Source organism: Berghia stephanieae, chromosome 11 (assembly GCF_034508935.2).
Source record: "Berghia stephanieae isolate SIO BIC M18660-M18661 chromosome 11, UCSD_Bste_1.3, whole genome shotgun sequence".
NCBI classification, from domain to species: domain Eukaryota; kingdom Metazoa; phylum Mollusca; class Gastropoda; order Nudibranchia; family Aeolidiidae; genus Berghia; species Berghia stephanieae.
The window spans coordinates 4,124,544-4,196,632 of NC_088370.1; the positions used below are offsets into that span (position 1 = coordinate 4,124,544).

The window sequence follows — 72,089 nt, forward strand, 5'->3', positions numbered from 1 at the left end:
TTTGTACATCCTCGGTGTCTCCAATTAGTGAGCCGACTTTCTTTGTTCTTTTCCATTCCTCTTTGTTCCTCGATATTGTTGTAAATTCGGTTTTATTGGCATTGACTTGGAGGTTATATTTCATGAGGGTATTTTGTATGATGTCTATATTTGCTGGTGTTGATATTAACAGACATAGGAGACAAAGACGAGCTTCGAATAATCCGATTTCTCCTCAGCAACACAAAGATACAACCAAGGATATACGGGGCCACAAAACAGACGCAGTTCGAAAGTAACATCGGGACCCCCCAAGGAGATAGTCTGAGCCCGATTCTGTTCACAATATACTTAGAACACGCTCTGAAAGAAGTTCGAAAAGTCATTCCAAAACCAACGACTCATATTGAGAATGCAATCCCTAGAGAAATCGCCTATGCAGATGATGTAGATTTTATTGGATCAACACCAGCAAATATAGACATCATACAAAATACCCTCATGAAATATAACCTCCAAGTTGCATTGAAGGTAAAATAATGTTTTAGAAAGACCTTATTAAATGTGATGAACAGTCAGCTCCTTAGCGCAGTGGACAAGCTGTCAGACTCCAACCTTGAAAGTACCGGGTTCGATTCCCATTGTTGACTTTTTTTTTTTTTGGATTTATTTTGTTTTTGTTTGCTTTTTTTTCTTTCTTTTTTTTTTTTTCAAAAACTTTTTATCATGTTTTTAAAAAACTTCGATTTTAATTTTTTTAAATTTATTTATTTGAGATCAGTATTTGTGTGCCATGTTTCTTTTTACTTTTGATTTTTTAAATCGTTATTATTCTTTAATTTATTATCATTGTACATCGGTAATCACTAAGCAGCGTGCTAAACTACAATCTAAAACTATTTAAACCTCATGGACGTATGCAGCAACAACTTTACCATCACTGCCAACGGAGGTGCATAAAAACGGTGCGTTTTTGTACACCTCCAATGGAGGTGTATAAAAACGCCACCTTAATTTAAATATGAAAACAGGACTTATACCAAACGATAGAGCGTTCAATGCCCTTGATTTTGTTAATTTACCAAATTCTGTAAATAAACACCAGTACCAGAGTTAGAGATACCTCAAATTAACCAAGCCACATTTTTAGCCGACAGCTCACAAACTTCTAGACGGTCACGTATGTGAATGAGAGAACTGTGACACAGATTTAGCCCATCATTACGGCGTACATAGGTGAGAATAGTCAAAAGCCGTCCATTGGGTTATTCTCATCCCGGGTGAGAAAGCGGGAGGCCTTCCGAAAGCTCCTCGTGCTAAGGGAAACAACTCAAATAATATATTGATAGCATTTGTTGGGCATTGGTATTTATTCCGAATTATTCTCTATTCTATTGCCTTCTGTCACTTTAATACTCACTTTATTTCTTGTTATTATCGCTTGTAGTTAGCTTATTTACTTTGTCCAATGCTCAAGTGTTAGTACAGCAAACCACAAATCATAATGAAATACAGGCAGTGTGAAACTTTTTATCAAGGAACTGTGTTTTCAGGGTTCAGCAGGGTTGCCAGATTAATTTCACGCATTCTGCCAACTGGATTTTAAAAATCTGCCAAATACCACAAAAACCTGCCAAACCGTACTATTTATAGTACCCCCAATTGAAAACTCATCAGTTTTGTTAAACAAAAAATTCTCAAGGCCGATGTCATAAATTTTTTTTCATTTCCCAAGTTTAAAAAAAAATCACTAATACATAAAAATTGCCATAGAAAACGTGGAGTAAACCTATACATTCATCCCTAGGCCTCGGAAAATATAATCTGCCAAATAGCATCTAGTCGAACGGTGTGTTGTGACGATGCTACCCGGCGGGTTTGCGACGGTGCACGAATGCGGACCGGACTTTGCTGATTGGGTCGATCGTCATAACATAGTAGTGTGAGAACCACAAGAGGCTGCTGTCAAATATCTGCCAAACTGCCAAACCGATTTTTCTCTGCCAGACGACTTCAAATTCTGCCCCAAAAAAAGGACATTTGGCAGAAAATCTGCCAAATTGGCAACCCTGGTTTTCAGTCCCAATGATTTATAAGCGGCATCAAACCTTTAGGCTCCTTCCGCACTAGGACAAAACTGTCCCAGGACGAATTTGTCCTGTCCCACTGGAGAAAACTTCTATTCAAAAGGAGTACCGTACTAGGACAGGACTGTCCTGGGACACAGCTTGCGATAGGTTGCGCAAATGCATTATCAGTATGGATGAAATAGAGGTTGCATGTGTATAATGTGCTTCCTTTAATGCCAAAAGATTGCTCAAGGGTCAATTCCATAGACTCTATGGTGATCTCCGATCTTATCCTAAAATGTTTTTCTTGGAATCACCTCACTTTATCCAGGTGCAAATGAGTACCCGTTCGCTGATGAAAGTAATCTTTGACGGACTAGCGTCCATTCAAGAGGATAATAGAAAGTCAGCATGGCTCGGTGGTACGGTCTTTGCTTCGTGCCCGAAAGGTACCAGGTTCGATCTCCCGCTGCTGCGCTGTGTTGCATTGAGCAAGTGACCTCGCTCTAGCTCAATTTGCGGCGCTGCACTCCGGCTGACGCCTGGGTTATTCCAGTCTTCCCTTGGAATAGACCCTCGAGAAAAATTTCCCCTATGGGATGAATAAAGGGAATTTTTTTTTTTTTAATTTTTAAACTGTTATCTGTCTGCTCAACGCTACAGAAACATGGATAAGTTCCGGATTTATAAGCTTAGGAGGCAAGATGGCCGAACGGTTAGCGCGTTGTACTCTGGACTCAGAGGTTCTGTGTTCGATTCCGACCGAAGCCAATTTGTACTTTCCTAGAGCAAGAAAATTTACTCCAATCACTCACTCCATTCAGGTGTAAAAGGGTACCTGTCAAGCTGGGATAGTAATCTGCGATAGACTAGCGTCCTGTTCAAAGGTTTTCAAATACGTTAATTGTCCGCTTCAGGCTATTGAAACCGGGATAACTCCTGCACCATTGGCTACAAGGCTCTAAAGGACTTAATTTGTCTTACAATGACCCCAAGTGGCTCAGAAGGACTTACTTTTAAAATATTTTCATTGAGAATTCACGAAATAAATAACGATAAAGATAATTGATCCCACAAGCTACCGAATAGATGTGCGACCGGTTTTAGACACGTTACTGCTGTGTCACAAAGTGTGACACTTCTTAAATTATATTTATAAACATACGTTTTTAAATTGCTGAAAATGTTTATTTTGCTATGCATTCTGTACGTGGTTTCATCCCATAGAATTATTTTTTGAATTGTTCTTGCTTTTTTATATTCAGAATTGAAATAAATAAATAAATAAATAAATTATAACTGTGAAATTGAATGTAAGCTTCAGTTTATTATACGAAAGCAGATAAAATAGACGTTTCGGGTTTCCCCTTCATCAACAAATCAGGATGAATGAAACACTACAGACGAATGAGATAATGTGGTAGTGGCGTTGTAAAGATGCATAAACAAAAACATTGATAGACAAGAAATTGTATGCTACTTTGTGAGGAAGCACGAATTAAAATAGAGCAATAGAAATTTATAAAAGGTGTGTAATTAATTAAGTCAAAAGAGCGGAGGCGGGGGGGGGGGGGGGGGGGGGGGGGGGGGGGGGGGCTGTGTAATGCAGTATAGAAAGTGAAATAAAATAAAGTGTGGACTATTTTGGAAAATAAATACAATGGAATTGGAAATAAATAGAAAATATAAGGGATGTAGGGATGAATATATTCGTGGCATTAGTAGTAGTAGTAGTAGTAGTAGTAGTAGTAGTAGTAGTAGTAGTAGTAGTAGTAGTAGTAGTAGTAGTAGTAGTAGTAGTAGTAGTAGTAGGAGGAGGAGGAGGAGGAGGAGGAGTAGGGATGCAGAAAATAAAGACAGGCATTGCAACTTTGACACGGCGCCGCCAAGTCTGGGACTTTTTTGTCCTAGTGCGGAAGGCTGCTATATTCGTCCTTCAGGTCGTTTTCTTAAAAAGTGTCTAGCCGACCTTCAATGCTTATGTAAATGAGGTAGGGGTGAAATACGCACAAGGCAATTGACGGAAAGGTCGTTGTTTATATTTGTGACCCATCGTCTCAAAACGGTATTATGTCGGAACGAACCACATGCTTAAAAGCCGAATTTGATGTTAAACTGGTCAAAAATATAAATTGTTGGCATTCGCACCATAAAATATGGTCGCCATTCTCCTCAATAAATCATATAAACTCAAAATAAGTCTAATATTTCTGACTATAACTTAAATTTTCAACATCTTAACACACCCGACTTAATACCGTTTTGAGGCGAATGGTCACATTTGTCACCGTATTTTTAGATGTATTAAATTCAAGGTTATTGCACTCCCATAAATCCCATTGTTATTACAGTGACCTATATATGTCACTGCTTCCGTGGCTTTTTGTGTGCGCCCATGTTATCTATGTAATTAACCGGAATTACAAAATCGGAGTGTTCAGTCCTTCACGTCTTCACTTTTTTTTAACGACTGTTGAAACATAAGCATCGTTATGAGTATGAGTTTTTAAAAAAAGCATATTAATATTACTCTCTCTCTCTCCTCTCTCTCCTCCTCTCCTCTCTCCTCTCTCTCTCTCTCTCTCTCATATTTTCCCCCTTTTATCTCTAATTTAATTTCTTCTCTCCCTCCATCTGTCTCTTCCTTTGTATTTTCCTCTCTTTATCTCGCATTTCTCCTCCCTTTCTCTCACTCTCTCTCTCTCTCTCTCTCTCTTCTCTCTCTCTCTCCTCTCTCTCTCTCTCTCCTCCTCCTCTGTCTCTTTCTTCCCTCTGTATTTCTCTTTCTCTCCCACTTCTCTTCTCTCTCCCTCTCTCTCTCTCTCTCTCTCTCTCTCCCTCTCTCCTGTGTTGTGTGCTTTCTCCTCTCTCTCTCTCTCTCCCCTCTCTCTCTCTCTCTCTCTCTCTCTCTCTCTCTCTCGCTGTCTGTCTTTCTTTCCCTCTGTATTTCTCTTTCTCTCACATACTCTCCTCTCTCTCTCTCTCTCTCTCTCTCTCCCTCCTCTCTCCTCTGTCTGTCTTTCTTTCCCTCTGTATTTCTTTCTCTCACACACTCTCTTCTCCTCTCTCTCTCTCTCTCTCTCTCTCTCTCTCTCCTCTCTCTCCTGTCTGTCTTCTTTCCCTCTGTATTTCTCTTTCTCTCCATACTCTCTTCTCTCTCCTCTCTCTCTCCTCTCTCTCCTCTCTCTCTCTCGTCAGATTTTCCCCCTTTTATCTCTAATTTATCTTCTCTCCCTCCCTCCGATTTCCTTCTTACCCCTCTCCCTTATCCTTCTCCTCTCCTCTTCTCTCTCTCTCCTCTCTCTCTCTCTCTCTCTCTCTCTCTCTCTCGCCTGTCTGTCTTTCTTTCCCTCTGTATTTCTCTTTCTCTCACACACTCTCTTCTCTCTCTCTCTCTCTCTCTCTCTCTCTCTCTCTCTCTCTCTCCTCTCTCTACTCTCATCTCTCTCTCTCTCTCTCCTCTCCTCTGTTTGTCTTTCTTTTCCTCTGTATTTCTCTTTCTCTCACATACTCTCTCTCTCTCTCTCTCTCTCTCTCTCTCTCTCTCTCTCTCTCTCTTATATATAATATATATAAAATATATATATATATATATATATATATAATTTCTTTTCTTCTCTCTTTTGTTTTCTTAAAACTTTCTCTCTCTCTCTTTATCTATCTCTCAATTTTTCCCCCCCCCCCCCTCCCTCTTTCTTTCTTCTTGACTTCTGTCACATTTCTTTTCTCCTTGTCTCTCATTCTTCTTCCCCTCTCTTTCTTTCTCTATCATATTTTCCCCCATAAATCTCTAATGTTCCCTATGTCGGGTTGTCTCTCGCTCCTTTTATGTCTATTCCTCTATTTCGCCTTCGTCTTCTCTCTCTCTCTCTCTCTCTCTCTCTCTCTCTCTCTCTCTATGTTAAAACAAATTGAGCTTTTATATAGCGCAAGAGCCACTAAATGTGCTCAAAGCGCTTTACAGGGGGTCCCTAAACCAACAGCAACATCATGTGTAGAACGAAACATGACGCCTGTTAGGCGATATTAATTTTTTTTCTGACAACTTCTCTCTCTCTCTCTCTCTCTCTCTCTCTCTCTCTCCTCTCTCTCTCTTCTCCATCGTTTCTCCTTCGCCTACCCCCTCTCTCTCTATCTTTTCTCTTCTTTATTTTTCTTTAAGGCTTTCTCTCTCTCTCTCTCTCTCTCTCTCTCTCTCTCTCTCTCCCTCTCTCTCTCTCTCTCTTCATCATTCCTCCTTCGCCTATCCCCCCACTCGATCTCTCTTTTCTGTATTTTTCTTCACGCTCTCTCTCTCCTCCTCCTCCCCTTCTTCCTCTCCTTCCCCTCTCTCTTCCTCTCTCCTCCTCTCCTTTCTCCTCTCTCTCTCCTCCCCTCTCTCCTCCTCCTCTCTCTCTCCTGTCGTTTCCCTTTTTCCTAATATTCTTCTTCTCTCCTCTCCCCTTCTCTCTCGCTCTGTCTGTCTTTCTTTCCTTATTTCTTCTCCAACACTCTCTTCTCTCCTCTCTTCTCTCTCTCTTCTCTTCTCTTCTTCTCTCTCTTTCCTCTTTTTCTTCCTCATTCCTCTCTCCTATCTCTCTCCTCCCCTCTCATCTTCTCTCTCTCTCTCTCCTTTCTCTCTCTCTCCCTCTCTCTCTCCTTTTCTCTTTCTCTTCCCCTCTCTCTCTCTCTCTCCTGTTGTCTTTTCCTCTTATTCTCTTTCTCTCACACACTCTCTCTCTTCTCTCCCTCTCTCTCTCCTTCTCTCTCTTTCTCTCTTCTCTCTCTCTCTCTCTCTTCTCTCTCTCCTCGTTTGTTCTTTTCTTTTCTCTTTCTTCACATACTCTTCTCTCTCTCTTCTCTTCTTTTTCTCTCTCTCTCTCTTTATATAATAATTTTTTTATTTTTATTTTCTCTCTCTTTTCCCATATCTCTTTTCCCTGATTGTCACTTTTTTCTCCTTGTCTCTCATCTTTTCCCTCTTTCTTCTATCATATTTTCCCCTAAATCTTAATTCCCTATGTCGGGTGTCTCTCGCTCTTTATTCATCTCTATTCGCCTCTCTCTCTCTCTCTCTCTCTCTCTCTCCCCTCTCTCTCTCTCTCTCTATGTTAAAACAAATTGAGCTTTTATATAGCGCAAGAGCCACTAAATGTGCTCAAAGCGCTTTACAGGGGGTCCCTAACCAACAGCAACATCATGTGTAGAACGAAACATGACGCCTGTTAGGCGATATTAATTTTTTTCTGACAACGTTCTCTCTCTCTCTCTCTCTCTCTCTCTCTCTCTCTCTCTCTCTCCATCGTTTCTCCTTCGCCTACCCCCCTCTCTCTCTATCTTTTCTCTTCTTTATTTTTCTTTAAGGCTTTCTCTCTCTCTCTCTCTCTCTCTCTCTCTCTCTCTCTCTCTCTCTCTCTCTCTCTCTCTCTTCATCATTCCTCCTTCGCCTATCCCCCCACTCGATCTCTCTTTTCTGTATTTTTCTTCACGCTCTCTCTCTCTCTCTCTCTCTCTCTCTCTCTCTCTTTTTCTCTCTCTCTCTTTTCTTTTCCTTCTTCCCCCCTCCCCCTTTGTTCTCCAATTTCTCGTCTCACCCCTGATTTTTCCTTCTCTTTATCTCGCTATCCTCCTCTTTTAGTCTGGCACACACACACACTCTCTCTCTCTCTCTCTCTCTCTCTCTCTCTCTCTCTCTCTCTATCTATCTATCTATCTATCTATCTATCTATCTATCTATCTACTTATCTATCTGTCTATCTTACTCTATGTCTGAGTGGTCTCAAACGCGTTTCATCTGGGATATGGTGTAAAATACTCCTCTCCTTTCACCTTCTCTGACCCATTATTGTTTTTAAAAAAGAAAAAGAAAAGAAAAAATAACAAAAAGGGACAACGACACAGAAACACCGCACCCCGCGACTGCAATATCATAAATTATAAACAATCCCTCTCACTCCACCACAACCCCCTTAAAAAAACACACACTTCCTGGCCGCCTGTACATCTTAGAGTTGCCAACCACCGAAGAATTAAAATACATTCGGAAGACCTAAAAAGTTTTCGTCGTGAGCTTGCTATGTTAATGATTAGAGATCTTGAGGCGGTGGTGTTGGTGGGAAATCATGGAGAGAGAGAGAGAGAGAGAGAGAGAGAGAGAGAGAGAGAGAGAGAGAGAGAGAGAGAGAGAGGGAGAGAAAAAAAAAAAAAAAAAAAAAAAAGAAGAGAAGAAGAAGAAGAAGAAGAAGAAGAAGAAGAAGAAGAAGAAGAAGAAGAAGAAGAAGAAGAAGATTACGAAAGAGAGGAATAGACAGAGAAGGAGCAGTGACAACCCGGCATAGGAAACAAAGAAAAGTGTGAAATAAAGAAGGAGAATGTGCCAGTATGTGGTCTTGTGGTGGTATGACACTCGCTTTCGGATCGGATTGGAAAATCCTGGGTTCGAGCCTCACTCGGCGCATAGTTGAGTCCACTCTTACCGTACTCAGGTTTAAAATAAGTACTAGGCCGTTAACTGCGTTGTTCTGTCTGAAAAAATGTAATATCGCCTAACAGACATCATGTAGGATGTTAAGTGTTGCTGTTGGCCTGTGACGCACTGTATAGCGCTTTGAGACTTCGAGTGGAGATTGCGCTATATAAAAACTTTCGTTATTATTTGTGACAATGATAGCAGTGATGTTGTTCTTGTTCCGACGATGATGAAATAATGGTAGTTTTGGTGTCACTGATCAAGAAGCTAGAGTGATAAGTTGATGGCAATGGTGACGCTATAGTGTGCGCATATGGGTATTGGTATTTAAAATGATTGTTTTCTAGAGTGGTGGTGGCTGAGATGATAGTTATGATTTTGATAGTGATGGCAATAATTGATATGACCATGGTAATGGTAGGTATAATGCTATTGTAGTGATATTGATTGTGGTGCTGATACTTATGATATTGTGCAAATGATGGTGGTAGCGATTCTGATGGTAATGATTATGTTGTAAAAGTGCTTGTGGTAATGATGATGATGGTTTTAAAATTGACGTGGTTCGACGTGCACTTATTTTCAGGTCTGATAACCATTTCCTTATGGGCTTATTGTTGTAATGGAAATCTCAAAAAAATGACGCAAAATATTGTCCATTATACAACAATGTTAAACTAGGCCCATAAGTGGGTTCGGATGTCAAACCTGGGTGTTTGTGGATGCTTTGTTAACCTACAGTGCAGCACAAATCCCTTTCGAAATGGTATTCTTTTTCCCACTATAACACAATAAGTCGAATGCTTGGCATGTCTGTATCACTGCGTACATAGACACACTTTAATTGTACTAATATCTATTGAAATACCACCTTGAGTGGTGATAAGCCAAATTACACATCTGGAAAACAACAATTTCATACAAAGTTGTTTGAGTACAGAATTGTTGAAAAAAACGTGGATTTAGTTTTCTTGTAACCATTGTTTAAAATATCAAGTTTTTTATGTAAATATTTCCGTGTTTTTATTTTTTAATTTTAAACTAAAGTTATGAATTTGTTTTTGGCCAGTAATCGTAACTTTATCAGACTTATTAGACCCCTACCCAGATAAAAACAACAACCCCAACACCCCTGACAACATTACCCCTTGTTCTGAGTTTAAGAACATAGGAAAGTTATTGTTCTTAGGCTGAACTGAGCTTTTATGTTCTGTATCATTCTATTTCACCCAATTTCAACCCGTAGACATTTTAAATCACAGCCCGTTGACATTCTAACTTCTCGTCAGGGCAAAAGTGGATACCAAATACTAAATCGTATTAGCTAACGAACGAAGTACTGAAAATATTGAGGACTTGGTATTAGTGTCCTTTATTAGTCTTTAATATGTTGACATCGTCTAGGGAGATAAGTTTAAATGCAAAGTTGTGCTTTCGGCTTTGGAATTAATGTACGTGTTGTAAAGCCGTCAAATTCCATCCCGTCTATACAATTATTTCGTTTACTGCCAATTTGATAACGCATTGAATTCTCCATAAATTAAATCTATCATTATGTTATACAGCTAGTCTAGTCAAGGCAGTACAACTTATAACAAAATTTTCTGAAGTTAAAGGACATGTATCGACATCGTTCAAAGATTTTGGCAAAATTCAAGTCATTATTGATGGCACTCACTGAATTATCAAGATTATAACATATTTTATAAAATGCTTCTTAAGAGATACAGAACTTTGATGTTTGTTGCGCTGCTTATACCATTATGACTAATATAATATTTTTGACAAATTTAATACTAGTCATTTAAAACAAATAGTTACTGAGTGCTTACCCACTATTATAGATTGAAAAAAAAATGAAAAAAAAGGCAAAACACACATAGACACACACACACACACACACACACACACACGCAAATCAAACAAATAAACACACAAAAACAGGAAAAATACCCCAACCCCCCTCCCCCCTCCCAAAAAAAAACAACAAAAAAACAAAACAAAAACAAAAAAAACATGATGAATCTTAATCTTACTCTGTGCCCAGCCAACCCAAACTCTCGAGCAGGTATTTGAATGGGATACTTGCCAATAGAACACGAAAATAGTTCCTTATAAGAAATCAATCACCATTCTGGAATAAAAATCATATCCCAGAAGAAGAAAAAAACAAAACAAAACAAAAACCCCACGAAATTAACACATACACAAACACACACACACAAACACACACACACACACACACACCTCAAGCACACATACACACTCAACTGATTATTTGACTCACAAACAGAGGAGGTGGGGTTTGTCAAACATTTAAGACGATACGGATATATCATGTAATTACGTGGATTCGAATCCAGATCAGTAAAAACAAAAAGGCATTGCTCAGCTTTAGTGTGAAGGACGAACAGTGCAAGCAACACTATTTGTCCTTACGTACGGCTACGTCGGTTGATGATATTCGACCTTAAGGGGCGGTTTGGGTCTTTTCTAAAAACAATTTAATTACCTATATTGGGCGGTTTTAATCATTCTGTATCGTCATTATAGGTTAAAAAACAACAGTTATGGTGAAAAATTTTAATTATCTGTGTTGATACCCATTTTGCGACCTAATTTGGGGGTCTGACATCAAAAAATATAACAATCTTGTGGCAAACGTTCCACAAAAACTAATGAAGGAATGACCTCCGTATTCTTCCCTCTTGTCAACATTGTACCATAGTGTGTCACCATAGAGAGATTTTACGGCTTTAGCTTATGGAATTTTTATTAGATCATTACAAAATTGAGAATCAAAATATTATGACAAAATTGATGTAAAAAATTCAGATTTAGGATTATAATTTAAAATTCACAAATCTTATCAAAAAAATCTCTCTATGGTGACACAATACATTATCTGTGTGATGACTGTGGAAATTTTCAGACAATTTCATTGAATAGATTCTGAGAAACGTTTGACACAGTTTCCCATACCGTTAGAAAAATGACATATTGAGAAAATAGCAAAATGGCTTCCCGTTTTTCACACATTTCTTACTACCTGTACCATTTTCGACTGTGTTTTTCGTGTCTTTATAGTCTACTTTAAGAATTTGGACTTCAATTATATTATTTCTAAGATAATAAAATATCATTTATCACCAAAATCTCAAAATCAAATTTTTGAAGGATTTTCCTAAAAATTAGACCCAAACCGCCCCTTAAGGACGAATAGGGCTAACCTTTTTCTACTATCACAAACGATACGAACACGGGACTGGGACAGTCGATTGATTTTGTAGCATTTCAAAACAGGAAAGTCCTTAAAAGAATGTAAATCCCATCATCTTCCTTGCGGCTCACACCGATGTTGCCTAAACCAAAAGTGTTCCAAACCTTTTTTTTTTTAAATAAAAAATTGAGCTTTATATAGCGCAATATCCACTAAATGTGCTCAAAGCGCTTTACAAGGGGTCATTGGTCAACAGCAACATCTAACATGTAGGAAGGAACATAACATATAAATAAGGTTAGGAGCAAAAAAAAAAAATTGCGCGAGTACAACTAGCTACAAAGCAGTCCTTAACGTCTCCCTCTCTCTCTCTCTCTCTCTCTCTCTCTCTCTCTCTCTCTCTCTCTCTCTCTCTCTCTCTCTCTCTCTCTGACGCTCCCTTAGACATATTCAAGACCCTATAACTTTAAAGTTGTTCTCTTTTCTTTATTTTTGTTTGTTTGTTTGTTTGTTGTGTTCGTTTTTGTTTCGTTTAACTCCAGACTCATATTGTTATGTACAACGAATGCACGAGGCAATACATTTTGACGTCCTAAATTAAAATAATAAACTTAAAATGAGTAAAAGTAAATAAATAATAAATAATGTTAAAAGTCGATCAAACTTCTCGAGTCGCCAGGAATGGTGTCAACGTGTTGAAGTTGAAAATTAAGAAAAATTTTACCAAGGGAATACACAAAAAATACATAGACGGTCTAAAAGAAAATTATATTATGCCCAGAAATGAGTTCGAATCCCTAACTCACCCCACCCCGGTTACAGTTACGTTGTGCTAAAACAGCGGGCCACCTCGCCTTCTCGCGCTCGGTCAAACGTTTACCCTCTTCCATTGGACTGATTACACATCTGCTGTGTATTCAGTCCACTGATGGGCGGAAAACACAGTTCAATTGTTAAAAAAAACAAAACAGTAAGGGCTGCCTGAAGCCGGTGATTGTAAAATACTAACGAAAGAGTGAAAATGGAAAGGCTTCGTCTGGGAACAAAACAGACCATGGACGTTTCGGGTACAAACCCTTCGTCAGCACAATAATAAACAAATAAACGTTGAAAACAAATAAAATATAATGAAAAATAACTTGCATCGTCTGTACTCAATGGTGGTTTCAGTATGAATGAAATGTTAGCGTGGCGGGGTAGAGGATAGGGTGCCCCAGGGGGGGGGGGGTGATCCAATTGATAAGAAAAGGTCAGCGTCAGGGAACAGAACCTTCCAGAAAATAATGGATGATAAAAGACATATTGGTGGTGGTGGTAGTAGTAGTAGTAGTAGTAGTAGTAGTAGTAGTAGTAGTAGTAGTAGTAGTAGTAGTAGTAGTAGTAGTAGTAGTAGTAGTAGTAGTTGTAGTTGTAGTAGTAGTAGTAGTAGTAGTAGTAGTAGTAGTAGTAGTAGTAGTAGTAGTAGTAGTAGTAGTCTCCTCTTACTGGTATCAAAGCCTGGCAACTTCTCACCAAGCTTAGAGGAGTAGACGTCCCCGCCCCCACGAGGGATTGAATTCGCCCAAACCGACTTCCATCTCGTATACCTTTGCATCCCTGTCCGTTGTCAGGAAAGCTGCGTGCAAGGGTTGCAGGACTTATTTCGGCTCGAAACGGGGGCGCCGTCCATAATGCGTTTCAGAGGGGTATCCTCATTCCCTCTCTCTTTGATCTTATTTAGCCAGTTTTCCATAATCGTCTCCCTCCGGACATCGGGGGGCTGAATTGCTGCCATTATCGGGCCCCATTCTCTAGGCGTTGTTGCCAGCGTTCCTGACACTATGTGCATTGACTTGCAAAGTTTTACATCAACCTTCTCAACGTTTCTGCTTCTACCCCACACTGGAGCGCAATACTCCGCGGTGGCATAGCATAGTGCCAGGGCGGAGGTTCGAAGTAGAAGTGGTAATGATATGTGGTGGTGGTGGTTGTATTGGTAGTGGTAGTAATGATGATGATGTGGAGGTTGTGGTGGTGGTTGTAGTAGTGGTGGTAGTGATGATGTGGTGGTTGTAGTAGTAGTGGTGACCATGATGTGGTTCTGGTGTTGGTGGTTGTAGTAGTAGTGATGATTATGTAGTGGTGGTGGTTGTAGTAGTATTAGTAGTAGTTGTAGTGATGATGATATGGTGGTGGTGGTGTAGTTGTTGTAGTGATAATGATGTGGTGCTGGTGGTTGTAGTAGTAGTGGTAGTGATGAAGATGTGATGGTGGTGGTTATAGTAGTAGTGGGAACGATGATGATGTGGTGGTGGTGGTTGTAGTAGTAGTGGTCGTGATGATGGTGTGGTGCTGGTTGTAGTAGCAGTGGTAGTAATGATGATGTGGTGGTTGTAGTAGTGGTGGTGTTGATGATGTGGTGGTTGTAGTAGTAGTGGTCGTGATAATGATGTAGCGGTTGTGGTTACAGTAGTAGTGGTAACGATGATGATGCGATGGTGGTGGTTGTAGTAGTAGTGGTCGTGATGATGGTGTGGTGGTGGTTGTAGTGGCAGTGAGTGATGATGATGTGGTGGTGGTGGTGTTTGTAGTAGTAGTAGTAGTAGTAGTAGTAGTAGTAGTAGTAGTAGTAGTAGTAGTAGTAGTAGTAGTAGTAGTAGTAGTAGTAGTAGTAGTAGTGATGATGTTTGTAGTAGTACTGGTGGTAGTGAGGATGATATGGTGTTGGTGGTTGTAGTAGTAGTAGTGGTAGTGATGGTGATAGTAGTTGTAGTGATGATGATGTGGTGGTGGTTGTAGTAGTAGTAGTGGTAGTGATGGTGATAGTAGTTGTAGTGATGATGATGTGGTGGTGGTTGTAGTAGTAGTGGTAGTGATGATGATGTAGTGGCGGTGTTTGTAGAAGTTGTGATGATGATAATGTGGCGGTGGTGGTTGTAGTAGCAGTGGTAGTGATGATGATGTGGTGGTGATGGGTAGTAATAGTGGTAGTGATGCTTGCTGACGACCGCAGTGGCTGAAGATATACGATGAGGGAGGGAGTGAAGAGAGATGAGGAGAGGAGAAAAAAAGAAGTTTGAGGAGAGGAGAGCACGGAGGAAAGAGAAGCAGCAAAACCAAACACCAAACACACAAACTACGTGTGCGGCGACTGCGGTAGAGACTGGCATGCAAGGATCGGGCTGCTGAGTCACACCCGTCATTGCTCCCAACAAGACTGATGAGACCAAAGGCTTACAGGGCGCAAACAATCGTTTCTACTACTACTACTACTACTACTACTACTACTACTACTACTACTACTACTACTACTACTACTACTACTACTACTAGACTACTACTCTATCAATCTATCTATCCATTTTCTACATATCTATCTATCTATCCCTCTAACTAATGCTTATCTACTTATTCTTAATTCAGAAAAGTGAGTGGAGCAGGCACTTATGTTGGTAACAACAAGATATGAAGTGAGTAGAAAAGTGCCAGAAGACAATAGAGAATAAAAATTTTTTTTTTTTTTTTTCGCGGCGGTGGTGGGGTTTGAACCTGCGACTTTATTGGTACGACAACTCCGCCTGGCAGGTGAGAGCGTGGCTCTACCGTGTGAGCTATCCACGAACACAAAAATATTCGTTTCAAACCCAAAGTCATTTCTAGATCCCTCTCTCACCCACTTCTTGAGATCGCCGATTCGTTCGCCACCATCGCGAAGTAATTTTGACCAGCAGTTAAGCTTAATAGCCAATATTCTCATCACAAACATATAACATAGAAACGATTGAGACATTGAGTATGCTCCGGTGTATGGGGTGAATTTTTAATTCAGAAAAGTGAGTGGAGCAGGCACTTATGTTGGTAACAACAAGATATGAAGTGAGTAGAAAAGTGCCAGAAGACAATAGAGAATAAAAATTTTTTTTTTTTTTTTTTTTTTTCGCGGCGGTGGTGGGGTTTGAACCTGCGACTTTATTGGTACGACAACTCCGCCTGGCAGGTGAGAGCGTGGCTCTACCGTGTGAGCTATCCACGAACACAAAAATATTCGTTTCAAACCCAAAGTCATTTCTAGATCCCTCTCTCACCCACTTCTTGAGATCGCCGATTCGTTCGCCACCATCGCGAAGTAATTTTGACCAGCAGTTAAGCTTAATAGCCAATATTCTCATCACAAACATATAACATAGAAACGATTGAGACATTGAGTATGCTCCGGTGTATGGGGTGAATTTTTAATTCAGAAAAGTGAGTGGAGCAGGCACTTATGTTGGTAACAACAAGATATGAAGTGAGTAGAAAAGTGCCAGAAGACAATAGACCCCATACACCGGAGCATACTCAATGTCTCAATCGTTTCTATGTTATATGTTTGTGATGAGAATATTGGCTATTAAGCTTAACTGCTGGTCAAAATTACTTCGCGATGGTGGCGAACGAATCGGCGATCTCAAGAAGTGGGTGAGAGAGGGATCTAGAAATGACTTTGGGTTTGAAACGAATATTTTTGTGTTCGTCGATAGCTCACACGGTAGAGCCACGCTCTCACCTGCCAGGCGGAGTTGTCGTACCAATAAAGTCGCAGGTTCAAACCCCACCACCGCCGCGAAAAAATTTTTTATTCTCTATTGTCTTCTGGCACTTTTCTACTCACTTCATATCTTGTTCTACTTATTCTTATATCTTTCTAACTATCTATCGTTTTCACCATTAAAAAAATCGGGGTTGGGAGGGGAGGGTTGGTATAAATTCCTAAGTTAAATGCAATTCAAATAATTGAGATTGTTGGGGATGCAAGACATCATTAGCTTATAGGCGTTTGACTTTTATTTTTCAGACCAAATTTGGTCCTTTATATTTGTTTTATCTGGCAACCCTGCTTGAAATTGAAAGTAGAGAAATTTGAAAAAAAAAAAATCCACGCTAACTACAAACAGACGAAAGTGTTGTGTTTGTGTTTGTTTTGGTTTTATTTCTCAATCTACACCCCAGACTGATTAATGGGTGGGTAAAATTTGATTATTTTGTAAAATAAGATTCATCCATGAATGAACCTGTTACTGTTAGAAAACGCTAAGACAAGAAAAAGAAGAAAAAAACCCAACTCCAACTCCAACCCAACGAACTCGAACAGAGTGAACATAGACTCTAGATCTATTTATTTGATCGATCAATGATTTTGATTCGGGAATCTGATGTCTGAACGGAGAAAAAATTAAAGTATAAAAAAATTGGACTCTTTATGAATGATAATGCATTGTGCATGGATGTTCCAGAAACAAATTTTGAGGCCTTCCGAATTCCGGAAAGCTCCTCGGTCTAGCTTTCATTATCCCCAGACGCATATTTGAAACTCCGCTCTTTTAAACAATTATCCAAATTCCAGAATATGGAATGTTTCCAAATGCACATAGAAATAAGGAAAGTTAATAAAATATCTATAAAAACATAAAATTAACCAACATTAAAATCAGTTGTTACTACGTATAGTATACACTACAATATACGTCGACTTCGAAGTGGGTGTCATGGCCGAATAGTTTAGTCGTCTGCCCTGGAAGTTTGACCAGAATCGACATTGTGGGTTCGAATCCTGGTAACGTCACTTTTTTTTTTTAAATTCCGTCTTCTTTTTACAGAACGTTGAAAGGAATAAATGTCCCATCCATCCTCCCCACACCTCTTTTTTTTAAATATTAAACTCTCTCTCTCTCTCTCTCTCTCTCTCTCTCTCTCTCTCTCTCTCTCTCTCTCTCTCTCTCTCTCTCTCTCTCTCTCTCTCTCTCTCTCTCTCTCTCTTGGTTTTTTTTTCTAGTTTCTAGCAAATATATCTGGGTGGGGATCCTGACCTCCCATAGCGGGCAGGGAGGTACATACTGTGTCTTCTATCCCCTTATATTTATATCTGTTTTCAAACATGCTTTCTGTCTTTGTCTCGGAATGAGATTACTTGGTTTTGTCCTGGCACTGGCCGGAATCTAGCTGGGAGGGAAACAGTCAAATGCATAGTTATTGTTTTGGGAGATGATATTTTTTTCCTTGTAAATCATCTCTCTGTTATGTATTATTATATTTGTTATTTTGAATTTATAATGTAGCATTTGAGTGTATTCCTCTTTGTTGGATTTTGTGCTTGTGTCTGGATGAGACTTATAGGTGATCTCAAACTAAGTACATTGGTGATATGCTCTTGGAATCTACATCTGATCCCTATTCGTTCCCAGTTCCCCTTTGTCTTACTTTCTCTTGGGTGCTTTAATTGTAATTCTAGAACTTTTTACTATCCCATTTTCTTCCTTTTTACTGGCGCTGATATAACCTAAATGTGTTGCAAGCGCCGTAAAACCCTTAAAAACAAAAACAATAGCAAATATATTCGTCCCCACTCCGATCTCAAATAGTGTCTAAAAAGAATAAATAATTAAAAAGCAAACAAACAAATATTCAGAGAGCGACCAAATGGTCAGATAGAGGATAGATATAATAATAATAATAATAATAATAATAATAATAATAATAATAATAATAATAATAATAATAATAATAATAATAACAATTATAATAATAATAATAATAATAATAATAATAATAATAATAATAGTAATAGTATGATAATAAGAGTATTAATAATAAAAATAATATTATTATTGATAATAATATAATAATGATTATGATGGTAATAGTAATAATAATAACAATTATTACAATAAATATTATTATTATTATTATTATTATTATTATTATTATTATTATTATTATTTGACCAAAACAAAAAAAAAACAATAATAGATCTAGACCAAATTAAATAATGAAATAATATTATCGGAGAAATAAAAAATTCAACTGATTAAAAAAACTCTTGCTCGGAACTCGGAACAAAAGTGAAAACAATGAACATCAATTGGGAAGAAAGAAAGAAAAGGTAAAAAAAAAAAAAAGTGTGCGAGGGGGGGGGGGGGGGGGGGGGTGTCGCGACTGGTTCGAATCTGTGCAGCTAAAAGGAGTAAAATGAAAGGTGGCCTAACCCACTGAGCTGTCTATCCACACCGCTATCGGAATATCTTAAATTCATATATGAGCTAAACATATTTCCACCATTTTTGCTTCCTTTTTTTGGTAGTTATTTTCATCTCTGATTCGAATAAAAATATGTTGTTGGATCTAGTTTTGTGGACGTGTGATACTAAATTATATTGTCTTGTGCGAAGAAGACAGGAAAATAACAGCAGGTGTCAGTTTTGGGTTTTGGGCTTTGGGGTGAACAACACCATGGCTTAGGAATTCGTCCGCGAAATAAAAAATAATTCCCGGTCATCCCCAAAATTGTGGCCAGAATGAGAAAATTATAGAAACAAGAGAATATCAATAAAGTTAACAGGTAGGTAGGTAGTGAAAAGTTAAATGGTTGGTGGACTATGAACAGATTTGATGATTAACAACTTTCTTCCTGGTTGAAAATAAAAAGTCGAATTGCCAGTTTGACGTTTTCAGATCAAAGTAACAAAAGAAATTTCATTGATCCATTTGCTTTAAAATAATTTTTTAAAAAGAGCTGGATTTGACATTTGATCACTATTTACTTTCATCTTATGTTAAATATCACTTGATATATTAACTGTTTTGGGACACAACCACTAGTATTTTTTCCAGAATATTTGGTATTTTTCACGTCTAGTTTGGCATTTTGCATAAAATCTTTCTGCCCACTTGCCACATGCGTCTGGTGATAACAAATTTTCATTATCCCCAGACAGGCGTCTGGGAATAATGACAGCCTTTCATCAATGCAATTTGTATTTTCATTCACTGTGGATCTTTAGTCAGGTGTTTATTTATTCAAATTGTCAATAAATAGATATATAGTGTAGCATTTTAAAAACTCGAGCACATTCATATACCTTGTAATAGATTAGTGAAAGTTTAAAATTTCCTAATTCTAAATATCGGAATACTTATCTGTTGCTGTTAGTCTCTATTCTAGTCATAGTCTAGTCTGATTCTGATTCCAGCCTGTAGACAGGTGCAGTGCCAATTAGGTTAAAATTTGAATAACACGATTTCACATGATCACTGTTGCATTATTTTTCACAGTATCTAAACGGTTCTGGTATCATTTTAAAGAGCAGAGATCAAGCTTTATTTTAATTTTAAGACCGGTTCTAGTTCTCCGAATGTTCAGGAAAATAAACTTGAACTCTATTTCTCCGAATCGTCAGCTAGCCTCCAGTAGCCGATGGGTTACGGATACGATGTCGATGCAAAAGTAAATTCTCAGAGTGGACAGTGAATTCTCATGATTCATCAAGCTAGCGTTTTTTAGGCACATTGTTGACAAAAACAGATTTTATCAAAATGTTGTGCTATCGCGAATACTCCATGGCGCGGTCACTTCTGCACTATCAAAAGAGAACAGAAGTAAACCTAAATATCAGCAAGTAGGCCTAACCAAATAAATCTTGAGAATGGAAACCATTCAGAGAAATAGAGATCAAGTTTATTTTCCCGAGCATTCAGAGAAATAGTCACTTTTTTTATTTTAATGTGATAGAAATCAATGTTGGTACATTATGTCAAAAATTATAATTTTATAAAAATTACGTCAATTTAAAACTTGTAATTATTTTCAAAATTGAGATAGCAAAAAAAAAAAAGAAAAGAAAATGCATCTAGATAATTCATTTATCCATGTTTATGTCAAATTTCATCAAGAATGAAGGCAGCGCAGGTTGTTTAATTTTGGCCACAAGTGACCAACCCTCTTTTCTCTATGCTAAAGTCCCGTTTCAATCAGTGGTCACCTTAACGAGAGGCTGTCCATCGGGGGCTCAGTCACAGATTTTGAGCTTTTTGCAATAGTAAATTTTGAGTAGTAAAATCATCATAACTTTGGAACCCTTTATCCTAGATCTAAAAGTAAGGTATCATATTAAATTTTTTTTTAAAGGCCTATATGTCTATGTAAAAAATGATTATTAATTTTTATTTTTGAAAAAATTATCAAACTATCTAATAATAGAGGCCTTCCTACTAACACTGCTACGAAAAATTCGTAGTCGTAGTCGTAGAGTTACGAATTTTTGACTCCAGCTAGAGAACTGCATAGAAGTTTTTGATTCAGGCAATCTTGTTGAAAAGGAGAGACTGGTTGCTTAGAAACTGTATTTAGGACTTTGGAGCAAATTTTCATATTTTGATTATGCTGAGGATTTATAATGCTGTTTATTGTGTGGGCTGTAGTTATTGCCAGACATGTCTGCCAATAAAGAAAAACCTGGACTTTTGATTATTGTTATTCACCTGTCTGACAGAAAGATTTTATTCAAAATGCCAAACTAAGTGTGAAATATACCAAATAATCTGAAAAAGTGCTAGTTGTTATTTGTGTCCCGAATCAGTTAATATCAAGTGATATTTAACACAATATGAAAATAAATGGTGCTCAAATGCAAATCCAGCTTTTTTATTGAAGTGGCAATTCGAACTCGTCTGAATAGTATCCAATGTGCAATAAGTAGCCTATCTTGAACTTGAATGTACATGCGCAAACACAGAAGGGAGACAGTACAGGCAGTAGGCGAAGGGTGGAACTTTGGAACTGAAAGAAAGCAGAAGAGTTCAGAAGAAATTCTGTTTTACCCGTATCAGACTGACACAGCTGATACCATTACTTCGTACTGTCCAATGATTGTTGCTTGTCTAACACTATCAGAATATTATTATTATAAAGGTCATATACTTATCCAATTTGTCGGCTACAGCCGAAAATGCCTGACAAAATAGACTCTGCAAGGACATTTTACTTGACTGTGTCATGTCATCAGGAAAGTATCGAGATGCATCTGTTAAACTGATTCCACAGCTCCCAAACATGTTACGAGATTTGGAGAAAAATAGCCTTTTTTTTTAGTGGGTTTTCCACAAAAGTTGCACCAATGTTGCAAAAAAGTATCAAAGTTGCACTACAGTTACAAAAAGTGGCAAAAGTTGCAAAAAACGCGAATTCGCGTCAAAGTTGTAATCGCGAATTTCTGACAGGACAGATAAAAGATCCTGTCATCACAAATTACCATCATTACTGCAATGGCTTCCCTAAAGCGCAGGGATCTCACTCTTCAACAGACGCTTCAATTAATTGCGATGCAGAATCAATTCCAAAGCAAACGCAAGGCATGCTAGCTATGAAGTACGGTGTATCAAAAGCCAGAGTCTCTCGTTTGCTAAAAAATACCAAGGATACCGTTGCAATCAAAGCGAGTAACAAATCAAATCTGGGACGTAAACAACAGAGAGATTGAAAGCAAGTTATCGTTGAAAATCATCTGGATTGGTGATAATTTAAACCAAGGCGCTCTACTGCCAGGAGACCTAATCAAGCCAAAGGCAACTGAACTGGCATCAACACAAGGCGTGTCTTTCTCCCCATCAGAAGGCTGGCTCACTAGATGGAAAGGTCGACACAACGTCTTGTTTAAAAAAGAACATGGCAAAAAACAGGATGCTGATGCTTCATGACTACTCTTTTTCAAAAACAATAATGTCACATTTTGTTGTCGACAAAGTGTGAAAAAGAAACAAAATTAAACATCCAGCTCCCCCTTCCAATGAAGTTATATCTTGAACATGACGGTCCCAAGCCCGGCCTGCAAAAACCTCAGAGGGGTGGGGGTTACTCATTGCAATTTTGTGGACAACGATGCCAAACATTTCTCTGCCGTCTATCTAAAGTGATGTGTTATTCAACACCCGGAACTAGGGGGTATCTTGTCACCAGATTATTTGACACCTGAGTCGTGCATGCGCCGCGTGTTGAGAATTAACAATTACCCACTCTCTATCTTCCGTTTAAGTGAATTCTATCAGTTATCAGTTTGGTGGTAGTGGAATGGTAATAAATCGTTTTGGCTCTTATTATTAGGTCACTTAAGTTAATAGGCTGAAGAAGGATTTTGGGCCGGAACTTTTTTTCATTTTTTTAAAGTTGTCATATTCATTTTGTTCTCTACTTTATACAGTCCAAAGCTTCTAGCAGCTTTGTATCACTTTATTGGCAGGAAGAGAGCTTTGCGGGACATATTTAAACGGAATTGATTTTTTTTTTTGTTATCATTGTCATAATATATTTTTGCAGATGGAAACAGAGAAACGATTAGTGGCTGGTCTGTCACCTCCCTGACTGACTTGCTAAACCAAGTCATGGTTCAGACTGGGTCCAGCAAAAAATACAGGACAGGTGTTACTCAGGTCATCAATTGGGGTGAGATTAAAATCCTGGGAAAGACTGCCTCGGAATGCTGTGATGCAGTCCAGCACATGACCAGCTTTGTAAGCATTCATTGGTTCTTTTTAAAGATTTTAACCTTTTAGAATTGCGGCCATGTTTTTCTCGAATCATAATATTTTTATGTCTCACATTATATGTTTGTAGCTACAGATTAATAAATAGAAATGAAGTCGAGTAGGAAAGTGTCAGAAGACGATAGAGAATAAAAACTTTGCGGAGATGAGGATTCGAACCGATGACCCGACTGTTGTGGCACCACTGAATGGCCATGAGATGGACGCTCAACAATTGCCATCATCCACTACTCGGTTGTTGATGGTGTTTCTCGTGGTCAGGTCAGGCAGTGGTGCTGTAAACTGTCAGGTCATGGATTCGAATCCTCATCATTGCTTAGATTTTATTCTCTATTGTTCTCTGGCATTTTTCTACTCACTTCATTTTTTGTTATTGATTTGTAGCTACAAACATCGAGTAGTGGATGATGTCGATTGTAGAGCATCCTCTCATGGCCAGGCAGTCGTGCCGTCACAATCAGGTCATGGGTTCGAATCCTCATTGCAGCAAAGTTTTTATTCTCTACCATAGTGGGCAGGGTGGCCCTTACTTCTTTCGCCTTATATCTGTTTTCCAATTTGCTTTCTGTCTTTGTCTTGGAATGAGATTACTTGTATTTGTTATTTTGAATGTCTAACGTAAGCATTTAAGTGTATTCCTATTAGTGAGATCTTGCACTTGTGTCTGGATGAGACATTTAGGTGATCTCAAAATATGTACACTGATAGTGTGCTCTTGGAATCCACATATGTTCCCGATTTGAACCTGTGGCGGGTTGTGTGTTATTTTTGTGGGATCGAGTCCAACCGATAGCTCAATGGTCTGGATTCGAACTAGTATGCACGCTATGGCTCTCGTTACCAGCTGCACCACTCAACCTATACCACAAACGGCTCAGGTTTAATCTAGGGGAGATCAAATATTGCCTTAGGGTCCCTTATAACTTAATTGTATTAATAACAAGTGAGTCAAGACAATAGTAACGCCCAATGCAATAATAACAATTCTATACATAAAGTTTAATTAGATTGTTACAGGAAAAGATAGAAGGAATAAGTATTTATTTGATATCAGGAAGAATAGCTCTATTTGAGTGGATCTAATTTATTATTTATTTAACTATTTATTTTGATATAATCATTTGTGTCTGTGGAAAATACATTTGAAAATGGTATAAGCTCGTTTGGCTTATCTTTATCCCGCCGGCTTGCTTGACTGAGGCAAATGTATCTGTTAGTTCCAGGGTTAGCGCCTGCTTGCAGAGTTTTCTGGACTTCACAACAGTGTGTTGTATTTAGAGGCTGACATCAGGGGTTTACCACTGTTCAAGGACTGGGATGCAGGGATTCGGCACGACTGGGTGCTACAAGGAAAAGGACCAGGACCTCCAGCCGAGATGACAAACTTTTACAAGTTTGAAATTGGAGAGATAGCTCTTCTTTCTTGGGATTCTTAGCGTGTGTGTGTGATTAAATTCAGAGATGAATTTGATTTTGTGGAATGAAAGAGCGCGTCTGAATTATGGGAATAGCCAATCAGAAGAATGTTCCTGTTTTAGATAGCCAATGATATCCAGATGCTTTGGTAAGAAAGAATAACGGATAATTACCGGAGAGCTAGACCTTAATTGTAATTTTAGCTACTCTTGAACGAGACAAGACCTCAGGGCCTATGCACGTTGGAGTCTTGTTTGGAAAAGGTAATTAGCAGCAGGCATGGATACAATGGGCAGACAATTTGAACAGGTAAATAAGCCTTAAGCTGAAAGTGAGTGTTCCGTTATACAATGGAAAGGTTTACCACCTAACAACCAAAATTTCCGTTAGAAAGATTTTAGAGCTTTATTGGAGAAAGACTGTCCATGTTTGAGTATTTTAAATGGAGGTGTTAATCAAATATATGTCTCGTCCACTAGGTTTGAAGTGGTTTTTAAAGGGACACTGACGAATGATAAAGAAACACGCAGTGAAAGAAAATCGTTCGTCACAGAGCCATTCCCCTGTCTTACTTTTTCCTCAAGTCCTTTTAATTGTAAATCTATAAAATCTTTTCACTCTCCAATTTTCTTCCTTTTTACTGGCGCTGATATGACCTAAATGTGTTGCAAGCGCTGTAAAACCCTTAAAAACATAAAAACAAACATTTATTCTCTAGTCTTCTGGCACTTTTCTACTTACTTCACTTCTTGTGCCCTCTCATTTTTCTGAATTATCTCCAGATTCAACCTTTTAAATTTTATTCATCCTCATCACTAGGTAGATTGTTAGGAATATATGTTTTTCTCTCCCTTGGAGTGTATATTGGTGTAGGTGTGCAAGCCCCTAATTTTATGTCAATTGTCTTTGTATTCATACTGTGTTTATTCATTTCAAAATTTTGCTTTAGCTTCTTGCATTTATGTATTTGTCAACTGTTTGATAACACATTTTTCCATGTTATAATTACAAATGTGAATTAATTTTCCTCTCAATCAAAAGTACCAGTCATCCATATATTTCAAGATTTGACATTTGACCAAGGACAGAGGAATACTACTACTACTACTACTACTACTACTACTACTACTACTACTGCTACTGCTACTACTACTACTACTACTACTACTACTACTACTACTACTACTACTACTACTCCTACTACTGCTACTCCTCCTACTACTGCTACTACTACTACTACTATACTACTACATTGTTATTATTATTATTATTATTATTATTATTATTATTATTATTATTATTATTATTATTATTATTATTATTATTATTATTATTATTATTACTATTAGTAATTGTAGAAGTGTGATATTATTATTTTATCTTGAGTAACAAATCAGAATCAGAGACACATAACAGTGCAAACATGGTTCAGTTGAAGTGTGAGACATTTTGTGTTAATGTATATAAACTGAATTTATAGAATTCAAGAGTATGTCATAGACATTGAGATGCTTGTTTGTGAATTAAAGTTAGAATCTCTGTTCTGTTGTATAAGAGAAATGGATGTGCGCTCTCAGCATAATATTAGAGGGATACTTTTGTGCGGCTATGTGGTCTTGTGGTATGAAACTCGCCTCTGGATCGGAAGGTCCTGGGTTCGAGCCTCTCTCGACACATAGTTGAGTCCTTGGAAAAGGCTCTTTTCTCATATTCTCTCACCGGACTTGGGTGTAAAATGAGTACCTGGTCGTTAACAGCATTATCTCTGTCCGAAAAAAATTGTAATGACGTCTAACGGGCGTCATGTGCCGTCCTACATGTTAAGTATTGCTGTTGGCCAGGGACCCCTTGTAAAGTGCTCTGAGCACATTTAGTGGATATTGCACTTTATAAAAGCTCAAATTTTTTTTTTTGATATTGAAAGAAATCCTGTTACACAAGGTTTTTCCAATTACTTAACTTTGCAAAGTGTGTTTTTATACAAGTCTTGTGAATTGCAAGGATAGATATTAGTATTAGCTTGAGTCAATCTTTATGGAGGGAGGTTTTAGATTGATCAAATGTTTCCTCCTCAGGTTCACAGATCACTCACTTACAAAGATGTATGTGCAGTTTTAGATTGATCAAATGTTTCCTCCTCAGGTTCACAGATCACTCACTTACAAAGATGTATGTGCAGTTTAGATTGATCAAATGTTTCCTCCTCAGGTTTACAGATCACTCACTTACAAAGATGTATGTGCAATGGCCTCGGAGAGACTGCATGGAGACAATGTCCCATTGGAAATGGTATGTATTTATTTAATAACTCAATTTAAGACAACGTGGTAAAATGCCCAGCTCACGAAACAATTCACTTACATCTGTTATCCCGATCCGCTTACATCTGTTATCTCGATTTTCACAATATTATTCGTATTAGCAGACGTGCCTACCATTCTGAAAAATCGCAATCCTATCCTGTTCCGAAATTTCATTGATCTAAAAAAAACCAAAAAACTAATAAACAAAAAAAGGTAGATAAAAGACGATTGCCATTTTTTGACACCTGTGCTCAGTTGCATGAATTTTGGTGATGCTCCTGTTTTTATGAAGTCTGTCAAGACTGGCTCTGTCTAGATAGACAGGCTCCAAATTTATAAAGTGACACACCGGTGGTGGTCCTGGATGAGTTAATGTGAAAGTGAACGGGATAGGGGGAAAGAAAGGGTGAGGGGAGGGCTCTAGATTTTTTTATTTTTTTTGTCTAAGTAGCTGTAGCATGATAGTACATTTGGTGGGCTTATAAGTTATATGGGCGTTTTTAAACATTACAACTTCTTTCTAGAGTCACTCTTCCTCTTACTATCTCCCTAAGGCTTATGACGGATGTCAACACAAAATATGCTCTCCTACACTGAAAATAAAACAAATGTTGCAAAATAATGATGTCATTGGTACTAGATGAAGTTCACTAGAGACCAGTTTGCCAGCTTGTACAATCTAAAAGTTTCTTATTTTGAATTGACATCCATTTCTCTCTGCCATGTGTTTACCCCATACCAACCCATCGAAGAAATTCTGGCCCAAACCGGCCTGTCAGTATTGTATTTCTGACCCCCTCTTTTGAGTTCCTGGTAATAAACGTTTGTGGTACTACCGACCGGTCGAAGTACTTGTATCTTATGCCAACATCCTTTCAACTAAATTTATCGACCTTCCTGACCATAACTTTTGGCACCTGTTTTTAAAAATGAAATTGATGGAAGAATTGAAAGCAAGATATTACATACTTGTGATTAGAGTGTGAACAAAAGTAAAAACAACTGAAGTGTGGAATGCTAACAAAAGGCAGGGTTCAACATTGATTAAAAGTGTATTCTAAAAATAAGTTTATAATTCATTTTGGCATAGAACTAACGTCATGGACAAACTGAAACTCACCCACCTCCTCCTCACTCCTTCTGTTCACCCGAACACTCCTTGTGAAGCCGTCTTGCACACAAGGCATATCCGATCCATCCATGCCGACGATCTTTGTCATACCTACACAGTAAAACATACACTTCCATCCGCTCCCACATCCATCCATCCATTCATCCCCCCAAACTGAATTGTTTCAGAATCTTCTGCTCGTCGAGTACCATGGTCTTCCTCTCACTTATTGTAAGGAAGCCACGATTGAGGAAGCCACGGTACGAAGTTAGCCCTGGCTTGTCTTCTGGAAAGGGGTTGGGTCTCCCTTCACACTTTAGGATTCTTTGGATGGTAAGACACAGATCTTCCTTGGTCTTGTCACAACCCCTCTTAGAAGTGATGCACCAACTTCTCTTCATACTCAGCAGTCAAGACAGTTATTGCTTGAGGGGACCGTTGTGTACCGTCCACATAATTGATCTACCAGGGTAATTTTAGGGACCCTGTTGTACGCTGCAGCCTGCCCTTTAGACATTTGGTCTGTCCTGACTGCTTTGACAGCAGCATCCATGGCCTGAGTGTTTTGCTTTCTTGGTATTTTTTTGGGGTGTTTTTCTCATTTTGCTGGAAAGCATGGATGCCAGTCTTCCGGCATATGCCGAAATTCCGGTTTCACAGCTCCCAAAATGGGAAGAAAAGAAAAATTTCCCGTAAATATAAGAGATAAACTTTTTGTCTACTCTTCAAGTGTGTGGAGTCATTTGACAGTCATTCAACAGGTACACGAAACTGGAAATTAATTTAATTATTATTATTAATATTATTACCATTAAAAAATAATTTTTTAAAATTAATATTTTTTTTGATGCCACAAATGAGATCTGATGCTCCTAAATTCTTTTTGTAACAGGTACCAGGCGCACCAAAAAAGCCATTTTCGGCCTACAATCTGTTTACTGATAAACAGATGAAAAAGTTGAAGAAGAAAAACCCTGAGCAGAAAATAGGTGATTTAAGTAGAATCATAGCCAAGAAGTGGAAAACGCTTGATCCATCAAAGAAGGTAAGTCATGATCCTACGAATAAATACCCAAGGAGGATGCCTTTTTCCGAGGAAAATTTCCGGCTATATTTTATTGTTCTGTTTTTTATATTTAAAATTTTTTTTTTTTTTTAAAGATGAAAATATAAGTTGTTTAAAGGCTACAGAAACCATATCAATATTTATGATAACATTTTTCAGGTCTATTTGTTTTGTTAACATCCTTGAATACCATAATCTAAATATGTGGTCCTCTATGTCAATCTGGTGTCATGCTATGGTGGGCCTATACCAGGAACATAAAGTTGAATTTAAATTTTAAGTAATCACAATTATGATATCTTTATCATTATTTTTATTGGCAAATTTTTTGTGGGGTTCCCAAAAAAATAAATTTCAATCTGCTTAGTAAGGGAATATCAATTTAATAATCATACCACCACTACTACTGCCACTACCACCACACCATCATCCCTACCACCACCACTACTACTACAACCACCACCACACCATCCATACGACCACCACTACTAACCACATCATCCCTACCACCACTATTACTACAACCACCACCACATCATCATCCCTACTACAACCACCAAATATAATTACACTTTCAACTTTTGAAATTCCACCGAGTCGTGTCAGAAATTGCTGCGAGACAAATTTTGGATCGCATCTCAGTAAATTTTAGTGACATTCAAATTTATAGGTTATGGTTGCATGGATGGGTCGTGATCTTCACTATGAAAAATTTCCTCCTTTATTGTGACCAGTCATTCTCACCCCTGCAAAGTGTCCCTCCTTTTTCACTATTTGTCACCATCAGCACAGATAAATAGCATCTATTAACAATCTGTCCCTCCAGGAAAATGCCATTTCCCCCCCCCCCCCCCAAATTATGACACAAAAATGCCCCCTTCCCCCCCCCCCCCCCCCCCAAAAAAAAAAGTGAAATTATGCGACAAATTATGCATTCAAAAAATACAAAGATTTGTTGCGATGCTGATGCCATTTATACCTAATTTATTCAAATAAGTCTTGAATGTTAGAGAAATAATAGATTATTACAATTACAATAAATAAGCAAACAACATACATACAGTTATAAAAGCAAGAAGAAAAGAAGTAAAAAAAAAGACTACAACAAAGATCTCAAGCCAAAACATTGAAAGCCGCTAAAAGTTGTCGCAATCGACGCCTGAATATCATAAAAAGGAAGAAAATAATACATATGAAGTTATGCAACAATTATTATTTTAAGCATTAATAATAACTATTGTTAGGCTCTATTTCTAGAATTTAAGAATAATAAAAATGACTGGAATGTCCTGCCACTGGGCATAACTGACGTTGAATGCTTGGAAACTTTCCAAACAGTTTTGAATACACTAGCTCGTCAAAGTTATTTTTTGTTTTGACTCGCAAACTAAAACTAGGAACAGGAAAAGACCTAAATCTAGGTTATGTTATATAACAGTCCAAACATTAGTTGTTTTGGGTCGGCTTTATTGCATACCTGCCGAATTTTTCATGATTTTACGAATTTTAGTCAAATTTCACGGCCAATTACGAAAATACGAAATTGTATAGAAAATTATGAATTTTAAATTCTCAGTAATACTTAAATAGTGATGATAATAATGAGAATTTTATTAATAATAATAATATATAATAATAACTACAATGATATTAATAATAGTAATGATAATGATAAAGCATTTCTACAGCAGATAAGCATGACGATGTAATGTTGAAGTGATCATCAAGTTCAAATTGTGGTTGTTCTTACACGATTTTAGAAATTACTAATTTCCTTGTCAAATTACTAAAATTTGACATATAAATTTACTAAATTTGACATTTTCAATTTGGCAGGTCTGTTATTGCGCATTAGTCCTTCCTGTTTTAGCTCTTTGAAAAGTTGGCTGCTATGACTATGACGTAGCTTTAAGACTTATTATGGAATTAATCTTTCGGTTTTTACTTGTGAGGAATTCAGTCTGATATTATTTATTATTCATTTATTTTTCCCTTTTTCTTACATGCTTACCCTCTGGAATGTCAATTCAAGAGCAGCATTCAGAATTTTTCGACAATGACAATGATTTTCCCTTCCTTTCTTTCAATATTTTCAGGATAAATATGTACAGCAGTATAAAGACAGACAGACTGTGTATGAGTGAGTATCATCTGAGTTTTGAGTCTCATTTTGCCAATATTAATTATTCCACAAAAATGAAACATTCCATCGTCACTATCACAGTCTTAAACTTAAATGGCAATATGTGGCAAAGTTCGGTAATGACCTCAATTCTGACCTTCCAGTCAATGTGTTGTTGTGGAACTTGTGTTATTATATAGTTGACATTTTGGTCTCTTTGTCTTTGTCTTTTTAAAAATTAATTAATGGACTGGGCTTTTTTATACTGAATTACGTTTGATAGTGGAGGTTGGTCTTCTTTATGTTCTTTATTTGAACAAATTCTCTTTGTTTTTCTTTTTCTTGAGCGCTTTTTAGCCAAATCTAAAATATTTTGACCTTATCTTCCTTTTTACGGGCGTTAAAATAAGTAAAAGGTCTTGCAAGCCTTGTAAAACCCTTGAAAACAAGAAACAATTAATGCAGGTACATTTATTTTACAAAACTCATATTTTAATGTGAATGATTAATTGATTTCAATTGCCATTTATATTACGCTCATTTGTGGATTGACCATACCGCATACAATTTTGAACCAAATTTTCATTCCAAGTGGTCCATGTCTCACGTTAAACACCCTTTTTTTTTTTTTTACTCCATTCTTAGTGATCTACTTTTCTGAGCCATTACCCAAACCAAATTTTGACAAGATGATCAAAAAAATTATTTTCATTCACTTTTCAATATTTTTTTCTAATCCTTTGATACAGTACTGCTTCACGTAAGCTGGAGGTGAAACAAATCAAAGACAAATTAACACCATATGACGTTTTCTCTTGGTCAGATGGGGTATGTATACACAAAATTTTAAAAATGAATGAATATTAAGTCTTGTCAAGGAGGTCACTGTTGCCATGTCTTCTATCCCCCTATAATACTTTCTACAGTTTGCCTTCCGTCTTTGTTTTGAAGTGACATTATTTGGTTTTGTCCGGACCCTGGCCAGAGTCCTTAGCTTGGGAGAAGCAGTCAATTGTTTTAAATAAAAAAGAAGTTTTGGGCAATAATGTTGGGTTTTTTTTTCCCTTGTAAACCTTCTCTCTGTTGTGTACTGTCATAGTTTTTGTTTTGAATATATTTTGTAAACATTTGAGTGTACTCTTCTTGGTGGGATCCTGTGCTGATGTCTGGATGAGACTTTTAAGGGATCACAAAGTACATTGTTGGTCTGCTTTTGGAATCTACTTCTGTGCCTGATTTTACCCAGTTGCCTTTATGATTTTTTAAATATCTTCCTTTTCACTGTTGCTGATATGACCTAAATGTGTCATAGGCGGCGGTGTAAAACCACGAAAAGCAAAAACAAAACTAGACAATATTTCGTTCAAGCATGTCCATGAAAGTCGGAAATTTCTTAATTGGAGATAATGAGATGGAGAGTGAAATTTCCTTTAAAATGAGAAAAATTAGGATCGGTAAAAATTCGAAAACGTGATTCAGCCACCTTTTCCGTGTATGGAGGTGTGTCATTGTGTCAATATGTTTGCTGTGTAATCATTTAACAATGGTATAAAAACGGTGATGAAATAAGAGTAAAGTAAATTACTTAAAACATAATAGTAAAAAATTGACAAAGGACAACGACTGTGAACAAAGTAATTATTCTTTTATTGGCTGTAATTGTTTCACTATTTATAAGATAGACCTGTAAATTTTCCGACTATTGTCGGATTTACGATAGTACGATTTTGCTCTATAAGTGCTAATATTTATTTTTAAAAAAATTAATAGTAAAAATAAAATTCGTAACGTCAAAGAACAGAACCAATAAGAAAGAAAATAAAAGAGTTTTATTTCATTCCTCGAAAAAATCAGATTTTATTCCGTTTCAAATGCCGACTTAAAAAAAAAAATGACAAAACTTTTTATTTGTCGCATCAAAGACAAAACAAAACTAGGCCATCTATCAGTTAGTTATATTATCATGCCACCTACACGCTCTGCTAGACGTGGCTGTATTCACTGCCTGGCTACTGTGCCACATCAGCGAGAGAGGGTCGCGAAGTTCGTGCGAGTCGTCGAACACACACCTAGTCAGTAAATAACTATTCATTGGTTCCGTGTAGATGTGAGCGGGAAAAAAAAATGCGAAATAATTATTTTTCTTCAAAATAAATATTCTTCTTCGAAAGCTCTCACACGACCGCACCACCTCTTCTTCTTCTTTTTCTTCTTCTTCTTCTTCTTCTTCTTCTTCTTCTTCTTCTTCTTCTTCTTCTTCTTCTTCTTCTTCTTCTTCTTCTTCTTCTTCTTCTTCTTCTTTTATAAGAATTAATCCAAATAAACGAAAGAATCAGCGTAAAAATTTAACACAAACAAACAGGACCGAAGATACGCAGCTTCCTGTGTCAAGCACAAGATACACATTGTATTGAATGAATAGGGAAAATATCATGGGTGCCAGTTTTCTGGTTCATGCCGGAATTCCGGTTTCGCGATATCTCGAAGTTTAATACCTCTGCTTTCAGTGTTTTGAGTAAAATAACCTAATAGTAATAGCATCGGTAAAAATTCGAAAACGTGATTCAGCCACCTTTTTAGTGTATGGAGGTGTGTCATTGTGTCAATATGTTTGCTGTGTAATCATTTAATAATGGTATAAAAACGGTGATGAAATAAGAGTAAAGTTTAGGCCGCATTTTCAGTAGGAACATTTTCAGGTTTGGCAGTGTCGTTATTTTAGTTTCAGGTTTCAGCACTTCTTCCTGCTGGCACCCATGGAAAAAATTAGTAATCAATATTTATTAATTTGTTTGTTTGATTCATTGTTTATTTATCTATTTATTTATGTGTATTTGTGCATATTCTAGCATTCAAATAGTGATTGTAAGGCAGCCTACAGGGCTCTTGGAGAAAAGGAAATATTGAGATGGATTTGGAAAGCGGTGGAAGAGTGCCAGAAGAGGAAGGTAAGTGAAGTGTCATTGGTAACATGAAGAAATTTCAAACAAAAACAAAAGACTTGTGCTTTTATATAGAGTGCAATATCCACTAAATATGCTTAAAGGGTCCAAATATGCTTCAAGTGTCCAAAGCCAGCAGCAACACTTAATACATAGGATGTGACACCAGGCGCTATAAGGTGCAATTAGTTTGGGGTTTTTTTGTTTTGTTTTTTTTTTTATACAGAGACAACTCTGTTACTGGTACTCATTTTACATCTGAGTGTTGGGAAAGAATCTGAGTAAAGAATGGGCCATCCACAGTGAGACTGAAACCAGTGATTTATTGGCCTGAAGGAAGTGTCATATTTTAAAGCGACAAAGCCATATTGTAATCATGAAGATTATTTTTTTAGCATGCCTCCCTGCATATAGTGTAAGGTACCATAAGGAAAACCCATGGACATTGTATATGATGTTTCACAGGGAAAAAAATGTTGGACAAGACAGATTCGTTGTTTGTATTTTTTTTTTTTGGTTATATTATTTTTACAGACTTGCCAAATAAATTACATTTCAAACAGCAAATTTGTCAAAACATATGCAGTGTACTAGGTAAGAAAACTTCCAAGGATATGTTGAAATGAAATTGTGCATGGTAGGGTTACATCAGCTAGGCTATTGGAATTGTGTTTGGTTGAGCTGTACTTTGACAAAATCAATGGATGACCCAGGCAGTTATAACTATATACATTTTCTCCTGCAGAAGATGTCTTTAAATTTCGAAGACCTTTTTCAGTCCCTTCACTTCTGGCTTCTCTGCTTCCTCATTTATTCTACCCTACAATGGAAAAACATTTCATTTGTTTGGCTTGAAAACTTATTGATGAATTAGTGTAATCCTCCAATTTGTCTCAATTTTTAATCTCAGACCTCTAAAAGAGTCTCGGGTTTAAGAATTTCTTGGGGTCATCTTGATTGACATGAAGTATAAGTTGTCCTACCAAAATGATCCGGGCCTGGAAATTTACTTAAAGGCCACACTTGTAGTGTGTCATATTATGATACCCGTGCTCAAGTTCATGAACCTTGACGACACTCATTTTTATCACATCTGCATTGAAATATCAAAATTGGATGAGTTGGTGGACAGTTCATTATTTATAATCAGGCATTTATTACCTTAACTCACTCAATCCTAGAGACTTTTGCTGTTTTTCAAAATTGGAAAAATTGTATTAAAAACATAAGCTTTGATACTACGCCTGTAATTTGTCTCAGAAAAATGTAATAAATAGGCATGGAGTAAAAGTAACTCAGGTAAACTACGGATATAGTCGGTGTTAGGGTTGAGTGAGTTAAAGGCCAGTGTAGAAACTTTATAAAGATGGTCAAGAAGAAAAAACACTGATGTGTAAGTAATGTTCTGAAAGATTCCACATACAGGAGGGTGTTTGTCATTGCAGTCTTTATGAATGAGGCATCTTTGTAATCGTAGGACAAAAGTCTGCTTTTTAGTTTTCAGTCCATAGCTGCAAGTAGCCTAGTAGTATTTAACACTGTAATATTAATATTTAGACCGCTTTTCTCCATTCATGTTTTATTTTTTTCTTTTCTCTTTTTAACAGCTCGCTTGTGACAAAGATGAAAAGGCTCCACTCCTTGAACTGAAAGATTTTGAAAGAAAGATTCTTTACAAGAGTGAAGGAATTGATGAAAAGCCTGCAAAGTATGATCCTTAACTTTTATCAAAATAAATAATAATGTGAAATTGAATGTAAGCTTCAATTTAATTACAAAAACAGATCAAATGAACGTTTCGGGTTTCCCCTTTATCAACAAAACAGGATGAATGAAACACCACAGATGGATGAGATCTCATCTGTGTGTTTGGAACCTAGCAAGTCCGATTTTTTGTTTTCTTTTGTCTATCTCTTGTCACCACTCCTTTCTATTGCATTGTTGTCATTAAAAATAATACAATAATATTAAAATTTCGTTTACTAATCAAATAATATGATTCACATATTATATCTTCCTTCCAAAATAACAGTTATAACGTCTGTATTTCTAAAAAGCCCAATAGAATATTTAGGGGCCCCAATAGCTCAGTTGATAGAGCACTCTCTTTATACGCAAAGGGCCAGAGATTGATCCCGGGTGCAGTCGAGCTTTTTTTTTCTGGACTCCCTGTCTACTCAGCAGTGAATGGGTAGCTGGCTAGATCTGGCAAAAAGTAATTTGGGATAGACTAGCGTCCTATCCAAAGGTAGAAATATTTATTAAAAAATTTTTTTTTTTTTTTTTAAAATTGAGCTTTTATATAGAGCAATATCCACTAAATGTGCTCAAAGCGCTTTACAATGGGTCCCTGACCAATAGCAACATGTAACATGTAGAACGAGACATGACGCCTGTTAGGCGATGTTACAATTTTTTTTCCGACAGAGACAACACTGTTGACGACTAGGTACTCATTTTACACCTGAGCACGGTGATAGGATGTGAGTAAAGAGTCTTTCAAGGACTCAACTAGGCGCCAAGCGAGGCTCGAATCCAGGACCTTCCGATCCGAAAGTGAGTGTCATACCACAAGACCACATAGCCACACAAAAAGAGAGAAAAGGAATGGAGACAAAAAAAAGCCCCAAAAACAAATCAAAACAAACTCTTCCCATACTTTTGGTCCAGCATGCCCCAGACACAAAATATTAACAATCCCTTTTCCTTTCAACTCCCTAACATTGACCTGACACGCTCCATCAATCTTAGCAGACACACACACACACACTCACACAATTCTTGTCACTCCTGTGTAATAGCGCTATCTGCACAGCACACATCACTCTCCCTCTCAACGAAGCTGTTTCAGCTCTCACTTTCACTGAGAACCTACTGTAGACCACGGTTTTCATCGTGTAACGGTCCCAATGGTCCTTCAAGAATGAACGGTCGCAACGGTCCCTCAAGAATGTTCAATGTCGAAAAGGACCGGTTCTAGGAACCGGAACCGGTCCTTGCGGTTCTCATTCCCCAGGAACCGTAGAACCGTGGTCCTTAAGCTTGTCTAGGACCGTCCCGCATGACAACACACATTGGAGAGCGAAAGCATAACTGATAAACCCTTTGTAAACAGGAGAAATATACATTCTAACGTTGTTGAGATGTTTCATCTCTCAGGCACTAGTCCGCGCATCACACTTTTATGTATTCACGGGACTCACCACACCCCTTTTTCCTGCCATCTTCTAAACCCTGAAATAACGACACCCCTGGATTAAGACATAATTTTCCGGTCCCGGGCAATGTCGTTATCCAAGGGTTGCATTGTAGTATATATATAAAAATTGTTTTAACATGAAGCTTGTCTGGTATTTTAAAATTTTGTTAAATCATTTTTTATTTTACCAGTCATTCGGTATACTTTTTGTTGTTGCAGAACCTTACAATCCTTTTATAGAAAGAACAAAAGGTTTCACTCTGGCAACGAGAACTTGGGGGCATTGAATACAGAATACAAGTCATTGACAGAAAAACAGAAAGAAAATCTGTCAATAATATTTGCAAGGGTATGGCCTGCCTTTTTTCTTTTTTTTTTTTTCCTTTTACTGCCAAGGCATCTGTGTTTATGTTTATTGATTTTATTTTATATTTGATTTACCTCTAACTTTAATAAAGATGTTTTTATATGGTGCTTTCACTCCCAATCTCAAAAAGCCTTTTCTGACTGAAGTGTTTTGTCCTCCCTGTAGTGTATTTGGAGGCACTTACTATGTCTTCTATCACCCTATATCTGATTATCAACTTACTTTCTGTAAGTCTTGGAATGAGATTACTTGGTATTGTCCTGGTCCTGGCCGGAATCTTTGGCTAGGGGGGGGGGGGGGGGGGGGGGGTTAGTTTTGGATGATGCTATTTTTTCCCTTGTAAATCAACTCTTTATTATGTACTGTTCTACTATTGTTTCGTGTATCATGATTTATAAGCATTTGAGTGTATTCCCCTTTGTGGGAAACTGTGTTTCTGTCTGGATGAGACTTTTAGGTGATCTCAAACCAAGAACATTGATGGTGTGCTCTTGAAATTTTCATCTCTCCCCTCTTTTAACCATCCCCTGTGTCTCAGTTTCTTGTATGCTTTTGATTGTAAATCTATAATTTTTTTGACTATACCATTTTGTTTTCCTAGAGACATTGATACAAAAAGTAGTAAAGTAGTAATGATTGCATTTGATTAGTTCTCCCCCCCCCCCCCCCTTCCTTCACATACATGCCGAATCTTACGACTTTTAGACAAATTTCATGGCCAAATACGAAATTTTATGGAAAATTACGAATTTTTAATTCTTAGTAATACTTGAATGATAATAATAATAATAATAATGATAAGAAGAAGAACAACACCAACTACTACTACTACTACTACTACTACTACTACTACTACTACTACTACTACTACTACTACTACTACTACTACTACTACTACTACTACTATTATTATTACTACTACTACTACTATAATAATAATGATGATGATGATAATAATAATAATAATAATAATAATAATAATAATAGTATTGTGGTTGTTCATGTACAATTTCAGAAATTACGAATTTCCTTGTCAAATTACTAAAAATTGACATTAAAATTACTACATTTGAAGTTTTCAATTTGGCAAGTCTGCCTTCATAATCCTCTTTATTTTTCTTATACGAATACAGGAATTGGATCAGTATGTGACCAACCTGACAAATTATTTGGAGAGGAGGAGTGGGACACTTGTAGAGGATGAGGATCAAAATTGGCAGGTTCAAATACTGACTTACCAGGTATGACAAGAGTCTTTAGCCAGTTTACAAATTTCTGAGAAGTCGCAACCCATTTGGGTCTATGTAATTGTTACTAGTTTTGGGTCTACTTAGGTGTTTTCAACCCATTTAGATTTCCTTAGTCTTTGTAGTTAGAAATTTTAACCCTTAAAGGTCTAACTAGGACTTACAGAGATCCCAACTTTCACGGATTGCCTTGGAAATTCCTGGATTTCACTCTCTTGTTTTTTTAATAGAATTTTCCGATATTCTCAATCATTGAATTTGCTATTTATTTTTTACCTAAACTGCAAATAAGTATGATAAACCAACATTGATTTTAAGACTGCTTCCATATCCCGCTTAGTTTTCTCTGCATATTGCAGTATTTACATTTTCTTGTATCGCATTGTTTTTTGGGGGTGGTGTTTCATTCATCCTGTTTTGTGGATAAAGGGGAAACCTGAAACGTTCATTTGATCTGTTTTTGTAATTAAATTAAAGCTTACATTCAACTTCACGTTATTATTTATTTTTACATAACTCTCTGGCCTGGGAAGATTTTCCCTCTTTTCGATTTTAATCTGTACTGATTATAATTTGCAACCCTTTCAGATTATAACTTAGTTGTTAAAATTAACTCACTCACTCAACCCTGACATCGACTCTATCCGTAGTTAACCCAGGTTACTTTTACCCCATGCCTATTTATTACATTTTTCTGAGACAAATTATAGGCGTAATATCAAAGTTAATGTTTTTAGTTTTTGTATGTTAATAATAGTTGAATAAAACTATCTACTTACATGCTCATTTTTTAATACATTTTTTTTTTCAATTTTGAAAAGTAGCAAAGTCTTTAGGATTGAGTGAGTTAAAACCCTTTGAGGTCTACATTGGTATTTGAAGCCTCTTAGGTCGTCGAAGTAGTTACTAGTCTTTAACACTTTAGGGGTATGTTGTTAAAAGATGTAATCTCTTTTTTGTCATTTTAAGAATCGGGTCATGTCAGAGTACGGTGAGAGAATGTGAGTAAAAAGTCTTCTCCAAGGACTCAACTATGCACCGAGCGAGGCTCGAACCCAGGACCTTCCGATCCGAAAGCGAGTGTCATACCACAAGACCACATAGCTGCACAAGTAAAGCCGAACAAATCCAGAAGTTTGTATGTTGCGGCTATTGTGGTTTTGTGGTATGCCAATCATCTTCAGACATAGCTTTGAGTCTCACTCTGAGTGGTGCATAGTTGAGGTCTTAGTAAAGGCTCTTTACTCACATTCTCTCACCGTACTCAGGTGTAAAATGAGTAGGTACTTGGCTGTTGTCTTTTAGAAAAAATTATGTTGCTTAACAGGTGTCGTGTTTTGTCCTATATGGTAAGTGTTGCTATTGGCTAGGGACCCCTCTATAGCGCTTTGAGCACGTTTAGTGGATTTTGTGCTATATAAATGCTCTAGTTTTTTTTAATATCGGTGTAAAATGAGTACATGGCCAGAAATAAATTTTCTCTATCGCCAAAATGAAACTGATAATTTTTAATTGTAGTATCATTTTTTATTGTTTTCCAGAAAGTTTTGAGGCAAATCAAGGCAGCAAATTTCAAAAGAGAACAGAAAGTATGTCACCTTCCCCATCTCGTTCTATCCTCCTCCTCCTCCTCCTCCTCCTCCTCCTCCTCCTCCTCCTCCTCCTCCTCCTCCTCCTCCTCCTCCTCCTCCTCCTCCTCCTCCTCCTCCTCTTCTTCTTCTTCTTCTTCTTCTTCTTCTTCTTCTTCTTCTTCTTCTTCTTCTTCTTCTTCTTCTTCTTCTTCTTCTTCTTCTTCTTCTTCTTCTTCTTCTTCTTCTTCTTCTTCCACCCCAGTATAGAGTCAATGATGCATTTTCCTAAGCACAGTCAGGATATGGAATTCGCTCCCCGACAACATTAGTAGAAAGTCTGACTGTGATAAAATAAAATTCATTATCCAGTCAGGAAAAGTTTCTGTCCCAAGTAGAGATGAAGTGAGTAGGAAAGTGCCAGAAGACAATAGAGAATAAAAAATTTTCACACCGGTGATGGGGGTTTGAACCCACGATCTTACTGGTACGACAATGCCGCCTGGCCGGTACGATCCTTGGAAGTAGAACAGAAACAAAAGTAACACATGGAAAAGATATTCTACAGATGTTTTCAATCAATGTCAAAAATTCTTTGTATCATATAACTGATTCACCAATCATTTTACAAGGTAAAAATAAAAAGTAATTGACAACTTTACTCATTCCTCTCAGTGCAATGTGTAAATGAAAACAGTAAGATATGATGGTGGGTTTGAGTATAATAAAATGCCCTTTTTAGGAAGTTAATTAAATTGTGATGAATCGTGACCATCGCATTATGACTATTACATGCTTGGCAGATCTAAGAGAAAAAAGAACCATCATCAATGATTGTTTGTGATTTGATAATCTGATATTAGAGCTGGTCTTTGCAGCCAGAGGAGTCTCAGTACTCAGACAGTGAAGTAAAAAAATATAAGTTCATCATCACATCGCCAGCTATTACCATCTGGAATTAACTCTAGTACCGCATTGGGGTCAACCGGAAATAACGACCGGTTCCCAGTACTTGCCTAGCAAGTTTGAATGACGTTGCTAACATATAGTGTCACTCGGGTTTGATCGCGTCATTTCATGCATCAAAAACTAGCTTCATACTCAACCCAAACAGCTTAAATAAACTGTTTGCTGATTGGCTGAAACTAATAATATCAACCAATCAAACTTCAGCTTTTATTTCATAAAGAACACAATGGAATTTTTACTGAATCAAGGTCGGGTCTGTGTTACGTTTCTACAACTGATGCGCGTGTCACTCGGAAAAGGTGTGTTACATTAAAACGACTGTCGCGGTATTGGGGTCGGAATGGTGTGTTACGTTTATACAACGGTCGAGGATCAGGGGTTATCCCACATCACCTACTATAAACTTGGGAATAGGTAATACTAAGAATCAGGTATAATGGGAGACGTCTCACTTTGGGACCTTTTTATTAGATGTGAAAAGTCATTAAAAAGGATGTCTTTTCTGGTGACCTGATCATGATCGGTTGATTCTTTTCTAAATTGTGACATTTTGAGATTATGGCTTTTTTAAAAATTAACTATATAATGATCTTGATTCCAGTCAAATTGATTCTTGTTGTGATTAAGAAGAGGGCAATGTGCAATGATGATTTTGACCAGGAATTGAAACTAAAGTACTAGAGGAAAAAGTGCAACCTTAGAATGAAGCACGGTTGCCAATTTTCCATATATTTTTGGGATTAAGTACATTTAAATAACTCCGTATATTTTCCGATCACCTGGCAAATTCAAGAAAAAGAAGCTTTGATAACTTTAGTCTTGCAGTGGATAACACCCCTAAGAGACTGAAATTGTGACTTTACAATCCATCACCCCCATCTATTTAACTCCAGAAAATGAGTATTAAGATAATATCACTCTTGACCTATTGCTATTCTGTAGACTTACTGGATGTTGTAGTCAGGAGTAGTGAAAATATGGGACTGGAACTAATATATCTAAAACAGAATGTATGACGGTATCTAAAAATAATAACCCACCAGCCTGTGTAATAACAAGCAGAGGACAAACAATACAACAAGTTGAATGTTTCAAATATTTAGGCTTCAATGTAACATCCAATGGAAAATCAGATTGTGAAATAAAGAAAAGAATAGGTATGGCGAAGAATGCATTCAACCAGCTGCATACAATTATGAAAAACAGGAATATTAGCATGAAAACAAAAATCAAAGTCCTGGATTGCTATGTACTGTCTGTGCTGCTATATGGTTGTGAGAGCTGGACCAGCGGGTGGTTGGATGGGAGCATCACCCTTGAATCATATACCTATGATGTTCGCATGGGTGTACGATCCGATAGTGATGTCGTTTCTTCTTCTCTTTACTAGCCTATCCTGCTTCTTTGGTTTGTGATTGTATTTTTGACAGGGGATATTTTTTTTCTGTAAATCTTCTGCCTGTTGTTCTTGGTTATTTATAATTTAGCTTATGATATCTTTAGGTTATGATTTTGATTTACAGTTGTACTATTTTTGTTAGATTGCTTGTTTTTTTGTTTCAGCGGTCTCTCATATAACCTCAATTGTGTTGGAAGAGACCTAAAGCAACAAACAAACAAACAAAAAAAAAGAGCTGGACCATAAACAAGACCATGGTTAAAAGACTGGAGGCAGTGGAAATGTGGTTTTACAGAAGAATGATGAGGGTGTCATGGATGGAAAGGAAAAGAAATGAAGAAATTTTAGAAATGGCAAACAGAAAAAGATCACTGATAACAAAAATCATCAAACGCCAAATGGAATTTTTAGGACACACTATCCGCCACCCTGGTTTGGAAGTACTCGCCTTGACTGGAAAGATGAATGGAAAAAGAATAAGAGGAAGACAAAGAATAACGTATTTGAAAGGGATAAGAACTTGGACAGATGAAGCTGAGAAAGGTGGCGCTGCTTTAATAGAATTGGCAAGAGATAGATCAGCTTGGCGGAAGATGACCTCCGACGTCTGCTTCAGATGTGGAACTACATGAGAGATGAGAATGTCATTTTACTTGAGTCCAGTGTTAAGATAAGGGTTGGTCCTTATGTTTGTGTAAAAATTCTGTAAATTTTGCCAAAGGAATCAGCAACCCTTATCAAGAACTTGGGTGGATGTCAACCCTCCAACCTTCCCAGGTGCAAGTCTTAGACTCTGTTTTGGGAATAAATATCACCCTTAAATATCTGAACTATGAGAGTATTTTATATGGTTACTTTATTCATTTGAATTTATTTGAAATTATTTATTTTTTAAATAAATGATATAAAAATGCACTGTGTTGTTTATTCAAAGCCATTGTAAATTAATTCAAGGTAAAAGAAGCAAAGGCATCAGTGCATGGGTTAATTTCTTTATTTTTCACCAGACTCAGGTAAAGCCACAACCATTGCCATCAGTATCATCAGTACCATCAGTATCCACACCACGGAAAAGAAAGGCATCGCCTTCACCATCATCGTCCTCAGACTCAGACAGTGACTCTTCCAGTAGTGAAGATAAGCAAGAGCCTGTTAAGAAAGAGAGTTCTCCTTCAAAGTGAGTTTGTTTTGATTTTTAAAAAAAAAATGTTTTTTTGGGGGGGGGGGGGGGGGGGGAATGCTAATTTTTTTTATGCATTAATGACATCCTCAACAAACCTGCCTATTCCAAATATCTTGGCAGACTGTTTTGGCCTGTTTCACAAAAAAGAAAACGGGTAATTTTTTCCCCTTTTTCAACATCCTCCTTCCATAACGGGACCTCTGGCAGAAAAGAAAGTTCTCCTTTGTGTGTATGTTTTTTTTGTTTTTTTTTTTGTGAGGGGAAGGGAGAGCAGGTTAGTGGTGAAATACAAATATAGGAGTCCATTTGTTTTGGTATCTGTAAACCATTCATATAAAAAAAATATTTGTATAATGACATTGATTAAAATGATGATTAAATATCACACACACCTTTAAAATACTGCCACACAATGCGTGGGAATGCTAATTTTTTATATGCATTAATGACATCCTCAACAAACCTGCCTATTCCAAATATCTTGGCAGACTTGTTTTGGCCTGTTTCACAAAAAAGAAAACGGGTAATTTTTTCCCCCTTTTATCAACATCCTCCTTCCATAACGGGACCTCTGGCAGAAAAGAAAGTTCTCCTTTTGTGTGTATGTTTTTTTTGTTTTTTTTTTGTGAGGGGAAGGGAGAGCAGGTTAGTGGTGAAATACAAAATATAGGAGTCCCATTTGTTTTGGTATCTGTAAACCATTCATATAAAAAAAAATATTTGTATAATGACATTGATTAAAATGATGATTTAAATATCACACACACCTTTAAAATACTGCCACACAATGCATACCAAATGGCACATACTGCATTCTTTATATGCATTAATGACATCCTCAACAAACCTGCCTATTCCAAATATCTTGGCAGACTTGTTTTGGCCTGTTTCACAAAAAAGAAAACGGGTAATTTTTTCCCCCTTTTATCAACATCCTCCTTCCATAACGGGACCTCTGGCAGAAAAGAAAGTTCTCCTTTTGTGTGTATGTTTTTTTTGTTTTTTTTTTTTGTGAGGGGAAGGGAGAGCAGGTTAGTGGTGAAATACAAAATATAGGAGTCCCATTTGTTTTGGTATCTGTAAACCATTCATATAAAAAAAAATATTTGTATAATGACATTGATTAAAATGATGATTTAAATATCACACACACCTTTAAAATACTGCCACACAATGCATACCAAATGGCACATACTGCATTCTTTTAGAAAACGACAGAATAGACTATTCAAAATCATGTGTTGCAAAACAATAAATAAAATATAATAAAATAGATATCAATAAATTCAAAATAAAACTCTATATACCATAATTCGATGATGATAATTCGCAGAATTCTGGGATATTAAGATAAGATAAAATGAACTATATTTATCCAATTATGTAAATTTACAATTGGTGTTTTTGTATGATCTCAGAAATGTTCTGCTGATTTTGCCATGGAAAATATATTACAGTGCTGATGGTTTTCCTCGGATCCGCGAAAATCCGCAATTTTGGAGTCCAGAGGAGGAATTTCCTCCTTTTAAAAATTACATTTTCTTGAAACAATGTGCTAGCAATGAGAGAGTTGATGTGTGGTGGAACACACAGGTGCAGTTTCCCACTCTCCAGAAGTTAGCTAGAGTATCAATGATAGTCTATCATCTCAATTGCTCTAAAAGTGGGGTTTAGTGCAGTAAAAATGGGGCTTAACTCTTTAAGATTCAACCCGACAAAAACCGACAACGGCATAATATTCATGGGCGGGGTAGTCAAGACTGGCCTCAGTAAGTAAAATCCAATCGTTGTGAAGGAAATGACAGGCCCTGTCACTGCCTCAGGGTGTTTTCAGCTTTGATTATTATAAATTTGCTGACAGAAAAGAAAATACGTTTCAGAAATTGCGATTTAAATCCTATTTTATTTGCGGGTGAAAATAATTGACATTGCACTTTGTTTGGTAAAAATCGGTAAAAAATTACGACTTTGGTGAAGAAAAATGACTTTGAAGACAATTATTGTAAACTTTTAATAATATTATGAATAATTTATAACTCCCTTATTTGTGGGTCGATTTTGTCATTCGAGGTATCAATTTTATTGTAATAAAGAGATAGGAACTTCAGAGTTATTTTTTCTGATGCGAAATTATTACTTTGTAATTTTAGCACCAAGAAAAATATGTCGGTAAATAAATTTGTTACACCTCTTTGATAGACCGCCGGGGTCCGTTCGTGTAGAATTGTGAATCAAGCATCTCAAAGTCTTCGACCAATCACAGGCTATCTATCCAGCTGGCCGAAACAAAGACGCTTCTCCCCGTCGATGTATTACGCTATTGTTATGCAAGGAATATAACACCTTATGGAGTAGGCCTAAAAGCTAAAATCTAAAAGTAAAATATATAATTCTGAGGAATTTGAAAGTCACATTGCTGAAATCAGCTTGAAAAAAGAAGTACATTGGTCTTTGTTTCATAAAAATCGGTTGAAAACCAACTGTTTTACGAATAAATTTGATTTTAAAAATTGCTTTTGTTTATTTTAGCTTATTTTAGCAACTTTTTTATTTATCGGCCGATTTTCTTGATTTTTATACCATTCTTTATATCTCAAAGAGACGAGATCAGTGATATACTTTGTTTGTTTCAAATGTAACTAGAACATAATTTGGCTTTTTTACCTATCGACCATGCCTGGATAATTTATTCAACAACGTGGCGATGTGATGCAACTATTCCATGGCCTTCTTCCACTGCATCGACGATGATTCAATTCATTGTTGACGGCTGTTGACACGTGAGCTGCCAGAACGACCAATCGTTGAAGGGTCAAGATTCTCAGTAGCCAATCGTTCTTCGGTCAAAAAACTTATGAACTCACGAGAACAAAAGTTTGAAATTTGGTGATGGACGGACCTATGAAATCGTTTCTGGGCGGAGTTTAGCCATGAGTGACCGTAGAAAACGAAAAGGCGACTACAGATATCAAAGAGTAGGCTTATATCATCAAAGGATGTCTACATGATTGACATGGCCATATAGGGAACTCATTATCTACTCCCCCAAAAAGAATCTGAACACGAGAGGGTTAAAGGCAACATTTTCCTACTTTTTCACTTTTTGTCACCATCAGCACTGATTTTACTCTGAGAAAAGCTCAGGGGGTCAAGTGGGGAAATCAGGGGAAATAATCACCATCGTGTAGTGTGTCATATTATGATACCTGTTCATGAACCTTGACGACACTCATTTTTATCACATCTGCATTGAAATATCAAAATTGGATGAGTTGGTGGACAGTTCATTATTTATAATCAGGCATTTATTACCTTATTAACTCATTCAATCCTTGAGATTTTTGCTGATTTTCAAAATTGGAAAAAATGTATTAACAATAAGCATGTACATAGATAGTTTTATTCAACTATCATTAACATGCAAAAACTAAAAACATTAACTTTGATACTACGCCTATAATTTGTCTTAGAAAAATGTAATAAATAGACATGGGGTAAAAGTAACCCGGGTAAGCTACGGATTTAGTCGGTGTTAGGGTTGAGTGAGTTAAGTTAAATTCATCTAGTAAAGAAATAAAGAGTATCATTTATGGTTATTGCTGGGTGGGGTCTTTTGTCCTCCCATAGTGTGCAAGCAGGTACTTAGATTACACTACGAATCTTGACTATGACACTTATTTGTGTATTAGATATTTAATCATTTGAAATAGTGGTCACATACTCAAAATTGTCAAATTGACAATGAATGTTGTTTATATAACTTTGAAAAATTGTATCTACGCATGAAAGTTTCACAGAGCATTTAAAAGTTTTTAGATGCTATTAGCACTTAAACGATACGATACGATACTATATCTTCTATCCCCTTATATCTGTTTTCAACTTGCTTTCTGTCTTTGTCTTGAAATGAGATTACTTAGTTTTGTCCTGCCCGGGCTGGAATTTTGGCTGAAGGAAAAAAGTCAAATGTGTAGTTATAGTTTGAAAAGATGATAATTTTTTCCTTTTAAATCATCTGTTTGTTTTGTACAGTTATATTTTTTGTTTTGTTTTGAGTCTAAATATGATTTATAAACATTTGAGTGTATCCATCTTAGTGGGGACCTGGCTTGCGTCTGGATGAGACTTTTAGGTGATCTCAAACTAAAAATACTGATAGTGTGCACTTATAATCTACTTCTGCTTCCTATTTGAACCCTTCCCCTTTGCCTTACATTTTCTTGTATGATTTTAATAGTAAATCTTGAATTTTCCGACTATCCCATTTTCTTCTTTTTTAAGGTGCTGATATAACCAAAATGTGTCAAATGCTGAAAAACTCTTAAAAACAAACAAAGCAATCAAAGTTTGCGTTGATAGCACAAAAAAATATAAGAAGAAGAAATGACATATAATCTTTTTTTTTATTATTGTCTTACAATTTATACGATTACAATATATTCTATTCTTTCAGAAAAAAGATAAACAAAGTGGCAGTCAAGAAACCAAAGGTGGAACAGAAGGGTGAGAGCGATGAGAGTAGTGACAGTAGTGACGAGGAATGAATCAGGCTAGAGTGTTTGAATGAAATAGAATCCTGATAGATTATTTGACGGCATTTAGGGACAATTTGCTATCCCATGATATTCTAAAACTCATCAACGGTGCTTTGACAAAAGTTGTTTTTACAACATTTGTGACCACAATACTTCAATACAATGTTTTTTTGAAAAAAAATATGGCAAGATTTCGTTTTTAATGCAGTGGGATCTGCATCGATCAACAATCTTAAGAAGAATAATCGAAAAACTGACGGTCTAGCACTAATGGAATAACAGACATAGTTTCTCAAAGGTTCCCAAAATGTGTGGACAAAGTCAGTACTTGGTCTATACCTTTTTTTCAACACTTTAAAAAAGTCTATAACTACCAGGTGTGCAATAAGGTCGTAATATTGTCAATTTGACAGCTTGGTTGTAAAATATTGTAAAGTTGTAAGTTGAAGGTTCAAAGAATTAAATTTTTAAAACGTTCATTGAGGAATTCAATATGACATGTCAAAACTGCAAATGCACAAATTGAAACAAACAGAAACACACACATATACACACACACACAGTGCACTTGTATAATCGATGTTAAAGGTTCTGGAAAATGTTTTTTTAAAAAGAAAGTTGAATATTAGGTATATATATATATGTATAATATAGAATATAATTTGGCTATTTTTAGTAGTTATTGTAATTTCCTAGGTCGTAAATTTTGTTCCAAAGTCGTAAATTTTACTTTGAATTTTTGCGGGACATCTTAATCTAATCTTTTCGACCGGAACTTTTGATGCTAGATTGTCAATTTTTGGTTTATTTTTTTATCATTCAATCCAGAGAAATTGATGAAAAGAAGTCTTGCGAAATTTTTTCAAAATAACTTTGTATTGGAGTAATTTTGTAGCAGATTTTACTCGAATAACCTTTTGGCACAGCCTTGTTTTCATCTTTTTTTAAATGTCCAAGCCATGTTTCATTCAACACGTAACGTTTTCATGATAACCCCTTTAATGCTAAAGATGAATAATCTTTGAATTTAAAAAAAGTTGTAAGTTGCCCCAAATCCTAGTGCCACACAAAACCTTTTTGTGTGTTTTAAAGCTCTTTTTCATGGCAAAGTGAATTTTTTCTAATCAAAAGATCTTGAACTTCACACAAAGATTGACAATCGTATCAGTCATTATGAACTATAATTCGAAATATTGTTATAAATGAAGATAACTGATCTTGTAGGAATTTGGTTCCTTTTCATGTTAAAATCAAGTTGTCATTCATGATTTGTCATACAATCTTTTAATTTTCACCACTATAATAAATTGTAAAAATATTTTCTTCTATTACTCATGTATAATTTTGATTTTAATTACATTTACATTTGCATGCCACTTTACCCCATGCCTCGCCCCAAATCCGAACTGTTAATCCAAGTATCCAAAAGATCACAATAATTTTAAAATGTCAGCATTTATACAGCGCATATCCACAAAATGTGATTCCAAAAATAACAAGGGGTTCAAAATCAATAGTAACACCATATCAATAAGTGTCAATAACCATGACTATTATGCCTTTTATGTTATATTAATCTGTCATTTATAAAGGGAAATCCGAAACGTCCACATCAATCGTCTTTTTACATAAACTGAAGCTTATATTCTACCACATTGTCATATAAACTTTAAAAAAATATATATATAAGGCTGTATGACTATGAGTTTAATGCTGTATGGGTTTGAGTCATGAGCATACGTATTTGGGACGAGGGGGTTTGGTAATCTATTTTCGTTTTTTTAGCGAGGTTAATGACAAAAAAAAAAATGAGTTTCTCAAACAGTGAAGAATTTAGTTTGACCAATCTACAATTAGAGCTGTTAGAATTTGAGATATAGAAAAAGCATACAGGTTAGGGGTGACCTACCCTATTGTAAAAATAAACAAAAAACATCCAATTGGATAGGAGATACCCTCAACTATATCGACCATGTCATTCTATAATTGTGTAACTTGAAAATATTGAATTTGTTTTGTTTTTGTTTTAAAAGAATTTTTTTAAAGCAAATATATATATATATATATATATATATATATATATATATATATATATATATATATATATATATATATATATATATATTCATAACGTTTTTCCAGTAATCCCCGACTCATTTTGTACGCAAGGTATAAATGTTGATTACACATGATATATAATTTGTTGCTCATCAAGAGCATGTGCAATGATGTCTTTTAAAAATATTTGTCTCTCCCATAAAATTTGGTTAAAACCAGTTTACAAGTGGTTAGAGAATGACACCGCTGATATGTAACTGTGGAGGCTTCATAATGGTATAATACTAATACCTGTAGTTTATGTTTATACAAGTGCCATTGTACCAGCACTTTCCAGGAACTTGCATTGGTTAAAAAAAAAAAGGCAGCATGGCAGGTTGATGGAATATCTAACTTGATTTACTATGAATTCAATTACAATTCTTGTTGCTCATCCTTCATATGGAACCGGGAGTAGTATGGAGTAATTCAGGTCTCTTTCAGGGGTCAAAGCTGGCTGGGACTTTCTAGCAGCGCTGGTATTTTGTAATTGATTTTGATATCCTGATGAAAATTTGCCAACGTAATTCAGATAAAAAATTTTTTTTAGGAAAGGAGGGGGAAGAGGGCTAAGAAATATAATGGCACTTTGCCACCTGCAGCATCTCCACAGCATCATTATTACCACCATCATCTACCACCACCACTTGATGATCATCATCGTCGTCATTACAACTACTACAGTTTCCAATACATCATCATCTTTTAAAGAAAATAACGGGGGGGGGGGGGGGGGGTATATTGGTAATGATCCACATTGCACGTTTTCATGGGTAAGTGTGTGTGTGTTCAAAACGCAGGGTTTTAAAACATTTTTTAGCTCAATCTTGCAGGAAAAATGAGTCCATTCAAATTTGATGCACGGTTTCACAGTAATGACTAAAGTACGTAATAATACTGAAATGATAAGTAGACATATTGTTGCTGCAGTCCTTAACCCTCTCCTTACCAACCATAGGAAAATCGTCACGTTCGTTACGATGCAGCCGACAATTTTCTTAATCTGATTTCATTTTTTTATAATTATAGCCATAAAAACTTGACACTGCGTTGCAGAGCTCATTTCTCTGAACACAATATAGAATATACTCGTTGCTAATCTGGTTGGGGGAGTATGAAGTTTTGGGGTAAAATTCTGAAACTAGCTGGTAAGGAGAGAGTTAACGGTAAAAGCAATGATAATGGATAATATATGAGGGTTGCCCCAGACAGTGTCCCAAATCATCTATTTCATACTATACATCCAAGGGAATTTTTGGTTCTGAAAATTGAATTTTAAATAATGATTAATAAAATGATGATAATGAGATTTTTAACTTTCTGTTGTTGTTTTTTTTTTTTTTTTGTTTCATTGCTTTAGAAAGAACTTTTTTTCATAAATGTATGAATTTGAATAAGATGTTATAATTTGAATTTATACTTGATATTGAGATCCAAATTCAGCCTCTCATAATTCTAGAATGAGTTGAAGGCTCACATATGAGGGGGTATTAAGGACAGGTAGACTATCCCATAATTTATCAAAACTCATATGTCCGCTTTCTTCTTTTTTTACTGCCACTGAAATGACTTAAATGTGTTGCAAGCTCTGTAAAACCCTTACAAAAAACAAAATACACACAAACAAACAAAAACAAACAACAACAACAATAATACCGTATTGAGGCGTTGACATAAAAATAATATTTAGATTTAATGCTCTCTATGCTATAGAAAAATAATATATGAAGGCGTCACTCAGCTCTTTGTTATTTTTTTTAGACAGCCATTTTGATGATTAGTTCTCACTAAATTCTATCAATCAGACTATAAACGTTCAAGGTTACACAGTTTTGTGTGTTGGTACATTATGACCAGTTGGCAGATATTTGTTTTTTCCCCCCTATTTTTGTTTTTATTATTTCTTGGATCCAGGTTATTACAGGTCATTTTGTCATTATCATCATCATCATCATCATCATTATCATCATCACAATCATCATGATTTTCATAATAATCATTAGATCTATATAAATGATATTACTACTTGGTAATTAAATAATCTACTACAATGGTTAAAATCCTGAGACAAACATTTTTTAATTGTTCAGTTCTTTATTTTGTATATATATTGTTTATATTGTTAACTCATACAACAGTTGTTTACCAGTTAACTGCCATAACCTAGAAAAACTCAAATTACTAGCATTGTGACCAGTTGTGTCAATACTGTATTTTTATCTTGCAAAGTCCCAGGTTTGAGAGTTTTTGCCAAGATGAGGGTCATTTCAATCAATCAATCAATGTTTGAAAGACGAATTTTCGGACCAATTTTTAAACTCGAGTTTTTTCCAGATTAACGCAGTTATCTGGTTAATGGGAACCAGTGGTGGTGTCTTTCATTTCCCCAAGCTGTTCTCCTTTTATCTCTGACTCTCTGTTCTTGTGATGGGTGGAATCTTTTAGGATGTTGTAGTAGTTAGTTGTAAGCCTCGCAGTCCGAATAATGCTTGCTGAGAATTGTGTGGTTCCTGACCTCCCATAGTGGGCAGGGAGGTACATACTGTGTCTTCTATCCCCCTATGTATGTTTTCCAACATGCTTTCTGCCTTTGTCTTGGAGTGAGATTTTACTTGGTTTTGTCCTGGCCCTGGCTGGATACCCTAGCTGGGAGGGAAACAGTCAAATGTATAGTTAGAGTTTTGGGAGATGATATTTGTTTCCTTGTAAATCATCTCCCTGTTATGCACTGTATTGTTTTGTTTAAATATTATATATGATTTTTAAACATTTGAGTGTATCCCTCTTAGTTGAGACCTGGGCTTGTGTGTGGATGAGACTTTTAGGTGATCTCAAACTAAGCACTTTGTTAGTGTGCTCTTGGAATCTACATCTGTTTCCTATTTGAACAAATTCCCCTTTGTCTTACCTTTTCTTGGGTGATTTAATTGTAATTCTAGAACTTTTGACTATCCCATTTTCTTCCTTTTTACTGGCGCTGATATGACCTTAATGTGTTTCAAGCGCCATAAAACTCTTAAAAACAAACAACTTTTAGGATGTGGTGGTAGTAGTTGTAAGCCTCGCAGTCTGAATAATGCTTGCTGAGAATTGTGTGATTCAGTCATAGTCGATGAGTATAGCTACTGCTCTCTCCATCCATGTTGTTAATTGTTTCCATTGGTCCTGGGCCAGTGTTTTGATCAAGATCATGGTCAAGATCTCGTTGTGACTTTAGTACGGAGGGCACTGCAGTATTTCTTAGTTCTACAGGGATTAATTCGGCCTCATCTAGGCTTTTAGTGATCTCAAACTAAGTACTTTGATAGTGTGCTCTTGGAATATACACCTGTTTCTTATTTGAACCAATTCCCCTTTTCTAGGGTGCTTTAATTGTAATTCTAGAACTTTTTACTATCCCATTTTCTTCCTTTTTACTGGCGCTGATATGACCTTAATGTGTTGCAAGCGCCGTAAAACCCTTAAAAACAAAAGAAAACAACGGCCTCATCTAAATCCAGACATTTCTGATATGTAGAGAGATCCTGGTTCAGGGTAGTTACTATTACTATTGATGCTGGTGGCCTCCCTACATATTTGTTGCCATGAAGGAAATATTCTATTTTAGGACGTGGGAACGTTAACCTTCTTGAGATGGTGGATCTTTAATTAGTCACCTGAGTGAGGTTCCTGACCTCCCATAGTGGGCAGGGCGGTCACTTACTGTGTCTTCTATACCCTTATATCTGTTTTCCAACTTACTTTTTATGGGTTTTTTTCATTGTCTTGGAATTAGATACTGGGTGGGATTCCTACCTCCCATAGTGGGCAGGGCGGTACTTGCTGTGTCTTCTATCCCCTCGTATCTGTTTTCCAATTGCCTTCTGTCTTTGTCTTGGAGTGAGATTGCTTGGTTTTGTCCTGACCTTGGTCGGAGTCCTTGGCTGAGAGAGAAACAGTCAAATGTATAATTATTGCTTTGGGAGATGATATTTTTTTCCTTGTAAATCATCTCTCTGTTATGTACTGTATTATGTTTTATTTACATGTTATATTTGATTTGTTAACATTTGAGTGTATTCCTCTTAGTGGGGACCTGTGCTTGTGTCTGGATGAGACTTTTAGGTGATCTCAAACTAAGTACTTTGATGGTGTGCTCTTGGAATCTACATCTGTTTCCTATTTGAACAAATTCCCCTTTGTCTTACCTTTTCTTGGGTGGTTTAATTGAATTCTATAACTTTTTATTCTCATGTTTTCTTCTGTCCTTGGCACAGACCTTTGCCTCACTCCAGGTAAGATTGGAGACGCTCACATCTTGGTGAAGGCTTCTCCTCCAAGTCTGTTTTGGACGTTTACTTGTATAACTCTCATCATCAAGTTTTATTTGACCTGTAGTACACGGGTGATCATGGACCTTAGCTCCATGCAAAACAGTGTTAGTATCAGTCAGTATTAGTAATGCTAGTCAAATACAATGGTAATTTGTCATGGACAATTTCCGAGGGGTGATCTGCAAAGACCTTAGCGCCCTGTAAACTGTCATTGTTTGTCGCATTCAAAGGGTTAACTCACTCAACCCTAACACCGACTATAGTTTACCCAGGTTACTTTTACACCATGCCTATTTATCACATTTTTCTGGGACAAAATTATAGGTGTTGTATCAAAGCTAATGTTTTTAGTTTTTACATGTGAATGATAGTTGAATAAAACTATGTAGATGCTCATTTTGAATACATTTTTATTTCCAATTTTGAAAAGTAGCAAAAATCTCTAGGATTGAGTGAGTTAATACCTTCAGTAGCAGCCTGATAGCCATCAATGCATACGTGTGTGGTACAAGTCTTGCCTGAATTTCGCTCTTTATTCAGATGCAAAATGTCAATGTTATTGTTAATCGTCAAAGTTCTTTCTTCCTTATTTTTGGAAAGAAAATCCTGGAAGGTTAATTTATCAATGATGTAAACGGCGATATTACTAAAATTATATCGAACAAACAATTAGACAAATAGCTTTATGCTGGATGAAAAAAATTTCAAATAGAATTTCAAAAAAATTCAAAATGAAATTTCACGTGCTGACACTGACACTCCACGTGCTATGTCATTCCAGGTGCGTGAATACACATTTTGGTCTAAAACATTTTACAAGGTCAATATTACATAGCTGCCAACCAGTACGATAAAATCGTACTTAGTACGATTTGGCCAATCCAGAAAAAGAAAAAAAAATCCAGAAAAAAAACCCCAAAAAACTAATGCTCACACCAATGCAGCTGTCTTTGCCCTCTTCAGGAACTCTGAGCTGAACTCACTGTCATAGCTTGGAGTGCTATTAGACTTGACAATGAGAAGTACTGAAAGCATGTCTGTGCTCAGGCTGCCTCTGAAGTCAGTCTTATTTTTCCTAACTTGACTCAGAGTTCCCGAAGAGGGCAAAGACAGCCACAAAGGAGGCTGTTAAGCCCAAGCCTCAGTAATCTGCTTCTGTCACCACCTCCCCATCACTTATGCCTACCCAGTATGATGATAAAGGTAAGCTTCTCTTAGTATTACAGTTCTGACCATTCTAGTACTTAAGTACATTAATAAATATGCCATTTTAAGACATGAATTGGGCGTCCGCGCCGCACCGCGTATAATAATAATACGTTTTGGCATTTTTAAAAGTTGGCAGCTATGCTACTACTTCAATTTCTTCAAACAATAAATACTGCTTCCACTATAACCACTAATCAGTGATGAAACTCCTCCTGGAAACCGCAGAATTCAGGGATTTTGAGACTTTTTCTGAAATTTTCCTTTTTTTTTTTTAGTGTCAAGGAAAAATCACCATCATGATTTATGACACCTGTGCTCAGTTGCATTAATTGACATTAATTAGTTGGCACTCGCATTATTATGGCGGAAGCCCAGACAATCTGTCACCAAATGTCAAACGTGACACAAGACCAGTGATGAGATCATGGATGGGTATATTTTGGGTAGGGGATTTGGAAAAAAAAATAGAGAATCAATTCATAACTAACTCTCTCTCTCTCTCTCTCTCTCTCTCTCTCTCTCTCTCTCTCTCTCTCTCTCTCTCTCTCTCTCTCTCTCTCTCTCTCTCTCTCTCTCTCTCTCTCTCTCTCTCTCTCTCTCTCTCTCTCTCTCTCTCTCTCTCTCTCTCTGTGTGTGTGTGTGTGTGTGTCCCCAATTTCTGTCTAAACCACCCTTCTATCCTAAGGTTATGTTTTCTGAAGTCATCTGGTCATATAAAGCTTCCGGGTGGTGTTCCTTACTTCCCATTGTTGGCAGGGAGGCACTTACTGTGTCTCCTATCCCATATATATATATATATATATATATATATATATATATATATATATATATATATATATATATATATATATATATATATATATATATATATATATATATATATATTATATATATATATATATATATATATATATATATATATATATATATATATATATATATATATATATATATATATATATATATATGATGTTTCCCAACATGATTTCTGTCTTTGCCTTGGAATGAGATTACTTGGCTTTGTCCTGGCCTTGGGCGGATACCCTGACTGGGAGGGAAACTATCAAATGTATAGTTAGAGTTTTGGGAAATGATATTTTTGCCTTGTAAATCATCTCTTTGTTATGCACTGTATAACTTTAATTTTACATAATTAGGATTTGTAAACTTTTGAGTGTGTTCCTCTTAATGAGGATCTTGCTTGTGTCAGGATGAGGCCTTTTAGGTTATCACAAACTGATGGTGTGCTCTTGGAATCTACAATGTTCTATATTTGAACCAGTTCCCTTTTTGTCTTACTTTTTCTTGCGTGCATTAATTGTAATTCTAGAACTTTTTTTACCATCTCATTATCTTCCTTTTTACTGGCGCTGATATGACCTAAATGTGTGGCAAACGCTGTAAAACAAACAAAAACAAACAAACAAACAAACAAAACCCAGTAAAACAATAAAACGCTTATTACAATAAGCAAGGGTTATCTGCAAAGAAAGCAATTATATTTTAAAGATACTGCTTTAGCATTATTAGTAGATGGACTATTTTTTGGGCTAAGTTATTCAATATTAATGATAATGAGTCTAATTTATAAACTGCATGACCACTAGGTTGCAGTAACAAAGATAATATTGTATTGTGCTTTGTAAAGAAAAAATAATGCTTTCTTGCATTTTGGCCATAACATTATCAAATTATCATAATCTCGTTATGTAGTCAGCGGTATGACATTATTTTAAGCCTTTAAAATTATTTTTGGAAAAGGACTACATTAAATATTTTTTACAAAAGAAGTATATAAAGTTACGTAACTATGATATTATATGTCATTTTGCATTATGATTTGAGTTTGCCCGATGGGCCGATACATTTTCCTCCTTTTTGACAAATTGCCATTATCATCACTGACTAATAAATTTAATTGTAAGTGAACATTTCCTTTCCAAATGAAAAAAACTCCCCCACAAAAACCGGAATTATTTTATTCATTCTGGGCAGAATTTGAAGTACGACACGATTCAGTCTGTTATCATTCATGTATTCATGTCAAATTTCATTCATAAATCATTGCACATTGAATGTATCATAATATCCTTACTGAACTCGCTATAGGTCGTTATCTTTCAAGTGGTTAAATAGGGGATAAGCTATGCGGATCCCAAGTTAAGCTACCACAAGACATAAAGCAAATAAATGCACGCCAGGTCGGACTAATAATATCCTATCGCCCTGAATAGACACTTAGATAACCACGCCTCTCGGACAGTCGTTATGATGTAAACAATGACTGTGATTGGTAAACATCGCAATCTCGACAGGTTTTACTATCGATGGTATGTGTCTAAATAAAATACACAACTGTTCTAGCGCTTGATCATTAGAACCAACACAGAAATCCGTGTGCAAACTTAAACGTTTATAAAATGTGGTCAAGAAAATCGTGTGATAACTCTAGTCACCCATTTGGTGATCAGAGAAAGGTCGAATCCATTCACTTTATTGTATATAAACATCCAACTATATTTGTCCGAGCACGTGTGAAGGAGTGTCAAAAATTCCATGTTTTGATTGGTCAAAAATATACTGGTTAATTGAAAGTTCCAAAGTAGTAGGTAGTCCTTCTCAGAGCCATTAGGGGTTTCTCCCGGTTTCCATAGCGCGAAACGGGCAATAACAATTGTTTGCTACATTTCAAGTAGGACGCAAGGATCTAATAGACGCAGCTATCCAATCACTGGTGGGTGGACAGGCGGGGAGGGGGTGGGGGTCAGAAAAAATACTACAACTACTACTACAACAACAACAACAACAACAACAACTACTACTACTACTACTACTACTACTACTACTACTACTACTACTACTACTACTACTATACTACTATACTACTACTACTACTACTACTACTACTACTACTACTATACTACTACTACTACTACTATACTACTACTACTACTACTACTACTACTACTACTACTATACTACTTACTACTACTATATTTTATTATTATTATTATTATTATTATTATTATTATTATTATATTATTATTATTATTATTATTATTATTATTATTATTATTATTACAAATGACAACCACAACGACGCGTCTCCAACTCTACTGTATCAAAAAGACAACCCCCCCCCCCCTTTTTTTTCAGATTTTTTGCGCACCCTCCACCCCTCCCCCAGTCCCTGAAGCTTATTCGCATCCCTCCCCCCCCCCCCCCCCCCCTTTTTTTTTCCTATTAAATTTCAGCTCAAGGAATTTGCCGGTGAAAATTTTGCTTTAACAAGTTGTAAACTTTTATAAATAAATCATTTTGAAAAAGATACTCTCCTTGCTGTCGCTGTTATTTTACTATCAGTATATATTATTTGATTGAAAGAAATCCATTTTATACAACACATATCGACGGCCAAAATAAGAATGCGCACCCTAGCCCTCAATTCCATTCATCAAATTGCGCGCTCCCCCTCTTTGGTAAAATAGCGCATTTCCAGCCCCCACCCCGCTCCCCCAACCTTCTAGAGATAGTGTGTGCTTGCCCAAGAAACTCACAACATTGCCATCCAGAAGTATAACGGACCAACACACAAAACTGTGTAACGTTTATAGTCTGGTTAATACAGTGTAGTGAGAATTAATCATGACCATGGATGGCAAAAACCAATAACAAAGACCTTGAGTGATGTCAACTTCGAGGATTAGCCAATGTGCTCCCCCCCCCCCTCCCCCAACACACACACACACACACACACGCACACACTTTTACTGCCTCCCCCCATCCCCTTCTATTTGATACACAAGAGTAGGTAAGCAGTCTTGCTTCACTGAAGGTGTGTCGCGAAAAGGGTGGGCGATGGGCGTGCTCAACTGTTACACACACAGACACGTTCTGTGCTGTGTGCGACGAACTCACAACACACCACTCACCACACAATCACAGGTTCAGTATTGTCGTGTTCGTGTAGTAGTGTAGTCTGCTAGACGAGTGTGACGAGTTGCATGAATGTTTTAAGATTGTGAGATTTAGTAAAAGTAATAAGATAGAACGGTATTATGATTTTAAATTGGCCGTGACAGTGATTCTTGAGAGGTGATTGCATTTCGTGTCGGCAAAATATGAGAAATATTCTACATGACTGAAAAATGCAAGATTTCAAGGACAGTTGCACAGTTCAAAGTTCACGGAAAGAATGACAATGTCATAAATGTGTGTGCAATACGTGAAATACGTGTGCTGTAAGTAAAGATCCAAGCATTTTGTTAAATCAATGTGTAAAACATATGTATAATACATATATTATATGTCTATATAGCCTAGTTGTTTATAAAACACAAGGATGGCTTAACCAACGTAAGCGGGTCATGTGAATAACTGCTAGATAAATACGTCGTATTTATTATTATTATTATTATTATTATTATTATTATTATTATTATTATTATTATTATTATTATTATTATTATTATTATTATTATTATCATGATCATCATGATAGGCAGTTGCCAATATGAAATATATAGATAGAATGCGCTTGGCTAAGAAGCTCATAACATTGCAATCCGAAGTATAACGGACAAACACACAAAACTGTGTGTATCCATGAACGTTTATTAGTCGGGTTAATACAGTTCAGTGAGCATTACTCATAAACGCGGATGCAAAAAAAAAAAAAAAAAAAAAAAAAACAATGACAAAGACCTGAGTGACGTCATCTTCGAACTATCTATACATTTACATAGAATTTCCAATCACTACAGGTAAAATCAATCATTAACCAAAGGAAAGGACCAAAAATAATTATATGTATATATGTATTATATAATAAATAAACAAACAGAAAAAATAAATAGATGAATAAGTGAATAGATAAATAACTCATTCTTGACAATGTGGGCACCATATTAATACACTCAAACACTCGAACACACGTTTTCCTCGAACTCATTTGAATGTCGATTTTTTTCCTTATTATCCATTGTTCTAATGAATAGGTACGTATTAGATAGAGCAAGTTGAAACTAAATATTACCTTAATGTGTTGCAAGCGACGTAAAACCCTTAAAAACAAACAAACAAGAAACAAAGTAAAAATGACAAAAAGCAAATCCAAGGTTAAAATCCAAGGCACAGATCTGGAGTAGGTGCCTGCAAACTGGGCTATGTAAGGTTGTTGAGCTATCTTTGACGGTTTTGTTTCATGCCATCACATTACACAAAAATATTTTATTTGTTGTTTCACTTTTGCCCTTTCGAAATAGGAGGAGAGAAAAATGATGTCCTTTAAGTTCAGGTTGATTTTGATGTAAATGTAATGTGGATTTTAAATAATAATAATAATAATAATAATAATAATAATAATAATAATAATAATAATAATAATAATAATATAATAATAATAATAATAATACATGTAATAATAATAATAATAATAATAATAATAATAATAATAATAATAATAATACATGTAATAATAATAATAATAATAATAATAATAATAATAATAATAATAATAATAATAATAATAATAATAATAATAATAATAATATTCCCTTTATTCATCCCATAGGGAAATATTTCTCTTGGGTCTATTCTAAGGGAAGACTGTAATAACCCAGGCGTCAGCCGCAGTGCAGCGACGCAAATTGAGCTAGTGTGAGGTGACTTACTCAAGGCCACACAGAGCAGCGGCGGGTGATCGAACTCGGTACCTTTCGGGTACGAAGCAAAGACCGTACCGCTGAGCCACGCTGCCCCCAAATTGATGACTAATGGGCATAAATGTATGGATTTTCCTTAGAAAGTTTCAAAGTTTATTCACTCTTAGACTTTCGTCAATAAACCAACAATCTGATGCCAACATACGTGAAAGTGGAAAAAGAAAGAAAAAGAAAAAAAAGGTAAATGGAACCAAAAAATAAACTGATACACCACACAAAAATACAACAATCGTAATACCATCAATACGTTCAATAATAATAAAAATGATAATAATAATAATAATAATAATAATAATAATAATAATAATAATAATAATAATAATAATAATAATAATAATAATAATAATAAGACCGTACCGCTGAGCCACGCTGCCCCCAAATTGATGACTAATGGGCATAAATGTATGGATTTTCCTTAGAAGATGGGAAAAACAAAATGCAAATGTCTGTAACGGTTTTAGGATACTTTGAAATTTCCAGTCTTCCTTTTTAGTAAACCCTAAGAGAAATGTCCGCATGCGAATGAATAGAGGGAACTTTATAATATTATTTACTATATTAATACGTTGCAAAGATGTGTATCTGTGTGTGAGTGGCTGTGTTTGTGTCTGTGTTGGTTGGAGGAGGGGGTATTATTGTATCATAACATTCATTTACCGCAGTAGCCAATCATTAGCATATGATGGCGCGTGTTATTGAAATTAGAACTGACGGCGAAGTGATAAGAATAAGCAGAGATGTGTCTTTAAAGCAATGGAATGTGTGAGTGGCTGTGTGTGTCTACATGTGTGTTATACTGTTTACTCACACATGCAGTGTAAATAGATACACACGATACACATAAGTAAAACTGTCAATATCAGAGTACGTCAACTGTGTTCGAAATTAAGGGGCGCATTAAAAAAAAAACATTTTAAAAGTGCGGCTATGTGGTTTAGTGGTATGGCACTCACTTTCGGAACCGAAGGTCCTGGGTTCGAGCCTTGCGCACGGCGCATAGTTGAGTCCTTGGAAAAGGCTCTAAACTCACATTCTCTCACCGTACTCATGCGTAAAATGAGTACCCGGCCGTTAACAGCGTTGTCTTTGTAATATCGCCTAACAGGCGTCATGTCCCGTCCTACATGTTAAATGTTGCTGTTGACCAGGGACCCCTTGTAAAGCGCTTTGAGCACATTTATTGGATATTGCTCTATATAAAAGCTCATTTAAAAAAAATTGATTTGATTTTTAAACCTTGGCTGGATGAAATTATTTCGAGGAAACCGTGTTCGAGGTAAAAATTAGTTCGCGGAAGGAATGGAATTCGGAATGATATCAAAGAATAACAAGGAAAAATATCGGGACATTTGAATTAGTTCGATGAAACCATGCTAGAGTGTATAATATTATTGTCTCTTTTGTGGTAATAATTGCCTTAGTCATACACGATATAATTGACGAGTGATCTGATTCTGGGTGGGGATCCTGACCTCCCATAGCGGGCAGGGAGGTACATGCTGTGTCTTCTATACCCCTATATCTGTTTTCCAACATGCTTTCTGTCTTTGTCTTGGAATGAGATTACTTGGTTTTGTCCTGGCCCTGGCTGGGAGGAAACTGTCAAATGTATAGTTAGTTTTGGGAGATGATATTTTTTTCATTGTACATCATCTCTCTGTTTTGTTTATGTATTATATATGATTTGTAACCATTTGAGCGTATTCCTCTTAGTAGGGACCCGAGCTTGTGTCTGGATGAGACTTTTTAGGTGATCTCAAACTACACTGATAGTCTGCTCTTGGAATCTACACCTGTTCCCTATTTGAACCAATTCCCCTTTATTTGCCTTATTCTGGGATGCTTTAATTATAATTCTAGAACTTTTTACTATCCCATTTTCTTCCTTTTTACTGGCGCTCATATGACCTTAATGTGTTGCAAGCGCCGTAAAACCCTTAAAAACAAAAACAGTGATCTGATGGATATACATGATGCATTTTTATAATTACAGCACGATTTTAGTACTCTAGATTTAAGTCGTTGCAATGTTAAAATTTATCTGCGATTTTTTAAGACGTAGGGATAGGTTACCTATAATTTCGTGGGATTAATGTTTAAGAGAGATTATGGAGGGCTGATTAATTATTAAAAATATCTGACGGCATCATTTGAAATGTCGCAAGCTGACAAAACAACTTTTCTTTCATTTTTGCTTAATTGGATTCAATAGTCTGATGTCACGTCGCCCAGCAACGGCGGCCATCGTGGTTCTAAACAAAGAAAATCGGTCCTTTTTATTCTTCATGCTGGCTAGAACATTTCATATGTCTTGTGATCAGAATGTGTAAAAGTCAAATTATGATCAGATTTATAATGTTTTTTCCCCTCTGGATACGCTTTTATGCTCGTCGGAGAAATATTTCTTAAGGGCGTCCGCCATTGTTCCGAGAGTTTAGAGCCAGTTACTAAGTTACCTTGCGTCATTACGAGGGAAGTGACGACATGACTGTTGAAGCGTATTACTTGCTAAACTTAATTACGTACGTACCTTGGCTGGATCATAGGTCGTTGACGAACCCCCTCCATCTTTGTCCGGCTTTGTGCCATCTTCTCAGCTTCTTCAGCTTTTAAGTCCTCCATCAATGCCCTTCCCCAGCTATTCCTAAGCCGCCATGTCTTCCTCGTCCCTGCAGGTTCCACGTAAGAACCTGCCTGGTAATATTTGATGCAGGCCTTCTCACTTCCATCTATTGTTGTTGATCTGTCCCCGCGGAATTATGCCATTTTTTTCGGGGGCAAAATTATGCCAATATTATGCCCCGAAAAAGGCAAATTATGCAATAAATTCGACATTATGCCAAAAATCCTACATTTATGTTCTTGCATGTTCTTTCACAATGAATATGAATACTGATAGACTTAAAAGCTACATTAAGTTGTTTTGTTTAATTAAAAACAACTAAAAAGCAGAAATATATACCAGACTACGTGACAATGTAGAAGTACACTATTTTAAAGAACATTGATTTTAACCCTTAGCATGCTACACCAGCTTCTGTGGCAGCCAGAAAGAGGTCACCCAAGGTAGAATAGCGTGCTAAGAATGGATTAATTAAAAAATATCACCTAAAATAGCTAACGTTTACATGGTCAAATGATTAGGAAAACAAAGAAACAAGATACACATGAATGACAATGATGAATGAAAAGAAACGAAATTTCAACACCATTTTATTATTACTGTTACTGGCAATACTGAGATTGCATTTATTTGAAATTATGACAAGAATTGCTAATTCTTGTGAGTAGAATCTAAAACATCATCTTTGAAAATCACATGAATGTCTTAAAAAATTACCTTTCAAAGACGTGTGAACTGCTAGAAATAAGTTAAGAAATATTGCCATTTACAACAAAGAATCAATGAAATTTTTATAATACATGAAAACAAGACCCTTGAGGTTATCCTCACTCAAAGGGCCGTTAACTCCCTCGTAATGAGTGCTGTCTGAAAAGACCAGGTTGTATCATGAGAAACTTCGCTCTGCATCAGCTGAATTCACAAGAGCATAAATATGCTTTCGTGCACACTTTGACAACTGAGGCAACTCATCTGCCTTGCTGTTCCAGAATATAGTGAGGTTCACTGGCAACCCCCTCCCCCCCCCCCCCCCCCCCCCCCCAGACACTTTAACCACTTGTGGTCTCACAGTTTCCCTGTACCAGTGAAACTCACTCTCTGGAACAGCAGACAAACCATGCAGAGCGCTCTGCAACTTTTCTGTAAAAAAAAGAGGCAAATTTTTTTTAAATAGCTTTTTGCTGACGGATACGGAAGGCCAGAGGATGCGGCCGCATCTTCCTGGAGGGACATGTTGATGGAGGACTGTATTCTATGACTAGTGTTTTTATTCAAGCGACATGTTATCCTCAGTTTCTGAGCTATACAGCAACACCGATTTCACATTCGTGTTGAACATTTTAATTTTTGTTTTCCTTCGTATTTCTCTAGAAGACCAGATTGTTTTCAACATAATAAAGGCTTCTCTTGCTTTGCCTATCCCAGCTGTAACACCCCCCCCCCCCTCTCTCCTCTCTCTCTCTCTCTCTCTCTCTCTCTCTCTCTCTCTCTCTCTCTCTCTATCTATCTATCTATCTATCTATCTATCTCCCTCTCTCTCTCTCTCTCTCTCTCTCTCTCTCTCTCTCTCTCTCTCTCTCTCTCTCTCTCTCTGTCCCTCCCTTCTTGTCAACTATGCTACCAAGAATGTAAAGTCTTCGACTTCATCAACGGGACTGTCTTCAACCACTTGTGATGGTTTTGTCGGGGAACACGTCAGTGTTTGAGGAGCTTCCATATAGTTTCTCTGTCCACTGTCCAGGTGTCGAACGCTTTTTCGAAGTCAATGAAATGTATGTGTAGAGTCTAGTGGTGAATTCCATGTGTTGTTAGCTCAATTGGCACAGCACTCACTTCACACGCCAAGGCGGGACCGAGGCCGTTCCTAGGTGGAGTCGAGATTTGCTGTGCGCTCAGAGCCATCTGTTTATTTAGGGGTAGATGCGTGGTATAAATGTTTATCATTATTATTTTTTTTCTGCCCCCCCCCCCTGTCCACTCATCAATAATTGGATAGCTGGGTTTGTTAGATCTGGCGGAAAGTACTTTAGGATAGACTTGCGTCCTATCCAAAGGGTAGCAAACGATTGCTATGTCTTGTGGTAGCTTAACTTGGGATCCACATAGCTTATCTCTATTTAACCACAGAGTGTACTTGAAAGATAATGGTGTCAGTAGGGATATTAAGATAAATTAAATCTGCAATGAAATTTGACATGAATGCATGAATGACAACAAAGACTGAATCATATCGTACTTCGTATTCTGCAAGAACAGAAAAGAATCACCCTATTTTTTTCATATGGAAAGGAAATGTTTACTTTAAATATTGGTGCATTACGATTACATTTACCAGTGGTGGCAGTGGTTGCAGTATTTATTGCTTGTAGAAGTTGAAGCAATAGTTGTAATAGTAGTAGTAGTGGTAGTAGTATTAGTAGTAGTAGCAGTAGTAGTAGTAGTAGTAGTAGTAGTAGTAGTAGTAGTAGTAGTAGTAGTAGTGTCTCGTCGTCGTGTGTAGTAGTCGTGGTGTGTGTGGTGTAGTAGTAGTAGTAGTAGTAGTAGTAGTAGTAGTAGTAGTAGTAGTAGTAGTAGTAGTAGTAGTAGTAGTAGTAGTAGTAGTAGTAGCAGTTGTTTTTGTTGTCATTGTTGTTGTTGTTGTTTAATTCGTCATTGATTGATTATTGAGCAAACACAACCGACCTTTATTATTCTAAAATTGTAAAATAGAGCATTCCAATTCAAATGAAGTCTTCACTAATGGTGACTTATTTAGAAGACACTAATGTTGACTTATTTAGAAGACACTAATGTTGACTTATTTAGAAGACACTAATCTTGACTTATTTAGAAGACACTAATCTTGACTTATTTAGAAGACACTAATGTTGACTTATTTAGAAGACACTAATGTTGACTTATTTAGAAGAGCAAATGAAATGTTGTTTTTGTTTGTTTATTTGTTTGTTTTGTTGTTGTTGAGAAAATTATATATATGTAAAACATTATTGATGCTATAAATGTCGTTGTGTTCTCAATACTTGAATTATGAAATATAAATATACGATCCTTGTCTCTACAAACATTATTGGAAGTAGCATTCTCCGTCGGTCTATCGTGTAATGTGATCATCCTATTTTTTTTCTTTATGGAAGGGAAATTTTTACTTTCAATACTGGTGCATAATGATTACATTTATCAGTGGTGGTGGTGGTGCAGGTGTTACAAGTAGTCATCGCGGGTGGTTGGATGGGAGCATCACCCTTGAATCATATACCTATGATGTTCTCATGGGTGTACGATCCGATAGTGATGTCGTTTCTTCTTCTCTTTACTAGCCTATCCTGCTTCTTTGGTTTGTGATTGTATTTTTGACAGGGGATATTTTTTTTTCTGTAAATCTTCTGCCTGTTTGTTCTTGGTTATTTGTAATTTAGCTTATGATATTTTTAGGTTATGATTTTGATTTACATTTGTACTATTTTTGTTAGATTGCTTGTTTTTTTGTTTCAGCGGTCTCTCATATAACCTCAATTGTGTTGGAAGAGACCTAAAGCAACAAACAAACAGGTAGTCATCTCTAAATCTATCGAGCTGTCCTTTTGTGTTGTTTTTTTTCTTTCTCTAAGTTATGTCCTATGTATTTCGTTTATATTTAATAGTTTTAGGTATTTGGAATAAAAATTTGATAAGAGCCCAAACGTTCAGGAAATTATCAATTTTATCTGTTTTCGTATATTAAATTGGAAGGTTACATTCAATTTCACATTGTTATTAATTTATGATTTAATATGAATTCTACTGGGTGGGGTTCCTTACCTCCCATAGTGGGCAGGGAGGTACTGACTGTGTCTTCTACCCAACTATATCTGTTTTCCAACATGCTTTCTGTCTTTGTCTTGGAATGAGATTACTTGGTTTTGTCCAGGCCCTGGCCGGAAACCCTGGCTGGGAGGGAAACAGTCGAATGTTTAGAGTTTTCGGAGATAATATTTTTTCCCTTGTAAATCTTCTCTCTGTTATGCACTGCATTATGTTTCTTTATATAATGTATGATTTGTAAATATTTGAGTGTATTCCTCTTAGTGGGGACCTGTGCTTGTGACTGGATAAGACTTTTAGGTGATCTCAAACTAAGTACTTCGATAGTGTGCTCTTGGAATCTACATCTGTTCCCTATTTGATCCAATTCTCCTTTGTCTTACTTTATCTTGGGTGCTTTAATTCTAGAACTTATTACTATCCCATTTTCTTCCTTTTTACTGGCGCTGATATGACCTTAATGTGTTGCAAGCGCCGTAAAACACTTAAAAACAAACAAACATATGAATTCTATTCACTATTACTCCGGCGATGGACTGGTTACATACAAACTTTCAAGAATTTTGTAACCGGAAATAGAAGGTGTGACGTCACAACATTTCTTCCCTATATCGATCACATGCAAAAAAAGCTATCTTTTTAGAAATTATTATAAAGACGTTATCATATTCAGAATTATCACAGTAATACATATTATACAAGAGCTATAAATTAAATGTGAATTTAGTATAGAATCTATATATATGTTACTGAAAAGATATCAAATACGGCACTATTCAATCGTTGTTTATTATTATTATTATTATTATTATTATTATTATTATTATTATTATTAATTATTATTATTATTATTATTATTATTATTATTATTATTATTATTATTATTTATTATTATATTATTATTAATTATTATTTTTAATTATTATTATTATTATTATTATATATTATTATTATATATATATTATTATTATTATTTATTATTATTATTATTATTAGTATTATATATATATTATATATATATATAGTATAGTATATATATAGTATTATTATTATTAGTATGTATAGTAGTAGTAGTAGTGTTGTAGTTGAGTAGTATAGTAGTTAGTAGTAGTATAGTAGGTGGTTAATACGTAGTGTTCGTCGTCGTCGTTGTTGTTGTTGTTGTTGTTGTAATAGCTGTTGTAGTAGTATTAGTAGTAGTAGTAGTCGTCGTCGTCGTCGTTGTTGTTGTTGTTGTTGTAATAGTAGAAATAATGTTAAAAATAGAGAAAGATAATATCGTTTCTCATGCTTATAGGTTGTTATCTCTGTATTTACCTTTTTGTAATTCTCTATTTGGTTTTCCATCTCTTTATCTCAAACCAGTTATTAGTTAAGGCTTTTATCTTCTGTACATAAAACTAAGGAGTTAGGTTAAGGCTAGCTAAGATTACAAATTCATTGATTGTTATTGTGAGTGATAAACGAGACACATTTACTTTATTTTTATATATCTACTTATCGTCGCGTATTATTATCGTTGAATACTGAGTAAACAGCCGGGGAATGTAAACAGAGACCACCTGATATATACATGTATTTTCATGTAGATTTTGAATGTGTATACACATACATACATACACATACACGCACAAGCGCGCGTGCACACACACACACACACACACACACACACACACACACACACACGCATTTAACTAACCCTCCTTCCGCACTAGGACAAAACTGTCCCGGGACAAATTTGTCCTGTCCCACTGGAGAAAACTTCTATTCAAAAGGGGTTCCGCACTAGGACAGGACTGTCCCAGGACACACCTGCGCGAATGCATTTTTTTTTTTTTTACAAGATTCAAAAGTTTATTTGTAGGCAATTGCAACTCTAATAATTCACATTTTATGAATCAACATAAGATACGACATGACGATAATGATTTTTTACACTGTACAATGGGATTTGTTTTCATAAGATTTATATAATCATGAAATATTCTTATAGCAAGAGTAATATTATTGCTACTGCTACTACTACCACTACCACTACCACGACTACGACGACGACGACTACTACTACTACTACTACTACTACTACTACTACTACTACTACTACTACTACTACTACTACTACTACTACTACTACTACTACTACTACTACTACTAGTAATGGATGAAATAGATGTTGCATATTTCTGTGCTTTACCACGTGGAAAAAAAGACAAATTGAAAGAGAAAACAATATTGGGTGCATCCTTTAATGACCCAAAGATTGCTCAAGGGTCAATTCCGTAGACTCTATGGTGATCTCCGATCTTATCTTAAAATGGCTTTCTTGGAATCACCTCATTTTACCCAGGTGCAAATGAATACCAGTTCGCTGATGAAAGTAATCTTTGACTGACTAGCATCATTCAAGAGGATAATAGAAAGTCAGCATGGTTCGTACCCGAAAGGCATCAGTTGAGTAAGTCACCTCGCCTAGCTCAATTTGCGGCGCTGCACTGCGGCTGACGCCTGGTTATACCTTGTCCTAGCTAAATTTGCGGCGCTGCATTGCGGCTGACGCCTGGGTTATTCCAGTCTTACCTTGGAATAGACCCTCGAGAAAAAGTTCCCCTATGGGATGAAAAAATGAATTTTATTATTTTAAATTTTAAACTGTTATCTGTCTGCTCAACGCCACAGAAACATGGATAAGTTCCGGATTTATAAGCTTAGGAGGCAAGATGGCCCATGGTTAGCGCGTTGTACTCTGGACTGAGAGGTTCTGTGTTCGATTCCGACCGAAGCCAACTTGTACTTTCTAGAGCAAGAAAATTTACTCCAATCACTCACTCCATTCAGGTGTAAAAGGGTACCTGTCAAGCTGGGATAGTAATCTGCGATAGACTAGCGTCCTGTTCAAAGGTTTTCAAACAAATACGTTAATTGTCCGCTTCACGCTATTGAAACCGGAATAACTCCTGCACCGTTGGCTACAAGGCTCTAAAGGACTTAATTTGTTTTACAATGAGTCCAAGTGGCTCAGAAGGACTTACTTAAAAATATTTTCATTGAGAATTCCCGAAATAAATAACGATAAAGATAATTGATCCCACAAGTTACCGAATAGATGTGCGACCGGTTTTAGACACGTTACTGCTGTGTCACAAAGTGTGACACTTCTTAAATTATATTTATAAATATACGTTTTTAAATTGCCGAAAATATTTATGTTGCTATGCCTTCTGTACGTGGTTTCATCAAATAGAATTATTTTTTGAATTGTTCTTGCTTTTTTATATTCAGAATTGAAATAAATAAATAAATTATAACTGTGAAATTGAATGTAAGCTTCAGTTTGATATACGAAAACATAAAATGGACATTTCGGGTTTCCCCTTCATCAACAACACATGATGAATTAAAAACTACAGACGAATGAGATAGTGTGGTAGTGGCGTTGTTAAGATGAATAAACAAAAACATTGATGGGCAGGAAATTGTTTGCTACTTTGTGAGGAAGAGCGAATTAAAACAGAGCAATAGAAATTTATAAAAGGTGCGTACTTAATTATGTCAAAAGAGGGAGGCGGGAAGGAACTGTGTAATGCAGTATAGAAAGTGAACTAAAATAAAGTGTGGACTATTGTTGGAAAATAAATACAATGGAATTGGAAATAAATACAAAATATAAGGGATGTAGGTATTATTATATTAGTGGCATTAGCCACAGCAGAAGCAACAATAGTAGTACTAGTAGTAGTAGTAGTAGTAGTAGTAGTAGTAGTAGTAGTAGTAGTAGTAGTAGTAGTAGTAGTAGTAGTAGTAGTAGTAGTAGTGCAGAAAATAAAGACAGGCATTTCAATTTTGACACGG

At 36.3% G+C, this 72,089-nt stretch overlaps 3 protein-coding genes across 3 annotated transcripts in view; 2 read left to right on the forward strand and 1 right to left on the reverse strand.

The window, feature by feature from the left end:
• LOC144956286 (uncharacterized) overlaps nucleotides 1-1,546 on the reverse strand; it is a 14,002-nt gene extending 12,456 nt beyond the window's left edge. Inside the window, exon 1 of the mRNA XM_078886764.1 lies at nucleotides 1,400-1,546. The gene's annotated coding sequence lies outside the window, so the exon portion shown is untranslated. The remainder of the gene's footprint in view (nucleotides 1-1,399) is intronic.
• A 15,018-nt stretch (nucleotides 1,547-16,564) lies between these two features.
• LOC144956522 (nucleolar transcription factor 1-A-like) lies at nucleotides 16,565-50,359 on the forward strand. Its single transcript, XM_078887070.1, has 13 exons — nucleotides 16,565-16,696; nucleotides 22,821-23,014; nucleotides 26,672-26,752; nucleotides 28,770-28,922; nucleotides 31,040-31,083; nucleotides 31,815-31,893; nucleotides 33,915-34,013; nucleotides 35,615-35,715; nucleotides 37,426-37,555; nucleotides 38,707-38,814; nucleotides 40,362-40,409; nucleotides 43,764-43,933; nucleotides 48,393-50,359. The coding sequence occupies exons 1-13, from the start codon at nucleotides 16,693-16,695 to the stop codon at nucleotides 48,481-48,483; spliced, it is 1,302 nt and encodes a 433-aa protein (XP_078743196.1). The 5' UTR covers nucleotides 16,565-16,692; the 3' UTR covers nucleotides 48,484-50,359.
• Nucleotides 50,360-59,966: 9,607 nt separating this feature from the next.
• LOC144957152 (uncharacterized) overlaps nucleotides 59,967-72,089 on the forward strand; it is a 28,985-nt gene continuing 16,862 nt past the window's right edge. Inside the window, exon 1 of the mRNA XM_078888169.1 lies at nucleotides 59,967-60,334. The gene's annotated coding sequence lies outside the window, so the exon portion shown is untranslated. The remainder of the gene's footprint in view (nucleotides 60,335-72,089) is intronic.

Excerpts from the sequence above, each read along its gene's own strand:
- LOC144956522 (XM_078887070.1), top strand. Across the intron at positions 31,894-33,914 it reads TTTTCTCTTGGTCAGATGGG|CATTCAAATAGTGATTGTAA; the intron begins GTATGTATACAC and ends TGCATATTCTAG. Across the intron at positions 37,556-38,706 it reads TGTCAATAATATTTGCAAGG|GAATTGGATCAGTATGTGAC; the intron begins GTATGGCCTGCC and ends ATACGAATACAG.